Source organism: Oncorhynchus clarkii, chromosome 17, assembly GCF_045791955.1.
Source record: "Oncorhynchus clarkii lewisi isolate Uvic-CL-2024 chromosome 17, UVic_Ocla_1.0, whole genome shotgun sequence".
Lineage (NCBI taxonomy): Eukaryota > Metazoa > Chordata > Actinopteri > Salmoniformes > Salmonidae > Oncorhynchus > Oncorhynchus clarkii.
This window is the reverse complement of record NC_092163.1, coordinates 74,379,498-74,451,586: the sequence shown is the minus strand read 5'-3', so window position 1 is coordinate 74,451,586 and position 72,089 is coordinate 74,379,498. Positions and strand designations below refer to the sequence as shown.

At 44.9% G+C, this 72,089-nt stretch overlaps 4 protein-coding genes across 6 annotated transcripts in view; 2 read left to right on the top strand and 2 right to left on the bottom strand.

Moving 5' to 3' along the window:
• The window catches only part of LOC139371412 (mitogen-activated protein kinase 14A-like), a 40,891-nt gene extending 8,612 nt beyond the window's left edge, over positions 1 to 32,279 (bottom strand). The window contains exons 1-9 of one of the 2 annotated variants that reach the window (XM_071111806.1): positions 31,787 to 32,135; positions 22,475 to 22,570; positions 20,476 to 20,605; positions 8,765 to 8,823; positions 8,112 to 8,223; positions 7,683 to 7,712; positions 6,508 to 6,555; positions 5,775 to 5,889; positions 5,461 to 5,532 (exon numbers count right to left, since the gene is read on the bottom strand). In XM_071111806.1, coding sequence (XP_070967907.1) covers positions 5,461 to 5,532; positions 5,775 to 5,889; positions 6,508 to 6,555; positions 7,683 to 7,712; positions 8,112 to 8,223; positions 8,765 to 8,823; positions 20,476 to 20,605; positions 22,475 to 22,570; positions 31,787 to 31,905 — 781 coding nt within the window. In that variant the 5' untranslated portion in view covers positions 31,906 to 32,135. Of the gene's footprint in view, positions 1 to 5,460; positions 5,533 to 5,774; positions 5,890 to 6,507; positions 6,556 to 7,682; positions 7,713 to 8,111; positions 8,224 to 8,764; positions 8,824 to 20,475; positions 20,606 to 22,474; positions 22,571 to 31,786 lie in introns of both variants that reach the window. The other variant, XM_071111808.1, reaches the window with a different exon arrangement.
• Positions 32,280 to 34,299: 2,020 nt separating this feature from the next.
• LOC139369927 (protein kish-B) lies at positions 34,300 to 37,848 on the top strand. The gene is made up of 3 exons (XM_071109211.1): positions 34,300 to 34,421; positions 35,686 to 35,817; positions 36,640 to 37,848. Exons 1-3 carry the CDS (start codon positions 34,412 to 34,414, stop codon positions 36,720 to 36,722), a joined length of 225 nt encoding a protein of 74 aa, XP_070965312.1. The 5' UTR covers positions 34,300 to 34,411; the 3' UTR covers positions 36,723 to 37,848.
• Positions 37,849 to 43,031: 5,183 nt separating this feature from the next.
• On the bottom strand, positions 43,032 to 46,096 carry LOC139369926 (beta-1,3-galactosyltransferase 6-like). 2 transcript variants are annotated; one of them, XM_071109210.1, is made up of 4 exons: positions 45,740 to 46,072; positions 45,584 to 45,642; positions 44,821 to 45,370; positions 43,032 to 44,464 (listed from the first exon to the last, which is right to left on the bottom strand). In XM_071109210.1, exons 3-4 carry the CDS (start codon positions 45,358 to 45,360, stop codon positions 43,985 to 43,987), a joined length of 1,020 nt encoding a protein of 339 aa, XP_070965311.1. In that variant the 5' UTR covers positions 45,361 to 45,370; positions 45,584 to 45,642; positions 45,740 to 46,072; the 3' UTR covers positions 43,032 to 43,984. The 2 variants fall into 2 exon arrangements, with proteins under 2 accessions (XP_070965311.1, XP_070965310.1); XM_071109209.1 differs by lacking the exon at positions 45,584 to 45,642 and having other exon boundaries at positions 45,740 to 46,096.
• Positions 46,097 to 48,781: 2,685 nt separating this feature from the next.
• LOC139369501 (coiled-coil domain-containing protein 42-like) lies at positions 48,782 to 67,261 on the top strand. The gene is made up of 7 exons (XM_071108745.1): positions 48,782 to 48,861; positions 49,003 to 49,108; positions 49,198 to 49,302; positions 49,505 to 49,697; positions 57,682 to 57,902; positions 65,218 to 65,379; positions 67,028 to 67,261. Exons 1-7 carry the CDS (start codon positions 48,782 to 48,784, stop codon positions 67,259 to 67,261), a joined length of 1,101 nt encoding a protein of 366 aa, XP_070964846.1.
• The last annotated feature ends 4,828 nt before the right edge of the window (positions 67,262 to 72,089 follow it).

Sequence of the window (72,089 nt, the reverse complement as noted above, 5' to 3'; positions counted from 1 at the left end):
CTCAGCCCACAGGTCATGCAAGAACATTGATTTTGCTGTCACAGAACCATTTCTGTGTGGATCTTGAGGTATGTTTTGGGTCATTGTCTTGTTGGAAAGTCCACCTACAGCCAAGTCCCAGCCTTCTGGCAGAGGCAACCAGATTGTCAGCCAAAATTGCCTGATACTTGGTGGAATTCATTATGCCATCAATCGTAACCAGTGCCCCTGGGCCTCTGGAATTAAAACAGCCCCAAAACATCACTGACCCACCACCATATTTCACCGTGGGTATGAGGTGCCTCTCCTTGTATCCATCTGTTTCACCATGGGTATGAGGTGCCTCTCCTTGTAGGCATCTCTGTTTCACCGTGGGTATGAGGTGCCTCTCCTTGTAGGCATCTCTGTTTCACCGTGGGTATGAGGTGCCTCTCCTTGTAGGCATCTCTGTTTCACCGTGGGTATGAGGTGCCTCTCCTTGTATGCATCTCTGTTTCACCGTGGGTATGAGGTGCCTCTCCTTGTATGCATCTCTGTTTCACCGTGGGTATGAGGTGCCTCTCCTTGTATGCATCTCTGTTTCACCGTGGGTATGAGGTGCCTCTCCTTGTATGCATCTCTGTTTCACCGTGGGTATGAGGTGCCTTTCCTTGTATGCATCTCTGTTTCACCGTGGGTATGAGGTGCCTTTCCTTGTATAGATCTCTGTTTCACCGTGGGTATGAGGTGCCTCTCCTTGTATGCATCTCTGTTTCACCGTGGGTATGAGGTGCCTTTCCTTGTATGCATCTCTGTTTCACCGTGGGTATGAGGTGCCTTTCCTTGTATCCATCTCTGTTTCACCGTGGGTATGAGGTGCCTCTCCTTGTATGCATCTCTGTTTCACCGTGGGTATGAGGTGCCTCTCCTTGTATGCATCTCTGTTTCACCGTGGGTATGAGGTGCCTCTCCTTGTAGGCATCTCTGTTTCACCGTGGGTATGAGGTGCCTCTCCTTGTATCTCTGTTTCACCGTGGGTATGAGGTGCCTCTCCTTGTAGGCATCTCTGTTTCACCGTGGGTATGAGGTGCCTCTCCTTGTATCTCTGTTTCACCGTGGGTATGAGGTGCCTCTCCTTGTATCTCTGTTTCACCGTGGGTATGAGGTGCCTCTCCTTGTAGGCATCTCTGTTTCACCGTGGGTATGAGGTGCCTCTCCTTGTATGCATCTCTGTTTCACCGTGGGTATGAGGTGCCTTTCCTTGTATGCATCTCTGTTTCACCGTGGGTATGAGGTGCCTTTCCTTGTATCCATCTCTGTTTCACCGTGGGTATGAGGTGCCTTTCCTTGTATGCATCTCTGTTTCACCGTGGGTATGAGGTGCCTCTCCTTGTAGGCATCTCTGTTTCACTGTGGGTATGAGGTGCCTCTCCTTGTAGGCATCTCTGTTTCACCGTGGGTATGAGGTGCCTCTCCTTGTATGCATCTCTGTTTCACCGTGGGTATGAGGTGCCTCTCCTTGTATGCATCTCTGTTTCACCGTGGGTATGAGGTGCCTTTCCTTGTATGCATCTCTGTTTCACCGTGGGTATGAGGTGCCTTTCCTTGTATGCATCTCTGTTTCACCGTGGGTATGAGGTGCCTCTCCTTGTATCCATCTCTGTTTCACCGTGGGTATGAGGTGCCTCTCCTTGTAGGCATCTCTGTTTCACCGTGGGTATGAGGTGCCTCTCCTTGTATCCATCTCTGTTTCACCGTGGGTATGAGGTGCCTCTCCTTGTAGGCATCTCTGTTTCACCGTGGGTATGAGGTGCCTCTCCTTGTATCCATCTCTGTTTCACCGTGGGTATGAGGTGCCTCTCCTTGTAGGCATCTCTGTTTCACCGTGGGTATGAGGTGCCTCTCCTTGTAGGCATCTCTGTTTCACCGTGGGTATGAGGTGCCTCTCCTTGTATCTCTGTTTCACCGTGGGTATGAGGTGCCTCTCCTTGTATCTCTGTTTCACCGTGGGTATGAGGTACCTCTCCTTGTATCTCTGTTTCACCGTGGGTATGAGGTGCCTCTCCTTGTATGTATCTCTGTTTCACCGTGGGTATGAGGTGCCTCTCCTTGTATCTCTGTTTCACCGTGGGTATGAGGTACCTCTCCTTGTATCTCTGTTTCACCGTGGGTATGAGGTGCCTCTCCTTGTATGTATCTCTGTTTCACCGTGGGTATGAGGTGCCTCTCCTTGTATCTCTGTTTCACCGTGGGTATGAGGTGCCTCTCCTTGTATGCATTTCTGTTTCACCGTGGGTATGAGGTGCCTCTCCTTGTATGTATCTCTGTTTCACCGTGGCTATGAGGTGCCTCTCCTTGTATCCATCTCTGTTTCACCGTGGGTATGAGGTGCCTTTCCTTGTATGCATCTCTGTTTCACCGTGGGTATGTGGTGCCTCTCCTTGTATCCATCTCTGTTTCACCGTGGGTATGAGGTGCCTTTCCTTGTATCCATCTCTGTTTGACCGTGGGTATGAGGTGCCTCTCCTTGTATCTCTGTTTCACCGTGGGTATGAGGTGCCTCTCCTTGTATCCATCTCTGTTTCACCGTGGGTATGAGGTGCCTCTCCTTGTAGGCATCTCTGTTTCACCGTGGGTATGAGGTGCCTCTCCTTGTAGGCATCTCTGTTTCACCGTGGGTATGAGGTGCCTCTCCTTGTATCTCTGTTTCACCGTGGGTATGAGGTGCCTCTCCTTGTAGGCATCTCTGTTTCACCGTGGGTATGACGTGCCTCTCCTTGTATCCATCTCTGTTTCACCGTGGGTATGAGGTGCCTCTCCTTGTATCTCTGTTTCACCGTGGGTATGTGGTGCCTCTCCTTGTATATCTGTTTCACCGTGGGTATGAGGTGCCTTTCCTTGTATGCATCTCTGTTTCACCGTGGGTATGAGGTGCCTCTCCTTGTATGCATCTCTGTTTCACCGTGGGTATGAGGTGCCTTTCCTTGTATGCATCTCTGTTTCACCGTGGGTATGAGGTGCCTCTCCTTGTAGGCATCTCTGTTTCACCGTGGGTATGAGGTGCCTTTCCTTGTATGCATCTCTGTTTCACCGTGGGTATGAGGTGCCTCTCCTTGTAGGCATCTCTGTTTCACCGTGGGTATGAGGTGCCTTTCCTTGTAGGCATCTCTGTTTCACCGTGGGTATGAGGTGCCTCTCCTTGTATGCATCTTTGTTTCACCGTGGGTATGAGGTGCCTCTCCTTGTATGCATCTCTGTTTCACCGTGGGTATGAGGTGCCTTTCCTTGTATGCATCTCTGTTTCACCGTGGGTATGAGGTGCCTTTCCTTGTATGCATCTCTGTTTCACCGTGGGTATGAGGTGCCTCTCCTTGTATCCATCTCTGTTTCACCGTGGGTATGAGGTGCCTCTCCTTGTAGGCATCTCTGTTTCACCGTGGGTATGAGGTGCCTCTCCTTGTAGGCATCTCTGTTTCACCGTGGGTATGAGGTGCCTCTCCTTGTATCTCTGTTTCACCGTGGGTATGAGGTGCCTCTCCTTGTATCTCTGTTTCACCGTGGGTATGAGGTACCTCTCCTTGTATCTCTGTTTCACCGTGGGTATGAGGTGCCTCTCCTTGTATGTATCTCTGTTTCACCGTGGGTATGAGGTGCCTCTCCTTGTATCTCTGTTTCACCGTGGGTATGAGGTACCTCTCCTTGTATCTCTGTTTCACCGTGGGTATGAGGTGCCTCTCCTTGTATGCATCTCTGTTTCACCGTGGGTATGAGGTGCCTCTCCTTGTATGTATCTCTGTTTCACCGTGGGTATGAGGTGCCTCTCCTTGTATGCATCTCTGTTTCACCGTGGGTATGAGGTGCCTCCCCTTGTATCCATCTCTGTTTCACCGTGGGTATGAGGTGCCTCTCCTTGTATCTCTGTTTCACCGTGGGTATGTGGTGCCTCTCCTTGTATATCTGTTTCACCGTGGGTATGAGGTGCCTCTCCTTGTATCCATCTCTGTTTCGACACCAAACATGCCGATGCTGTTTCTGACCAAAATGTTCCATTTTGGTCTCATCTGACCAGAGCACCTTCTTCCAGTCATAATTTAAATGAGGTTTGGCTAACTCCAAGTTCCTGTGCCTGTGTCTTGGGGTCAGAAAGGGGTTTCTTCTAGCAGCCCTTCCAAAGAGCCTGTGGTTGTGAAGGTAGCGTCTGATGGTGCTTCTTGAAACCTGGTGACCCCAAGACGCCACCAAGGCCTGCAAATCTTTCAGTGATTCTTGGGGATTTTGTTGCTTCTCTCACGATCCTCCTCCCTATCCTGGGGGGCAAAATGCATTTGCGTCCTCTACCCGTGAGGTTTTCCATATCTTTAGAATTTGTAAATAATTCCCCTGACAGTTCTCAGTGGAAATTCAATCGTTTGGATCTTGGATCTTCTTGTAGCCATGACCAGATTTATGAAAGTCTACAAAGATCTTTCTCTTTTCAACTGCCAGTTCTTTTGTTTTCTTCATGGTGTTGGACGACAAAGGGATATTGCATGTGTGTTCTAGTTTTTATACCCTAGTGAAACAGGAAGTGATGTAATGGCTCAATATAGTTCCTTAAAGACTTCATGGTTTAATTTTGGTAGATGTTATTTACAATAATCTTTAAGGGTGCCATTAATTGTGAAACCTTGATTTGGAGGACATAGATTTTTAATTAAATGAATAAATTATTTTGGTTGGTTCCATTGAAACATTAATAAAGTATGGTATTTCTCACATGTTGGAATTTTGAGTCTCTCTATAATTATATTGTTTATATTTTTTAAAGGATTGTTTGTGCATTGCCAGTCAGGGGTGCCAGTAATTTTGTAGGCCCATAAACATGTATATGTATATGTATATATAGGCCCATTAAAATGTACACATACTTCCTATCTTGTTTTAGATGTTCAAGAGTGGGCTGATTTTTTATCTCTCTATTTTTTTTTTATACCCCCTTTTTCGATCTTGTTTCATCGTTGCAACTTTCCAAAGGGCTCGGGAGGCGAAGATCGAGTCATGCGTCCTCCAAAACAGGAGCCGCCTAACCCGGAAGCCAGCCGCACCAATGCGTTGGAGGAAACACCATTCAACTGACGACCAAGGGTCAGCCTGCAAGTGCCAGGCCCACCACAAGGAGTCGCTATGAACCAAGCGACTCCCCACCCGGCCAAATCCTCCCACGCTGGTCCAATTGTACGCCGCCCTATGGGGCTCCCGATCACGGGCCGTTGTGATATAGCCCCGGTTCGAACCCGGGTCTGTAGTGACACCTCTAGCACTGCAATGCCCCCAAAAATATCATTTTCCCCCAAATAATAATTTCCCAAACAAACAAAACAATTAAACCTCCCGCGGGCCATATTGATTGGGCTCGCGGGCAAGATCCATATGTTACCCACCCTTGATGTAGGGGTTAGGGGTCAATATTGAATTTGTCCATTAGAACTTTTCTCCGTCACCATGACGACAGTGAAAGGATACGGTCGGTGCCGGGGAATAACGTCCGTCCAGTGAGCAGCTCTGCCATGATGCAGCCGACTGACCAGATGTCCACTACAACAACAAAAACATTGTTACCATCCATTCATGTAGTTGTCGGTTTTCTTGTGTGTGTGTGTGTGTGTGTGTGTGTGTGTGTGTGTACTAGATGAGTATGTACCAGGTGTGTGTTGTATCTGTAGTAGTGATAGTTAGTATATCATTCATTACCTGTCATGTTGTAGTGATAGTTAGTATATCATTACCTGTCATGTAGTAGTGATAGTTGTAGTGATAGTTAGTATATCATTCATTACCTGTCATGTTGTAGTGCATCCAGTTCAGCATGATCTCTGGGGCGCGGTACCACCTGGTCGCTACATAACCAGTCATCTCATCATCAGTGTGTCGCGCCAAACCAAAGTCCAGGATCTGACGGATAAATTAAGAGATAGGTGTGTGTGTGTGTGTGTGTGTGTGTGTTGTATATGCGTGGGTGTATGTAAAGATAGGGTTAGCTTTAAACAAACTCCACAGCAGATTAAATCCTACGCTTCTAACCTCGTGTGTGGGTGGAGTGTATTAAAGCCACTCTAATAATAATGAACACACAGTACTGTAAACAGTACCATCCAACAAGAACTATTACTGCTGGTACAAACTGTGTTATTACATGTTTTATGTTGCTGATCTGAATGTTGGCGACTGTCAGGTGTTTAATTATTATTATATATATATTTTAAAGACAACTACAGTAACATATCGCTTTCTAGCTGGAGAAGAGGAGCTGATCAGAGCAGATGCTATATCTTAATTTGTCCCTGCTTCTCGCAGCACCAAGATAATTCTGCAGCAACAGGAAATGTGAATTATTATGTGGATTATAATTAATGGACATTGTTGTAGAGGTTGACACATTTTTCGTTCGGGATAATCAAGCCTGACATTTTAAACCTTTAATACATTACAACAAAGTGATCAGATTAAGACAGCAGGTCTATAGGCACTAAGCAGGGTACAGTAGGCCAATAGTTTTTTTAAATGCTTTACCTTGAGCTCACAGTCCTCATTCACTGCCAGATTACTGGGCTTCAAATCCTGTGGAGAGAGGGAGGGAGGGAGAAGGGAGAGAGACGAGAGAGATGGAGGGAGGGAGAAGAGAGAGATGGAGGGAGGGAGACGAGAGAGATGGAGGGAGACGAGAGAGAGGGAGGGAGACGAGAGAGAGGGAGGGAGAAGAGAGAGATGGAGGAGGGAGACGAGACAGAGGGAGGGAGAAGAGAGAGATGGAGGGAGAAGAGAGAGATGGAGGGAGAAGAGAGAGATGGAGGGAGACGGAGGGAGACGAGAGAGAGATGGAGGGAGAAGAGAGAGATGGAGGGAGAAGAGAGAGATGGAGGGAGACGAGAGAGATGGAGGGAGAAGAGAGAGATGGAGGGAGACGAGAGAGATGGAGGGAGACGAGAGAGATGGAGGGAGAAGAGAGAGATGGAGGGAGAAGAGAGAGATGGAGGGAGAAGAGAGAGATGGAGGGAGAAGAGAGAGATGGAGGGAGACGAGAGAGAGGGAGGGAGACGAGAGAGAGGGAGGGAGAAGAGAGAGATGGAGGGAGACGAGAGAGATGGAGGGAGACGAGAGAGATGGAGGGAGAAGAGAGAGATGGAGGGAGAAGAGAGAGATGGAGGGAGAAGAGAGAGATGGAGGGAGACGAGAGAGATGGAGGGAGACGAGAGAGATGGAGGGAGAAGAGAGAGATGGAGGGAGAAGAGAGAGATGGAGGGAGAAGAGAGAGATGGAGGGAGAAGAGAGAGATGGAGGGAGACGAGAGAGAGGGAGGGAGACGAGAGAGAGGGAGGGAGAAGAGAGATAGGGAGGGAGAAGAGAGAGATGGAGGGAGAAGAGAGAGGGAGGGAGAAGAGAGAGAGGGAGGGAGAAGAGAGAGATGGAGGGAGACGAGAGAGATGGAGGGAGAAGAGAGAGATGGAGGGAGAAGAGAGAGATGGAGGGAGAAGAGAGAGATGGAGGGAGAAGAGAGAGATGGAGGGAGAGAGGGACGGAGGGGAGAAGAGAGAGATGGAGGGAGAAGAGAGAGATGGAGGGAGGGAGAAGATGGCGAGAGAGAGGGACGGAGGGGAGAATAAGGAAGGTATTGAGTAATATTCCCACCCTCCACCCCATGCAAGCATCTTGATTTAAATATGAAATGTAAATATGATGTAACTTACTCTGTGGATGATGTCTGCTGAATGGATATACTGCAAAACAAAACAACAATTAAGAACAAACCTTTACCTGCTGCAGCTATGGAAAAACACAGACCAGACCAGACCCAGACCAGACCCAGACCCGACCCAGACCAGACCCAGACCCGACCCAGACCCAGATCCAGACCAGACCCAGACCCAGACCCAGATCCAGACCAGACCCAGACCCAGACCCAGATCCAGACCCAGACCCAGACCAGACCAGACCAGACCCAGACCAGACCCAGACCCGACCCAGACCAGACCCAGACCCGACCCAGACCCGACCCAGATCCAGACCAGACCCAGACCCAGATCCAGACCAGACCCAGACCCAGATCCAGACCCAGACCCAGACCAGACCCGACCCGACCAGACCCAGACAGAAACAGACAGACAGGACAGACAGACCTTGAGTCCCCTGAGGATCTGGTATATGAGGAATTGCACATGGTCGTCTGTCAGCTTCTGACACTTCACTATGTTGTTGAGGTCCGCCCCCATCAGGTGGGTCACCAGGTACCTGCCAATCAAAAAAAAGAAGAAAAAAAGAGGAAGACAAGTTGTCACCATGGCAACAAAACAAGAGAGAGTATTGAAAGAGAGAGCATGTCTCCTTTGCCAGCACTACGAATGTCAAGCCATAAACACTGCTAAAAGCTTTACATATCCTTTAGGGTGAACCAGGGAGAGTGTGTGTGTGAAGTGATATGAAGTGAAGGATATTGCGTCAGTATTCTACACACACACTGGCAGCCATGGAGAAAGTGGAATGGTTGTTACCATGGAAATAAGGAATAATGTGTGCACGTGGTAATCCTGCATGTTCCTTAGTGAGATGAACCACACAACAAACCATACGAAATAAAGATCTGCAGAAATTGGTTTGTTTAAATAAACCATTATATTCCACATGCATGTGTGTGTGTGTGTGTGCATCTGCGCATGCGTTCTGCTAGGCAATTCAAACTCCACGTGCTATACGAACTGCCAGAGAGAGAGAGAGGGGGGGGGGGGGGTAGAAGTGGAGGAAAGAGAAGGAGAGAAAGAAAGTGAATACTCACACGTCGTTGAATTCCTCTAGGCTGGTGGCAGGCGTGAACACATCCAACAGACCAATCACCTAACAGCAAAGGTCAAAAGGTTACACAACATTCTACACACAACAGACACGACTCACACTACAGATAAAGGTCACACTAGAAAAAAAAAAATATATTGTCCGTGTCTGAATAACCGTACTTGCGTTCTAAATTTCAAGCAGACCACGATAGTCCCTGTGCCCAAAGAAGCGAAGGTAACCTGCCTAAATTATTAAGTGCTTTGATAGGTGCTTTGATAGGCTGGTCATGGCTCACATCAACAGCATCCTCCCGGACACCCTAGACCCCCTCCAATAAGCATACCGCCCCAACAGATCCACAGATGACGCAATCTCAATCGCACTCCACACTGCCCTTTCTCACCTGGACAAAAGGAACACCCATGTGAGAATGCTGTTCATTGACTACAGCGCAGTGTTCAACACCATAGTGCCCATAAAGCTCATCACTAAGCTAAGGACCCTGGGACTAAACACTTCCCTCTGCAACCGGATCCTGGACTTTCTGACGGGCTGCCCCCAGGTGGTAAGAGTAGGCAACAACACGTCTGCCACGCTGATCCTTAACACTGGAGCTGTACTTAGTCCCCTCCTGTATTCCCTGTTCACCCACGACTGCGTGGCCAAACGACTCCAACACCATCATTAAGTTTGATGACACAGCTGTGGTAGGCCTGATCACCGACAAAGATGAGACGGCATATAGAGAGGAGGTCAGAGAAGTGTGGTGCCAGGACAACAACCTCTCTCTCAAAGTGAGCAAGACAAAGGAGCTGATCGTGGACTACAGGAAAAGGCAGGCCGAACAGGCCCCCATTAACATCGACGGGGCTGTAGAGGAGCGGGGAGAGTTTCAAGTTCTTTGTGTCCACATTACCAGCGAACTATAAACATACCAAGACAGTCGTGAAGAGGGCACGACAAAACCTTTTCCCCCTCAGGAGACTGAAAAGATTTGGCATGGGTCCCCAGATCCTCAAAAGGTCCTACAGCTGCAACATTTAGAGCATCCTGCCCGGTTGCATCACTGCCTGGTACGGAAACTGCTCGGCATCTGACTGTAAGGCGCTACAAGAGGATAGTGCGAACGGCCCAGTACATCACTGGGGCCAAGTTCCCTGCCATCCAGGACCTATATAACAGGTGGTGTCAGAGGAAAGCCCATAAAATTGTCAGAGACTCTAGTCACCAAAGTTATAGACTGTTTTCTCTGCTACCGCATGGCAAGCGGTACCTGAGCGCCAAGTCTAGGACCAAAAGGCTCCTCAACAGCTTCTACCCCCAAGTCATTAGACTGATGAACAATTCATAAAATTGCCACCGGACAATTTACATTGACCGGTGGCAATTTGATTGATCCCCCCTCCTTTAGTATACTGCTGCTACTTGCTGTTTATAATCTATGCATAGTCATTTCACCCCCACCTACATGTACAACTAGCCCGTACTACTGTTTATTATCTATGCATGGTCATTTCACCCCCACCTACATGTACAACTAGCCCGTACTACTGTTTATTATCTATGCATGGTCATTTCACCCCCACCTACATGTACAACTAGCCCGTACTACTGTTTATTATCTATGCATGGTCATTTCACCCCCACCTACATGTACAACTAGCCCGTACTACTGTTTATTATCTATGCATGGTCATTTCACCCCCACCTACATGTACAACTAGCCCGTACTACTGTTTATTATCTATGCATGGTCATTTCACCCCCACCTACATGTACAACTAGCCCGTACTACTGTTTATTATCTATGCATGGTCATTTCACCCCCACCTACATGTACAACTAGCCCGTACTACTGTTTATTATCTATGCATGGTCATTTCACCCCCACCTACATGTACAACTAGCCCGTACTACTGTTTATTATCTATGCATGGTCATTTCACCCCCACCTACATGTACAACTAGCCCGTACTACTGTTTATTATCTATGCATGGTCATTTCACCCCCACCTACATGTACAACTAGCCCGTACTACTGTTTATTATCTATGCATGGTCATTTCACCCCCACCTACATGTACAACTAGCCCGTACTACTGTTTATTATCTATGCATGGTCATTTCACCCCCACCTACATGTACAACTAGCCCGTACTACTGTTTATTATCTATGCATGGTCATTTCACCCCCACCTACATGTACAACTAGCCCGTACTACTGTTTATTATCTATGCATAGTCATTTCACCCCCACCTAACCTTTAACCCTGCACCCTGCTGTATATTGCCTCGTTATTCTTATTGTGTTACTTTTTACCATTACTTTTTATTTTAGTCTACTTGGTAAATATTTTCTTAACTCTCCTTGAACTGCACTGTTGGTTAAGGGCTCGTAAGTAAACATTTCACAATAAAGTCTACACTTGTTGTATTCGGCGCATGTGACAAATAAAGTTTGATTTGAATAGTAGGCTGATTGGTTATGCGAAAATAGACTGTTTTGTATTTTCTAACGTGTAGTATGATTTAAAATGCCAGGATGTCATACTCATAGCTTGCATGCTATTGAGGAAGAGATGAGTCTTTTCTGATCTAGGTGTGTTTGACAAACGCTAATAACATCTGCTGATAATCCCAGAATGGGACCAGCTGTAGCAAAATGGAGGACTGGAGGGGAACAAAGCAATTCCACATTAGATGATGTGTTCTCAGTATGGGTGAGTAGAAGCAGCCTTGTTTTGGTTAATGAAGAACAGAAGAAGCGTGTACTGGATCTGGCTAAATTAGTAACATGTATTGAGCTTCAGAGCAAGGCGCCTGCCAAAGGAGTTATAGCTGGAGTCTCGTTGGATATAGATGATTGGTACCTTAGTCAGAACATCCCAGGAGTAGTCAGTGCACATCATCTGACCTGTATGGTGAACGGGGGGAAGGAGAAAGGCCTGTCGATACACTGCATTTGTGTCCAAACCATTACAGTGTGGAAATTGTAAAGAATTTGGTCACATGTCAAAATGTTTGCAGATGGGAGAAGTATGATATTGAAGAATCTGTGAATGGAAACTGTTGCAACTGTGGTGGGGACTTCCTTGAGTGCCTGTTAGGGTGAAGGAGATTGAGGTGTGAAGGATCAGGGCTGTGCAGCGGATCTCATATGTGGAGGCGGTGAAGAGAGATGAAGGGGGAAGAGGCCACAGTGTTGAAGATATGGAGGTGGATGCATTGAAACCAGTTGGTAGTGTTTTAAGTCACTTGGGTGATCTGGATACACTCATTGTGAAGAAAGTGGATTTTATGTCATTTATAGCCACAGCAGGAAGTCCAGGAAGTCCAGGAAGCTGGACATCATTATATCTGCAGCAAACATGTTTTTGGGTCTCCAAGACGTCACGGCAGAAGCGTGACAAGGACTATTTGTCGCTAGGAAATGTTCCGCTCTCACAGGTGGCTTCTGAGGCTGTGTTAGGACCTGATTAGAATTAGAATCAGAATTTTACCTGATTAGAAACAGCTTATTTTTTTATTTTTCAACACAACTGATTGGCTCAAATGCAATAAGAAGGAAAGAAATTCCACAAATGTTAATTGAAATGCATTCCAGGTGACTACCTCATGAAGCTGGTTGAGAGAAGGCCAAGAGAGTGCAAAGCTGTCAAGGCAAAGAGTGGCTACTTTGAAGAATCTCAAATATATTTAGATTTGTTTAACACTTTTTTGGTTACTACTTGATTCCATATGTGTTATTTCATAGTTTTGATGTCTTCACTATTATTCTACAATGTAGAAATAGTCAAAATAAATAAAAACCGTGGCCTCCCGGGTGGCGCAGTGGTTAAGGGCGCTGTACTGCAGCGCCAGCTGTGCCATCAGAGTCCTGGGTTCGCGCCCAGGCTCTGTCGTAACCGGCCGTGACCGGGAGGTCCGTGGGGCGACGCACAATTGGCCTAGCGTCGCCCGGGTTAGGGAGGGCTTGGTCGGTAGGGGTGTCCTTGTCTCATCGCGCACCAGCGACTCCTGTGGCGGGCTGGGCGCAGTGTACGCTAGCCAAGGTGGCCAGGTGCACGGTGTTTCCTCCGGCGCATTGGTGCGGCTGGCTTCCGGGTTGGATGTGCGCTGTGTTAAAGAAGCAGCGGCTTGGTTGTGTATCGGAGGACGCATGACTTTCAACCTTCGTCTCTCCCGAGCCCGTACGGGAGTTGTAGCGATGAGACAAGATAGTAGCTACTACAACAATTGGATACTACGAAATTGGGGAGAAAAAGGGGTAAAATTCAACAACAAAAATAAAAAAAAATAATAATAATAAAAAAAAAAAAAAAAAAACCCTTGACCCAAACTTTTGACTGGTACTGTATATTTTAGACTGCTTGTTGGATCTTGGTCGACCAACAGCCTATCGACCAGTTGACTAAATGGGGTCAGCCCTAAGGACGAATATCACACCATATGTAGTTTTTGTAAGTAATAGGCAAGACCGAGTCGGACATGGCCATTGACACAAAACAAACATGTGGTCTTCTTTCAATTGCTAAAAACTCTTCAGGGTGAATGAGGCAATGTGCAGAGTGCACAAATAGAAGGAATGGTTTCCAACTTTGTCTCTCAAGGAAAACAAGCAACTGGTGAGACTGTGCTACCACCCGGTGTCCTTGACATGATTCATCACTTTGTTTTAACATTTGACAACCGAGAACATCACGTTTCATTTAACAAAGATGATGGATTTTAGACTCCAGTAACGTGGGGTTGTTCTCAAAGCTCTGGAACACCACCGTTCTCCTTTCCTCACAAGGCAGAACATCCAATCAAATGTTATCGTAGGTGCAGCGAAATGCTTGCGTTTCTAGCTCCAACAGTGCAGTAACACCTAGCAACACCTAGCAATACACACAACAGAACGAAATAGCAGAACGAGCAATGTCAGGAATATAAAACAGTGTGTGGACACCCCTTCAAATGAGTGGATTCGGCTATTTCAGCCACAACAAGTGTATAAAATCAAGCACACAACCATACAATCTCCATACACAAAAATTGGCAGAAGAATGGCCTTATGGAAGAGCTCAGTGACTTTCAAACTGCCTCTGGAAGCATCGTCAGCACAATAACTGTTTGTCGGGAACATCATGAAATGGGTTTCCATGGCTGAGCAACCACACAAAAGCCTAAAATCACCATGCACAATTCCAAGCGTCGGCTGGAGTGGGGTTAAGCTCACTGCCATTGGACTCTGGAGCAGTGGAAACGCCTTCTCTGGAGTGATGAATCATGCTTCACCCTCTGGCAGTCCGACCAACGAATCCGTGTTTGGTAGATGCCAGGAGAACGCTACCTTCTCGCATGCATAGTGCCAACTGTAAAGTTTGGTGGAGGAAGAATAATGGTCTGGGGCTGTTTTTCATGGTTCGGGCCCCTTAGTTTCAGTGAAGGGAAATTTTACACTACAACATACAATGAATGACATTCTAGACGATTCTGTGCTTCCAACTTTGTGGCAACAGTTTGGGGAAGGCCTTTTCCTGTTTCAGCATGACAATGAATGTTCACAAAGCGAGGTCCATACAGAAATGGTTTGTCAAGATCTGTGTGGAAGAACTTGACTGGCCTGCACAGAGCCCTGACCTCAACCCCATCGAACACTTTTGGGATGAATTGGAACGCAGACTGCGAGCCAGGCCTAATCACCCAACATCAGTGCCCGACCTCACTCAGCAATGTTCCAACATCTAGTAGAAAGCCTTCCCAGAAGAGTGGAGGCTGTTATAGCAGAAAAAGGAGGGACCAACTCCATATTAATGTTCATGATTTTGGAGAGCAGGTTACATAGTTTTGGCCATGAATATAAACAAAATATAAACAAATAAATATAAATGCAACATGTAAAGTGTTGGTCCCATGTTTCATGACCTGAAATAAATGATCACAGAAATGTTCCATACGCACAAAAAATGTATTTCTCTCAAATTCTGGGAACAAATTTGTTTACATTCCCTGACAGGTGTGGCATATCAAGAAGCTGATTAAACAGCATGATCCTTACACAGGTGCACTTTGTGCTGGGGACAATAAAAGGCCACTCTAAAATGCACAGTTTTGTCACATTAAACAATGCCACAGACACCTCAAGTTTTGAGGGATCGTGTAATTGGCATGCTGACTGTATGAATGTCCACCAGTGCTGTTGCCAGAGAATTGAATGTTCACTTTCTATCATAAGCCACTTCAGTCATTTTTGAAAATTTGGTGGTACGTCCAACCTGCCTTACAACCGCAGATCACGTGTGACCACTCTAGCCAGGGACCTCCACATCCTGCTTCTTCACTTGCTGGATCATCTGAGACCAGCCACCCGGATAGCTGATGCAACTAAAGAGTATTTCTGTCTGTAATAAAGCCCTTTTGTGGGGAAAAACAAATTCTGATTGGCTGGGCCTGGCTCCCCAGTGGGTGGGCCTGGCTCCCCAGTGGGTGGGCCTGGCTCCCCAGTGGGTGGGCCTGGCACCCCCGTGGGTGGGCCTGGCACCCCCGTGGGTGGGTCTGGCACCCCCGTGGGTGGGTCTGGCACCCCCGTGGGTGGGTCTGGCACCCCCGTGGGTGGGTCTGGCACCCCCGTGGGTGGGCCTGGCACCCCAGTGGGTGGGCCTGGCTCCCCAGTGGGTGGGCCTGGCTCCCCAGTGGGTGGGCCTATGTACTCTCACTCTCCTATGCACCACCCATGGCTAATGAATTTATTTCAATTTTCTGATTTCCTTATATGAACTGTAACTTAGTACAATTGTTGAATATACATGTTTGTTCAGGATAGTATTAGTGTGTGTAGATTTTAATCTAAAATGGATTAAATTAAAAAGTGTTCCTCATCAATCTACACACAATACCCCATAATGATAACCCAAAACAGGTTCTGAAATTTATGAAAAATAAAAAACAGAAATACCATACTTATATAAATATTCAGACCCTTTGCTATGAGACTCGAAATTGAGCTCAGGTGCATCCTGTTTCCATTGATTGTCCTTGAGATATTTCTACAACTTGATTGGAGTCCACCTGTGGTAAATTCAATTGATTGGACATGATTTGAAAAGGCACACACCTGTCTATATAAGGTCCCACAGTTGACAGTGCATGTCAGAGCAAGAACCAAGACATGAGGTTGAAGGAATTGTCCGTAGAGCTCTGAGACAGGTTGTGTCGAGGCACTGATCTGGGGAAGGGAACCAAAACATTTCTGCAGGATTGAAGGTCCCCAAGAACACAGTGGCCTCCATCATTCTTAAATGGAAGAAGTTTGGAACCATCAAGATTCTTGATAAAAACCTGCTCCAGAGTGCTCAGGACCATAGACTGGGGTGAAGGTTCACCTTCCAACAGGACAACAACCCTAAGCACACTGTTACGGATACAAGTATCCTGTGTGTGTATCCTGTGTGTGTTTTCTTTTCTCTCCTTCTCCCCTCACAGGTGAAAATCATCACTCCCCAATCAGTCAACAATCAACCCATCAATCAGAAGACACACCTCCTCCTGTTTCCTACCCTATCACAGTTCCTTCCCCATGGTTTAAAAACCCCATCATTTGTTTGCTCAAGAGCTCAATCTCTTTGTAAATGCCATGTTGGTAGATCTCTGTTCTTCATAGATTTCAGTAGCGCAATCTCTTTGAAAATGTATGTATGTATGTATGTATGTATGTATGTAGATCTCTGTGTTTCACTCTCTCGTTGTGTCTTAACCTCTCTTTTGTTTGAGCACCTCCAAATCACTTTGTCATCTCCTGTGAGTATTGTGTTGGTTATGGTGTTTGTTTGTTGCTGGTGGGAAAAGGGGGAAACCAAGACAAGTCGCCCATGGGCATACACTACCCGTAGGTGAACTTTGTTAAATACACTAGTTAGAACTGGGCGGACCACCCACTGTATTTTGGTTAGTTAGCTGTTAAAGTAGGCTAGTCTAGCTTAGGGGTGTCTTTGCATATTTGTTTCTTTCCTTGGGTCCAGCTCAGCCCCTTTTCCTGCTCCCCCCCATTACCGTGTGTTTATCAAATAAACCCTGAGTTTGACGGTATTATTTCAGTTGTCGTGGTTATTTCGTTCACTTTTACTTTGTCACTATTATAATTTACATGAGTTATGTTACAGGTCTCATTACCATCCCTCCTAGACTGTCGGGCCAAAAGGGATTCGTAACACACACAGCCAATGAAACTGCAGGAGAGGCTTCGGGACAAGTATCTGAATGTCCTTGAGTGGCCCAGCCAGAGCTCAGACTTGAACCCAATCAAATATCTCTGGAGGCTCCCCAGCCAACCTGACAACGCTTGAGAGGATCTGCAGAGAAAAATGAGAGAAACTCCCCAAATACAGGTGTGCCAAGCTTGTAGAGTCATGAAGACTCAAGGTTGTAATCGCTGCCAAAGGTGCTTCAACAAAGTACTGAATAAAGGGTCTGAATACTTATGTATTATAGGGTACTGTGTGCAGATTGATAAGGGATTGATAAGGGATAAAACATTATTTAATCCATTCTAAAATAAGGCTGTAATGTAACAAAATGTGGAAAAAGTCAAGGGGTCTGAATACTTTCTGAATGCACTGTGTGTGCGTGTGTATATATATATATATATATATATATATATATATATTATAAATAAAATGTATGGACAGTATATGAATAGAAAATGTGTGTACAGCAGTAGTTATATAGGAAGAGTCTGGACTAGAATACAGTATACACACATATAAAGTGGGTAAAACAGTATGTAAACATCATTAAAGTGACCAGTGTTCCATGTCTATGTATATAGAGCAGCAGCCTCTAAGGTTCAGGGTTGAGTAACCGGGTGGTAGCCGGCTAGTAACAGGGACTAAGATTCAGGGCAGGGTACTGGGTGGAGGCCGGCTAGAGGGGAGTGTTTAACCGTCTGATTGGCCTTGAGATTGAAGCTGTTAATCAATCTCTCTGTCCCAGCTTCGATGCACCTGTACTGTCTCCACCATCTAGATGGTAGCGGGATGAACAAGCTGTGGCTCGAGAGGCTGAGGTCCTTGATGATCTTCTTGGCCTTCCTGTGACATCGGGTGTGTGCCCCCCGGTGATGTGTTGGGCTGACCGCACCACCCTCTGGAGGTTACAGACGGTGCAATTGCTGTACCAGGTGGCGAAACAGCCCGACAGGATAATCTCAATGGTGGATCTCTAGAAGTTTGTGATGGTCTTAGGGGCCGAGCCAAACCTCTTTAGCCTCCTGAGGTTGTAGAGGAGCTGTTGCATCTTCTTCAGCACACTGTCAGTGTGGAGGCAACATTTCAGGTCCTCAATGATGTGCACACAGAGGAACTTGAAGCTCTTGACCCTCTACACTGCAGCTCCGTAGATGTGGATTGGAGCGTGTTGTCTCCTGTCGTCCACGATCAGCTCCTTTATTTTGTTGACTTTGAGGGAGAGGTTATTTTCCTGGCACCACCTTGCCAGGGCCCTCACCTCCTCCCTGTAGGCTGTCTCATCGTTGTTGGTAATATGGCCTACTAATGTTGTGTTGACAGCAAACTTGATGATTGAGTTGGAGATGTGAAGCAAATGTTTGCTGTGTGTGTGGACGTGTTTAACTATTCTTGTGGGGACCAAAAGTTACGAGCTATGGTTAGTTTTAGAGTTAGGAGCTATGGTTAGTTTTAGAGTGAGGGTTAGGAGCTGGGTTAAGGTTAGGTTTTTGTTTAGGGTTAAGAGTACAGGTTAGGGTAACTAGGTTTTGAATGAGTTTGAATTATGTGTGAGGCTGTTAACACATAGGGAAAGTGATGAATGAACTCTGAACAGGAAAAACATCCAGAATGCAATTAGAGAGAGAGGCCGAGGAGAGAGAAAAAGACATGGGGAGAGTGTGTGACCAGAGCGAGCATGCAGGCAGAGTGTGACCAGAGCTAGCATGCAGGCAGAGTGTGACCAGAGCTAGCATGCAGGCAGAGTGTGACCAGAGCTAGCATGCAGGCAGTGTGTGGGTGACTAGAGAGGGGGGGGGGGGGGGAAAGGAGACATGTGCCAGACCCAGTGTGCCCCCTTCTAGAGAAAGGGACTGCGGTGGGTGGGTTTCATAACAACACGACTCCACACCGCCCACGCAGGGCAGTGACCGCTGCGATTGGTGGACTCCAGCCAAAGCAAACAGTGATTGGCCGACTCAGGCTTTCCAAAAAAGCATAACCAACCGTGTAACCAGGCAACAGTGGGGAAATCAGCTCAAAGAATAACCGGGTCAAGAGCTGCGTCAGGTAGATCAGTCTTTTGTACTGTTACCTCACCCTGCTGCAGAGAGAGTTACCTCACCCTGCTGCAGAGAGCGTTACCTCACCCTGCTGCAGAGAGAGTTACCTCACCCTGCTGCTGAGAGAGTTACCTCAACTCAGAGAGGTTTTTTAAAACTTTTAAAAATGTAAACACACTCTTTCTGTCAGGTGTAGCATACTATTTTGTAGCATACTATCAAACACACACACTCTCTGTGGATCATACTGTATTCTCCTGTTCCCTTCCTGCAGCTGAGTTACTCACAACTCACAGAGAGACAAGTTTGGAAGTTTGGGTAGACCTTCTGCACAATCACCACCAACATTGTCAGATTATTAGTTAAACTCCGACTTCACACTAACACACAGCGGTTGACCCAGTGTGTTACCGTTGTAAACACCCCTGAATCATTCAGTGAAACCACACACCCCCGAAGGAAGAGAATGGTGTTGTTTACTCCTGATCTACAGAAAACTTCCCTTCACACCAGAAGCACGGCTTTAACAGGGCTGAGGGGGCTTTGTCGGTTCTAGTGATTGTGGTTCTATGGATGTGACACGGATCTGTTGACAGCTGAGAGAAGCTACACTGTTAGAAGCTAGAGGATCATGTATTAGTTCTGATAGAAGCTACACTGTTAGAAGCTAGAGGATCATGTAGCAGCTCTGAGAGAAGCTACACTGTTAGAAGCTAGAGGATCATGTAGCAGCTCTGAGAGAAGCTACACTGTTAGAAGCTAGAGGATCATGTAGCAGCTCTGAGAGAAGCTACACTGTTAGAAGCTAGAGGATCATGTATCAGCTCTGAGAGAAGCTACACTGTTAGAAGCTAGAGGATCATGTAGCAGCTCTGAGAGAAGCTACACTGTTAGAAGCTAGAGGATCATGTATCAGCTCTGAGAGAAGCTACACTGTTAGAAGCTAGAGGATCATGTATCAGCTCTGAGAGAAGCTACACTGTTAGAAGCTAGAGGATCATGTATCAGCTCTGAGAGAAGCTACACTGTTAGAAGCTAGAGGATCATGTAACAAACTTGTTACAAAGACGTCTTACACTTGACCCCCTTCACACACAGACACTCAGGTGCACACACACTTCTCCATCTGCTCTTTAGTTTAAGAGACAGCGATCAATAGCCTTTTTATAGAACACAGACATTCAGATACAACTCCTCTCACTCGAGGTCAGGTCAGCTTGCTCAAGAGTGAAGGCATGTCCACTCGTGCAAGCACAAGCACACGACAGATTTCCCACCGAAATCTCGATTGGAGGACTCTTGGAAGGCTCAAAATGGGATTCGTAAAAACCTGGGAACTTTGGAAAAGTTTCAAGAATTTCTTCACCCCATTAATGAATCAGTAAAAGGTCATGGAGGGGTTAACTCATATGTCTGTGTGTGTGTGTGTGTTGGGGTTAACTCACATTCTCGTGTTTCATGTGTTTCAGGAGCCTTAGTTCTCTGTAGGTCCTCTTAGCGTGGATAATTGACTGGAACGGCCTGGACAGCTTCTTCACCGCCATCTTCTGCCCAGACTTCACGTCATACGACGAGCTGCAGTATTGAAGAGCACACACACACGATACCTTACGACATGGTAATGACAACATTCATATCATTCCTGATATCACATGAAATTCCTGTTATCACATTCACGACATGTTGTACATCAATAATTCAACACTAACATTGCTTTTATTCCGTGTGTGTGTATGCTACTTTCAACCAAACTTTTAATTCAACAATGATGTAATATTGTGTGAAGAGGCGCTGTAAACATGGGACCTGGAGAGGTCACGCCCAGAAATATGCTCCTTTTATTCTCTGTCCCCAACGCACTAGACGACCAGTCCGTATAGCCTTTAGCCATACCCTTATCCTACTCTGTTCCTCTGGTGATGTAGAGGTTAACCCAGGCCCTGTAGCCCCCAGTACCACACCTATTCCCCAGGCGCTCTCATTTGTTGACATCTGTAACTGTAAAAGCCTTGGTTTCATGCATGTTAACATTAGCAGCCTACTCCCTAAGTTTGTTTTACTCACTGCTTTAGCACTCTCTGCCAACCCTGATGTCCTAGCAGTGTCTGAATCCTGGCTTAGGAAGGCCACCAACAATTCTAAAATGTCCATCCCCAACTACAACATTTTCCCCCAAGATAGAACTGCCAAAGGGGGTGAAGTTGCAATCTACTGCAGAGATAGCATGACAGAACTATGCAGGCTATCCAGGTCTGTGCCCAAACAGTTCGAACTTCTACTTTTAAAAACCCATCTCTCCAGAAATAAGTCTCTCACTGTTGCTGCTTGTTATAGACCCCCCTCAGCTCCCAGCTGTGCCCTAGACACCATATGTGAATTAATTGCCCCCCATTTATCTTCAGAGTTTGTACTGTTAGGTGACCTAAACTGGGATATGCTTAACACCCCGGCCATCCTACAGTCTAAGCTAGATACCCTCAATCTAACACAAATTATCAAGGAACCTACCAGGTGCAACCCTAAATCCGTAAACACAGTCACCCTCATAGATAGATATAAAAGAGCTTTCCTCACCATCTTACATAAGCATGCCCCATTCAAAAATGTAGAACTAAGAACAGATATAGCTCTTGGCTCACTCCAGACTTGACTGCCCTTGAATGGCACAAAAACATACTGTGCAGCCGTCTTCGTCGACCTGGCCAAGGCTTTCGACTCTGTCAATCACTGCTTTCTTATCGGCAGACTCAATAGCCTTGGTTTCTCAAATGACTGCCTCGCCTGGTTCACCAACTACTTCTCAGACAAAGTTCAGTGTGACCAATCGTAGGGCATGTTGTCCGGACCTCTGGCAGTCTCTATGGGGGTGCCACAGGGTTAACTCAGGCCGACTCTTTTCTCTGTATACATCAATGGTGTCGCTCTTGCTGTTGGTGATTCTCTGATCCACCTCTACGCAGACGACACCATTCTGTATTCTTCTGGCCCTCTTTGGACACTGTGTTAGCAAACCTCCAGACGAGCTTCAATGCCATACAACTCTCCTTCCGCTGCCTCCAACTGCTCTTAAATGCAAGTAAAACTAAATGCATGCTCTTCAACCGATCGCTGCCCGCACCTGCCCGCCAGTCCAGCATCACTACTCTGGACGGTTCTGATTTAGAATATGTGGACAACTACAAATACCTAGGTGTCTGGTTAGACTGTAAACTCTCCTAGCCTCCAACACTCTACTCAGCAAATTGGATGTAGTCTATCACAGTGCCATCCGTTTTGTCACCAAAGCCCCATATACTACCCACCACTGCGACTTGTATGCTCTAGTTGGCTGGCCCTCGCTTCATATTTGTTGCCTAACCCACTGGCTCCAGGTCATCTATAAAAGTCTTTGCTAGGTAAAGCCCCGCCTTATCTCAGCTCACTAGTCACCATAGCAATACCCACCCATAGCACGCGCTCCAGCAGGTATATCTCACTGGTTGTCCCCAAAGCCAACTCCTTGTTTGTCCGCCTTTCCTTCCAGTTCTCTGCTGCCAATGACTGGAACGAATAGCAAAAAATCACCGAAGCTGGAGTCTTATATCATCCTCACTAATATTAAGCACCAGCTGTCAGAGCAACTTACCGATCATTGCACCTGTACATAGCCCATCTGTAAATAGTCCACCCAACTACCTCATCCTCATATTGTTATTTATTTTTTTTGCTCCTTTACACCCTTGTCTCTATTTGAACATTCATCTTCTGCTCATCTATCACTCCACTGTTAATTGCTAAATTGTAATTATTTCACCACTATGGCCTATTTATTGCCTTACCTCCCTAATCTTACCTCATTTGCACACACTGTATATAGATGTTCCTATTGTGTTATTGACTGTACATTTGTTTATCCCATGTGTAACTATGTGTTGTTTGTGTCGCACTGCTTTGATTTATCTTGGCCAGGTCGCAGTTGTAAATGAGAACTTGTTCTGAACTGGCCTACCTGGTTAAATAAACATGGGGCCTGGAGAGGTGCTGTACACATGGGACCTGGAGAGGTGCTGTACACAGTTTCTCAAAACTCCCCTGATTTCTCCCCCTTCTACCACCTACACAGTCTCATCCCCAACCCACCTCCCGACTGATCTTGGAAACAATAATGGGTCTCCCTACTAGGTTGCCATGGCAGCAGGAGCTGGCGTGGTCAGAATTCTGTGAAATGTTTTTTCCAGGAAGTCGTAAGTAGGGCAGTAGTTGTAACATTGAGTGCCTTAAACACCATAAACACACTTCTACCGCACACTAGAGCAAACAAACAAACATTGGCTACAAAACCCAGGCAACAACATTTTAGGGAATCATACTCCGGTAGGCCAGGAGAGAGATATGCTTCTGGCTGGTTGCTGGTCATTGACCCTTTCCTAATTCTGTTCTGCTTATATTCATGGAGGCTCGTTATTGCACTTAGTTTCATCATAGGGTAATGAGATCGTACGTCCAGACCGGCCTGTTAGTTCTGCAGATTGCCTACTGCTTTGTAGATGGATGGTGTCCTGTGTGTGTGTGTGTGTGGGTGTGTCAGACTCTCAGCATTGTTGTCTGTGTCCTGCAGTCTCCTCAGCCATTAGGCAGGCTAAAGAAGGCAGTGCCACTCAGCCAGGGCCTGCATGCAGTGAAACACCAAACGCTCCTCATGTTAGATTATCTGAGATGGCTGATCATGTTGTATGTTTATGTTTCAAAGAACATGTCTGACCGTCTGTAGGGGAGATTCTTGGGGCAACCTTTGCCCTTCCAACTGACAGATGAGATACAACATGGTCTATCAACACATGGTTTTAGTATATGTTAACAGCTAATACAGCTGCTGCACCCTTCTCATAACAACCCCATCAGCTCCTGACCATCCGGTTCCTATAGCAGCTGACTGTTAACAGATTACAGCACCACTGTAACAGGAAATACAGTGATGTCACTATCCATGGGAAGCCAGAGCTGACCATCTGGCAGTCAGTCTCTCTAGAAGCTCCTACTTTACTGGTCTCAATGGAGCCAATCCTAACTTGCACCTAAGTCACATTTTTCACTCACCTAGTCTCCCATTGACAGTGATGCCTTAGGATTTGCCCCTATGTTATGTTACTGTCTGCTAAGAGGTGGATGTGACCGATAGTGACTCCGCTTCTTCATGACATCTGTCCATATGTACAACAGTAACCAGGCTTGGCTGTAACACACACACGGGGCTTGGCTGTAACACACACACGGGGCTTGGCTGTAACGAGGCCTGGCCTACACGGGGCTTGGCTGTAACACACACACGGGGCTTGGCTGTAACACACACACGGGGCTTGGCTGTGCTCCCTGCTACAGTAATTCCTCAGCATGTCCACACCCTGAGACTGAACAGAGAGTACAGAGAGCAGAGGTTGAGTGGGTGTTAAACCTGCCCTGCCCATCTGAGTCTCTCACTCACACACACACACATCTGATTTGTATCAGTGATATATTGGGGCAGTGACAGCTATGGCATATCTCCTGACAAACACTTTCCTATAAATTACCTCTCTATATATACACACCATGTTGCCAAATACAGACACTGTTGTGTTTCCCCTTCAAATACCAAGGAAGCAAGTTCCTACGAAGAAGTCTGACATGTATAGGAGCTGCTTTTTTGTCTGAGAGTAAACTTGCTACCACAACTACACGCCCACGTGGTCATGTTCAAGAAAGCAGGCCTATCATGGGTTGTCTCGTCTCCACTGTTTCGTTTCCATAATGAATGCATGTGTTTGGGAAGCTTGGTTTTGTAGCTGGCTCTGAGGGAACTGTATACCATTAGCTCTCCTCACTGTACCTACAGCCAACTAATGATTCACAACTGTTAAAGAATGATTTTATACATATATACATTTCTATAACCTTTGAACTTTAAAAGCGGTGTCTTAAAGTAAATGTATCAATATACAGAGTGTACAAAACATTAAGAACACCTGCTCTTTCCATGACAGTTTTCACCTGATCAGTCTATGATCCCTTATTGATAATCACCTGTTAAATCCACTTCAATCAGTGTAGATGAAGGGGAGGAGACAGGTTTAAGAAAGATTTTTAAGCCTTGAGACAATTGAGACATGGATTGTGTATGTGTGCCACTTAAAGGCTGAATGGGCAAGACAAAATATTTAAGTGTCTTTGAACAGGGTATGGCAGTAGGTACCAGGCGTACCGGTTTGTGTCAAGAACTGCAATGCTGCTGGGATTTTCACACTCAACAGTTTCCTGTGTGTATCAAGAATGGTCCACCACCCAAAGGACATCCAGACAAATTAACTGTGGGAAGCATTGGAGTCAACATGGGCCAGCATCCCTATGGAACACTTTTGACACCTTGTAGAGTCCATGCCCTGACAAATTGAGGCTGTTCTGAAGACAGAAGTGTGGAGGGGGTGCAACTCAATATTAGGAAGGTGTCATGAATAACTCTGAACTCTTTTAATAAACTTGCATAGCCAACCAACCAATTCCTGGATGGCTTCCTCCTTCTAAGAACAGATCAGGAATAAAGTGAGGTCTGAGATGGGAGTGGTTTTCTCAGGAAGACTTTGAGAGTGACAGATGGGGTAAAATATAGCATGCTTAACATGGTGCTTTTACATTCCTCTAGCAGGCAGAGGTCAAACTGAGGCCTAGGAGGGGGGGGGGTCAGCCTAGCGGCAGGAACAAAGGCATACAGTGGGGCAAAAAAGTATTTAGTCACCACCAATTGTGCAAGTTCTCCCACTTAAAAAGATGAGGCCTGTAATTTTCATCATAGGTACACTAACTATGACAGACAAAATGACAAAAAAAAATCCCGAAAATCACATTGTAGGATTTTTAATGAATTGATTTGCTAATTATGGTGGCAAATAAGTATTTGCTTTTTTGCCCCACTGTACATACATTAACTATGACTGACGAGATGGTTGACTGGCTGAAAGGCTGGCATGCCACGTTGTGTTGTGCAGTCGTGCTGCGCTTATGATAAGATCACTACAATGTGTTAAAGTGATTCCTGGTATGTTAGATCACTCCAGGAGACGTGAGAGCTGATCATCTGAGTAGCAGGACGGCAAAAAAGAAACCCTGGAACACAGCCACAGAGTGACTGACCAACAGTCTGGCAGGGCGACCAACCGACTGGACTGACCAACAGTCTGGCAGGGCGACCAACCGACTGACCAACAGTCTGGCAGGGCGACCGACTGACTGGACTGACCAACAGTCTGGCAGGGCGACCGACTGACTGGACTGACCAACAGTCTGGCAGGGCGACCAACCGACTGACCAACAGTCTGGCAGGGCGAGCGACTGACCAACAGTCTGGCAGGGCGAGCGACTGACCAACAGTCTGGCAGGGCGAGCGACTGACTGGACTGACCAACAGTCTGGCAGGGCGAGCGACTGACCAACAGTCTGGCAGGGCGAGCGACTGACCAACAGTCTGGCAGGGCGAGCGACTGACCAACAGTCTGGCAGGGCGAGCGACTGACCAACAGTCTGGCAGGGCGAGCGACTGACTGGACTGACCAACAGTCTGGCAGGGCGAGCAACTGACTGGGCGAACGACTGATTGACAACTAACTGACTGGAGACAGGACGACAGGAACTGACCCATGGAAGAAGTTTAATGTTACAGTTCCTTGCGAAAGTATTCGGCCCCCTTGAACTTTGCGACCTTTTGCCACATTTCAGGCTTGGAAGACAAATCTCCGTCCCAGTCTCTTGTCTTTTGCAGACTCCATCAGGTTTTCTTCCAGAATGGTCCTGTATTTGGCTCCATCCATCTTCCCATCAATTTTAACCATCTTCCCTGTCCCTGCTGAAGAAAAGCAGGCCCAAACCATGATGCTGCCACCACCATGTTTGACAGGGTGGATGGTGTGTTCAGGGTGATTAGCGGTGTTGCTTTTACGCCAAACATAACGTTTTGCATTGTTGCCAAAAAGTTCAATTTTGGTTTCATCTGACCAGAGCACCTTCTTCCACATGTTTGGTGTGTCTCCCGGGTGGCTTGTGGCAAACTTTAAACTACACTTTTTATGGATATCTTTAAGAAAATACTTTCTTCTTGCCACTCTTCCATAAAGGCCAGATTTGTGCAATATACGACTGATTGTTGTCCTATGGACAGAGTCTCCCACCTCAGCTGTAGATCTCTGCAGTTCATCCAGAGTGATCATGGGCCTCTTGGCTGCATCTCTGATCAGTCTTCTCCTTGTATGAGCTGAAAGTTTAGAGGGACGGCCAGGTCTTGGTAGATTTGCAGTGGTCTGATACTCCTTCCATTTCAATATTATCGCTTGCACAGTGCTCCTTGGGATGTTTAAAGCTTGGGAAATCTTTTTGTATCCAAATCCGGCTTTAAACTTCTTCACAACAGTATCTCGGACCTGTTCCTTGTTCTTCATGATGCTCACTGCGCTTTTAACGGACCTCTGAGACTATCACAGTGCAGGTGCATTTATACGGAGACTTGATTACACACAGGTGGATTGTATTTATCATCATTAGTCATTTAGGTCAACATTGGATCATTCAGAGATCCTCACTGAACTTCTGGAGAGAGAGTTTGCTGGACTGAAAGTAAAGGGGCTGAATAATTTTGCACGCCCAATTTTTAGGTTTTTGATTTGTTAAAAAAGTTTGAAATATCCAATAAATGTCGTTCCACTTCATGATTGTGTCCCACTTGTTGTTGATTCTTCACAAAAAAATACAGATTTATATCTTTATGTTTGAAGCCTGAAATGTGGCAAAAGGTCGCAAAGTTCAAGGGGGCCGAATACTTTCGCAAGGCACTGTACATGCACACATACAGTGAAAAATGCCTTTCTTGCAAACTCAAACCCAACAATGCAATAATCAAATCAAACTTTGTCACAACAGGTATTTGTGAAAGGCTTACTGACAAGCCCTGAACCAACAATGTAGTTCAAGAAAGAGTTTAGTTCATTTGGTAAATATTTTCTTAAGTAAAAAATAACAAAAAGTAACACAATAAAATAAGAATAAGGAGGCTATATACAGGGGGTATGGGTACGGAGTCAATGTGCGGGGGTACTGGTTAGTTGAGGTAATTTGTACATGTAGGAAGGGGTAAAGTGACTATGCATAGATAATAAACAGGGAGTAGCAGCAGTGTAAAAATAAGTGTGTGTGTGTTGGGAGGGGGGGGGGGGGCATTTGATTAATTGTTCAGCAGTCTTCTGGCTTGGGGGTAGAAGCTGTGAGGCACTGCAAGCTGTGCCACTAGAGATTCTGGATTTGAGTCCAGGCTCTGTCGCAGCCGGAAGAGCCATGGGGTGGTGCACAATTGGCCCAGCGCCGTGCGGGTTACTGGAGGGTTAGGCCGGCAGGGAGTCCTTGGCCCATCGGACGCTAGCGACTCCTGTGGTGGGCCGGGCACAGTGCACGCTGACACGGTCGCCAGGTGTACGGTGTTTCCTCTGACACATTGGTGCGGCTGGTTAAGTGAGCATTGTGTTTCGACCTTCGACCTCTCCCGAGTCCATACAGGAGTTGCAGCGATGAGACGAGACTGTAACTACCAATTGGATACCACGAAACTGGGGAGAAAAAGGGGTCAAATGAAAGAAGAAGCTGTTAAGGAGCCTTTTGGTCCTGGACTTGGCACTCTGGTACCGCTTGCCTTGTGGTAGCAGAGCCTTGTGGTAGCAGCAGTATTATAGCTTGGGGGTAGGAGCTGTTAAGGAGCCTTTTGGTCCTAGACTTGGCACTCTGGTACCGCTTGCCTTGTGGTAGCAGAGCCTTGTGGTAGCAGCAGTATTATAGCTTGGGGGTAGAAGCTGTTAAGGAGCCTTTTGGTCCTAGACTTGGCGCTCTGGTACCGCTTGCCGTATTACTAAATATAACAAGGTAGAATAAAACACACAAGATTTAAAAATAAGAAATAAGAAGAACACAAAGTATGTAAGCATACTTTATACAGGGTCAGTTCCAGTAGTGTATTTACAATGTGCAGGGATACTGGTTAATATGTATAGAGGAAAGGTGACTCGGAATCAGGATATGATAAACAGAACACCATGATGATTGTATGCGAGTGGGTGTGGGTGTGTGTGTATAGAGTCAGTATAAATGTTGGTGCATATTATGTGTGTGAGCAAATGATGGAGTGAGTGTTTGTGTGTGTGTAGGGCCGTGTGAGTGTGTAAGGCCGTGTGAGTGTGTATGAGTGAGAGTGTGTGTGAGGTGTGTAGGGCCGTGTGAGGTGTGTAGGGCCGTGTGAGGTGTGTAGGGCCGTGTGAGGTGTGTAGGGCCGTGTGAGTGTGCACAGAGACTAATAAAATACCACTGTCAACTCAGTCTCTGTAGCCATTTGTTAGCTATTTAGTAGCCTTATGGCTTGGGGATAGAAGTTGTTCAGGAGCCTGTTGGTGTCACCGGTACCGCTTGTCGTGCGGAAGCAGAGAGAACAGTCTATGGCTTGGGTGGCTGGAGTCTAACGATTTTCCCCAGGCCTTCCTTTCACACCGCCTGATATAGAGGTCCTGGATGAGGCAGGGAGCTCGTCCCCAGTGACATACTGGGCTGTCCTCACTCCCCTCTGTAGTGCCATGCGATCGAGGGCGGTGTTATTGCCATACCAAGGGGTGATGCAGCCAGTCAAGATGCTCTCAGTGGTGTAGCTGGATAACCTTTTGAGGATTTGAGGGCCCAAGCCAAACCTTTTCAACATCCTGAGGGGGAAGAAGCACGGTCACACCTTCTGTGCGCGTGGATCCTTTTAAGTTCTTAGTGATTTGAACAGCCAAGACAACTGGGAGGAGGTAGAGTTAGTCTATTAATACCTCACTACTCTCCCATTATACTGTTTACTACTGCCTCTCTCACCACTGCATTAAATCAGTATACATCTGCTGTGTCCAGGAGAGCAGAGATGCAGCAGGTCATCAATATGTGGTTATCATACTGAGAGAGGTTAGCTAACCTAACATTAAATTAAGCCTTGCAGCTACCCTTACCACTATCCCTAAACATCTCATATATTTGCTAATCAGTTCAGTTGCTTCTCACTTTCTGATGATAAATCACCCTTAACATAGTCCTTTATAGAATGACCACCCAGTGACAGACGGTCAAAGCATCATTCTCCAACTGAAAGCAAAATGAGACATCTGCAGCTGCTACTGTACAAAACAACCCAGTAGTGACACACACTTATCCTGTCCAGAAGAGAAAATAACTATTCTCAAAGGGCACGAGGATTAAGTAATAATAGTACATAATAATGAGGTCTTCTTGTCAAAGGGACATTGAATAGGATGACTAAACTAAATCAGTGCTGAGGAGTGTAGGCTACCTAAGCTTGAGGCTATGACTCATCCCTGTAGACACAATGGGTAATTATGACATCATTCTAGAATCCCCCCCAAAGTCTGAGCCAAATGTTTCTTAAATTTTGTATTACTATTGGACATCAACGACTAAAAACACCAGGAAATCAGCTCCAAGTCATTTTCATTTAGGAAATCTTTTCAAGTATTCCCACGCATAACAGGGTGACTTGATTGTATACAAATGTAAGCCTCTGCCCGAATACCATGTGACTTACTGTCAGTCACACACACTGCTGGCTTGGAGTGGAGTACTAGAACTAGAACATGCATGGATGTTAAAGGAGGCAAAGGGCTATTGGGCACAGGGGTGATGTAACTAGAAGCTTAAGTTCAGTTTCAGTCACTTTAAGCTTACATACAGGCGCATAGCACAATGAATTAGCCAAGATCAAGAAACAATGTGGGACAAATCTAATAGCCTATGTATAGCTTGTAAAAACCATGCAGAAAATGTTGTTCCATTTAGAACACTAATCATTTTTATGACCCTAGTCATTTAGCAGACGCTCTTATATGGAACAATTTACAGGAGCAATTAGGGTTAAGTGCCATGCTCAAAGAGCACGCACATCGGCAGATTTTTCATCAAGTCGGCTCGGGGATTCGAACAAGCAAAATACTGACGTCACAGTTGAAAACACAATTATTGTTATCCAACATTTTGGAGATAGACGCCAGAACCATATAGGCTACACATTCTGATTCTACAATCTTGACAGATGATGCATTAGCTTTGTTGTTTATGTGCTGCTGGCAACGACATGCGATACGTGCGTGCACTCATTGGCACATTGCGTTCTCACCGATAAGTAGGCTGTGTTAACAATAACAATCTGCACCATTTACCAATTCCTCGAAAACTATTTCGATTGTGCCTTTAATGTTTACTTGAGAGTCAATAGTGAATAGCCTTTCTTCTGGCAGCTAACTTCTCGCAAATGACAATCTGTTTGTTTACAGGATGTTTGTTGTGCGCCATGAAAAACATCCGTCAAACAAAAATGTTTCGATCAGCACAAAAACAAAGATAATCCGAGACAAACCCGAGACAAACCGAAGCACCCCGAAGCGTGCAGTAGGACAACAATCTGGTTTGAGTAACATTAGTCTAATAAATTGTTACACTGGCTGAAACTTTGTAGATTCCCTGCACGATTTGTGATTTGATGCATTTGCATATTGCTACACTGATGCTATCGTTTATTGGTAGATCATCACAGTAGATTGAGCAAGCTTTGAATTTCCCCAGGCCCTATAACTATGGGGTTGGGCGTTAGGTTAAACCTCAGCCAACTCTGATATTTGTTATGCAACAGTCAACTCTATAGTCCTCTGATATATTGTTATAATGCACGGTATTTACCAGACTGATCCATAGGCTCCAGAGCCGACCGGGGACAGGGATTGATACCGCTCCGGGACCTCCCATATCGTTTTGTTCAGCTCCTGTCTGTAGAAAGTGGGTCTCTCCTTGTGAGACATTCCTGCAGAATTCAGAGACTACGAGACAAACACGCCAGTCGTTACTTCGGTTTCCTCCTTCGCGTGGCAGTAGAGCCTCTCTGAAAACTAAAAACTCAATACAACGAGAACTATTGTTGACCCAACCAATACATAAATTGGATCTCGCGCATTCCGGGCAGTGCAACTGTGCAAACGTTATCCCGTGCACTATATATGAGGACGTCTCTTTGAGGACAGCAGACTCCTAAAACAACACGTTCAGTCAGCGCGCTACAGTAGATTTTCCCTCTATGCAGATTCCAATCTGTTTCTTGTGTTGAAGAGGACCTAAACTGAACATAATTCTCGCTCCGTCAAAGACGAAGCGCGCTCCCGTCCCGATTCTCACTTCTCGCGCGATTTGAGTTTAGTAGCTGGGAAATCCCGCTGTGGGGATTCCTAATCTCTTTTTACTGCAGGCTACGTAATATGTTGACATTAATTAAATAGCCCTGTGAAATAGAGTGATTGATATTTGCGCGTTGCCACAATATATATATTAAATCACAAATCTTATGATGACCAAACCCTTCAAAGTGTATGATTCCTTACTATCGTGATGGTCCTCCTAAATTTTGAATTGCCCTGGGACAAGCATTCTGCATTCATTTTTACTTGCAGTAAGAGTAGGTATTAACTGTTCGTTTAATTCGGTAACAAGTACTGATTAGCCTATGTATCCTATACGTTTATATCAAAGACACTCATTACACCCTATTTATTTTGCTATATATACTGAACAAAAATATAAATGCAACCTGTAAAGTGTTGGTCCCATGTTTCACGAGCTGAAATAAAAGATCCCAGAAATGTTCCATATGCACAAAAAGCTGGTTTCTCTCCAATTGTGTTTACATCCCTGTTAGTGAGCGTTTCTCCTTTGCCAAGACAATCATCCACCTTCTTATTCTTTGGTATAATGGCGTTCACAACAATTATATGTGCATTCAGCCACCTAGTGTACAGGTGGATAATAAACATCCAAAAAGGAAATCGATACACCTGACAGGTGTGTCATATCAAGAAGCTGATTAAACAGCATGATCATTACACAGATGCACTTTGTGCTGAGGACAATAAAAGCCCCTGAAAAACCCAACATTATACCACAGTTTTTGAGGGAGCGTGCAATTGGCATGCTGACTGCAGGAATGTCCAACAGAGCTCTTGCCAGAGAATTGAACGTTCAAATCTCTAACTTAAGCCACCTCCAATGTCATTTTAGAGAATTTGGCAGTACGTCCAACCGGCCTCACAACCACAGACCAGGTGTTACCACGTGTAACGGATGTGAAATAGCTAGCTTAGTTAGCGGTGGTGCATGCTAAATAGCGTTTCAATCGGTGACGTCACTTTCTCTGAGACCTTGAAGTAGTGGTTCCCCTTGCTATTTATGAAGATTTTACACTATTGTGGAGAGATGTACTGTTTGGATTCTTTACATACAATAGAAATAAGCGGAATCATTTTTATGTAATTAATTTCATTATTCTTTTGGCCAAATTTCATATACACAAATGTAAATTTACAAACAGAAAACCACATTTTCGTACCCTACAAAAAGAAATTGAACTGTATTTTAAGGCAGTTAAATGCTCTACTAACAAAAAAGCTGTTAGAATTGTAAGTATATGCATGTCCCTTAAGGTCCTTGTGTAATTGTAATGTGATATTGTACCCCCTAGCTCGAGTGTCTATTGTTTGTAATCTATGTATGCTTGTGTTCCCTCATGTGCTTTATGTATTGATTTGAAATTAATAAAAAATAAAATAATAAAATAAAATAAGTGGTTCCCCTTGCTCTGCAAGGGCCGCGGCTTTTGTGGAGCGATGGGTAACGATGCTTCGTGGGTGGCTGTTGTTGATGTGTGCAGAGGGTCCCGGGTATGAGCGAGGGTACGGTCTAAAGTTATACTGTTACACACACAAGCCCTGGACCTCCACATCCGGCTTCTTCACCTCTCTATAATTTCTGTAATAAAGCCCTTTTGTGGGGAAAATGAATTCTGATTGGCTGGGCATGGCTCCCCTAGCCCTACCCTGTCATGTGAAATCCATTAGCATCTAATGAATTTATTTCAATTGACTGATTTCCTTATATTGAACTCAGTAAAATCATTGAAATTGTTGCAGGTTTCGTTTATATTTGATACACAACTGGCTGGGACATAAGACGACCTTTGAGGTCTGAAACCATTTGACAAACTTTGATTTTGGAGTGAATTGTCCCTTTAATGTGGAGGAGACCATCCATTACAAATTCAAATTTTGAAATACTTCATAAAAAACATTACACACACAGTTGGCCTCTGTTCCTAACAATATCCGAGTTCCATTGCTCTGTGCTGATGAATCCGGATACGTCGCTTGATTGGTCATCCTGGCTGCTGCCTGTCACAGGGAAGGGAGGACAACATTTAACCACATGGATGATTGAAAATACCTGAGAATTCGACACAGTCTTGGATAACAGCAAACTGCAAACATGACAAATGGTCAGTTTGATGAGACGTGTGTCATTTTATAGGTCATCTTTGCAGGATGTTTTGAAAGGAAAGAAGTAGACATTGGCTGTCTGGCTGGACGGACGTTAGTTAGCTCTGATTTAATTTCTGCTACTTTTGTAACTAGCATAGATTTCTGGTGACGTGGCTGCAGACCGTCGCCAGCCAACATCAATTAGATAACGTTTGAATTTATGAACATAAAAAGTGCATGGTAAATTTGGAACCAAAAACTAGTTCTGGGCAAGGATACGTCCAGTTGGTGGCTATCTAACGTTAGCTATAGGCCAGCAATGGAGTGAAGGAGCCTAATTGGACCTTACATGTTCTGTTTAAATGGCGAATTGGCTCTGGAAGCCTAAACAGCCGAATACTCCCATCTAAACGGGAATCGATTCTAGAAACAACCCTCTACGTTAATACATCATCAACAACAACAAAAAACAAATTAAGCGGTTACTGTACACTGTTTTAACAGTTGCAGTCAACACTATTTTACATTTCCAACACATTTATGGTGTCTGTCTTCCGTTGACACAAAGGTGTCCGGAGAAGCAGATAACGAATTAGCACAGGTACAATAGTCCACTCACGTCTTCTCCGTAAACAAGCGCTGTAACATGGACATATGGGAACCCTACTCCTATCAAGCTGTGTGTCAATATTTAGTTTTTTGAAAATTATTTCTCGCCCATATTATAGATACGATCCATATGCTCCCAAACCTTACCGCAAGCGATGCGTGTTAATGTTCAGACTGAACATTTAGGCTCTTACCAAAACCCTTTACAGAAGACTCGTTTGTCCAATGACGCTTGTGTAATGGAACTGAGAGATTTGATCAAGGGCTAGCTGTATCTGGCTAGTTTGCTATCTACCTACCTATCTATGTGATGTTTGGTGGCCAGTTTACTGGCTCCTACAGCCATCTATGCAACACTGCTTTTGTACATTATATTAACATAAGTGACAATTGTAATGGTATCTAGCTGTGGTTCCACATAGGAATCAAGTGTAGCCTAGCTGTCGAACAGGTTTAATTGGCAATGTTTTATTATTTTTTCCATTGCTGTAGACCTCAACGTTATTGTGTGCTAGCTACATCAAGATGCAATCTGTCAAACTATTGTTGTCATTGAAATATTCAACTATCCTAAGTAATGCTAGTTAATCTTTGAATATTGAATGACCAGCCATGTCTACAGATGTCATCTTCAAACCAAATTATTATTATTTTCTCTTCTCCACCCGTCAGTGTACTCGTTTGATGGGATTGTGGTGTTTGGGCTTCTGTACATCTGTACGTGTGCGTACCTCAAGAAGGTGCCTCGCTTAAACAGTTGGCTACTTTCTGAGAAGAAGGGAGTGTGGGGGGTGTTCTATAAAGGTAAGACATCAATCAATCAATCTGTCAATGGTTCATCTATGTAATAGAACAATGGAATATAAATACTGGTTATGTGTTTCTGACTACAATCAAAGAGCTATGCTACAGCTTCACCACAGTGAAGCAGAGAGGTTCACTACTACAGCTTCACCATAGTCTGAAGCAGAGAGGTTCACTACTACAGCTTCACCACAGTGAAGCCGAGGTCCACTACTACAGCTTCACCACAGTGAAGCAGAGAGGTTCACTACTACAGCTTCACCATACTCTGAAGCAGAGAGGTTCACTACTACAGCTTCACCACAATGAGGCAGAGAGGTTCACTACTACAGCTTCACCACAGTGAAGCAGAGAGGTTCACTACTACAGCTTCACCATAGTCTGAAGCAGAGAGGTTCACTACTACAGCTTCACCACAGTGAAGCAGAGAGGTCCACTACTACAGCTTCACCACAGTGAAGCAGAGAGGTCCACTACTACAGCTTCACCATAGTCTGAAGCAGAGAGGTTCACTACTACAGCTTCACCATAGTCTGAAGCAGAGAGGTTCACTACTACAGCTTCACCATCGTCTGAAGCAGAGAGGTCCACTACTACAGCTTCCCCATCGTCTGAAGCAGAGAGGTCCACTACTACAGCTTCACCATAGACAGTCTCTGCTTCAGACTCTTTTTTTTCTCCCTTGTTCTCTCTCCCACTCTATCTTTCTGTTTCTCTCTGTCCATCTCTCCACTATGCATCCCTCTCCTCAATCTCACTCTTCCTCTCTCCCCCTCTATCTTCTTCTCTCTCTGTCTTTCTGTCTGTCTTTCTGCCTCTCAGCTGCAGTGATTGGGACCAGACTCCACCATGCTGTGGCTATAACCTGTCTGTCGATGGCATTGTACCTCGTTTTCTTAAAGTGACAGCGTCAGGCTGGACTGGACTGAGATGGACTGATCCAGGGCAGGCTTGGCTGGGCATTGCAGAGCTGGATTGGGCTGCACTGGGTTGCCACCCATGGAAACTTAGGACCGTGTGCCCCCAGAACACCAATTCATTCACCCAGTAACCGTAAAGGACATGTATGAAGGACAAGCTAATACTGCCCCCAGGTGGTGATAAAGATCCCAGTCACTCTCTGCACTCTTCTACACCTGTGTGCGTCCCAATAACATCTCCTTTCTCCTGAAGTGTGCACTCGTTCACTACACCCCACAAATGTAAAAGCATTGGATTGGGGTTGGCATGGGGCTAGGAAGTTTCCATATACCAGTGATTTCTGTTCAGAGATTATGAAGGGGAGTGTTCAAGTGCACTCTTGGGGAGAAAGGAGAGACGACTGGGACGCAGGCGTTGTATCCATCCCTGCACGATACCACCGTCACCCAGTTTAACCTGTGTTTACTGTACACATCCCATTAGAACACGGTTTGTCAATCTATTCTCCAGGGGCACATTTTTGTCTTAGCTCAGCACTAACACATCATTTCCCTCCATTTCTTTTTTCACACCAAATACACACACAACAATTTATAGACCAACACAAACAACTACTACATTTCCCCTGCCCAGACCCGCATGCTCACACACCCATCCATAGTGCCTGCATTGTTTGCCACATGGCCTGAAACGGCACCATTTTGTTTCTCTGTAGCCCACGCACTTTCAATATTGAAATAATAAATCATAGATTTTTCCATTGTGTTAATGATGGTGGATTGATTCATTTCCAAGTTTTTAGTATGTGTTTTTCAAGATGAGAATCGCCGAACCCATCGGGTATCTCACTAAACCCCCAAATGCCATATCTTGAAATATGCAGACAGACACATTCAAAGGATTTAACAATATTTAACATTTTTTTACTAGTTAAGTCAGTTAAGAACACATTTTTATTTACAATGACTGCCTACCCCCTCGGCCAAACCTTCCCCTAACCCGGACCACGCTGGGCCAATTGTGCGCTGCCCAATGGGACTCACAGCCTGGGAACGAACCAGGGTCTGTAGTGATGCCTCTACCACTGCAATGCAGTGACTTAGACCGGTGCGCCACTCGGGAGGCCTGGGAGGCTTTTACTGAGGAGGCTTCCGTCAGGCCACTCTACCATAAAGGGCTGATTGGAGGAGTGCTGCAGAGATGGTTGTCCATCTGGAAGATTTCATGGCTTCTGTTGGGAGTGCTACGGGTCGGTAATAATTTAGACAGGTTACCTTGGCGTTCTTGGGCACAGGCACTATGGTGGTCTGCTTGAAACTTAGGTATTACAGACTTGGTCAGGGAGAGGTTGAAAATGATCAGTGAAGACACTTGCCAGCTGGTCAGCGTATGCTCTGAGTATGCGTCCTTGTAATCTGTCTGGCCCTGCGACCTTGTAAATGTTAACCTGTTTAAAGGTCTTACTCACATCGGCTACGGAGAGCGAGATCACACAGTTGTCTGGAACAGCTGGTGTTCTCATGCATGGTTCAGTGTTGCTTTTTTTTGTTATTCTGATATTATGTATTACCACTATGCTGTAATTTATATTATGTATTACCATGCATGTTCACAATATACTGTATTTATAACTGATAAATGTGTGTATTTTTAACATATATAACTGTGACCCTCTGGATATGCATGATGATCAGTCATGATAGCTGATGCCGGTGGTTTATGACAACTAACTTAACTCTGCCATCATGGCACGAACCAGTTATGTGGCCGTAAGCCAGCTGGAGGTCAGCCATCAGTGTGTCAAGCCAATTAGCTGACCCAAACAATGGTTTGTACAGGGACAGTGTCAAGTCAGTGGCTTTTTTTTCTCATTCTGATATTATGTTTTACCAGGCTCACAATATACTGTACTTATAAGAATTAATTTGTCCTCTCTCTCTCTCTCTCTCTCTCTCTCTCTCTCTCTCTCTCTCTCTCTCTCTCTCTCTCTGAGCAGTTGCGACACCAGTTTCCCTTGAAAAGAGAGGGAGGGATGATTAGATGTAATCACATTTGACCTGCATAGGGCTGTAAACTGCACCTGTTCAACATGTCACACTACATTTGCTGCTGCTGCTCAAAGCTGCTGCAGAGTCCACTCTCAGAGGAGAGAGCTTCTTCTGAAGACAATACCAATATTTTGCTTTGAAGTGTGTGCATGTCTGTTTGAAAGAGAACGTGTACCAGAATTAAGGTCTATCAAGACAGTACATGCTTTCTTCTCTCAGAGCAGCAGTCTATCTAAAATGTGACTGTAAAACTGCGCACAGATAAGGCTGTTCTTTTAGGAAGTACTGTACGGTGCATTCAGAAAGTATTCAGACCCCTTGACTTTTTTCCACATTTTGTTACGTTACAAACTTATTCTAATATTGATCAAATAAAAAATGTTCCTCATCAATCTACACACAATACCTCATAATGACCAAGTGATAAGTTTTTAGAAATGTTTGCAAATTTATAAAAAAAATTAAAAAAATACCTTATTTACATAAGTATTCAGACCCTTTGCTATGAGACTCCAAATTGGGCTCAGGTGCATCCTGTTTCCATTGATCATCCTTGAGATGTTTCTACAACTCGATTGGAGTCCACCCGTGGTAAATTATATTGATTGGACATGATTTGGAAAGGCACACACGTGTCTATATAAGGTCCCACAGTTGACAGTGCATGTCAGAGCAAAAACCAAGCCATGAGGTCAAAGGAATTGTCCGTAGAGCTCCGAGACAGGATTTTGTCGAGGCACATATCTGAGGAAGGGTACCAAAACATTTCTGCAGCATTGAAGGTCCCAAAGAACACACTGGCCTCAATCATTCTTAAATGGAAGAAATTTGGAACCACCAAGACTCCTCCTAGAGCTGGCCGCCCAGCCAAACTGAGCATTTGGGGGAGAAGGGCCTTGGTCAGGGAAGTGACCAAGAACCTGATGATCACTGACAGAGCTCCAGAGTTCCTCTGTGGAGATGGGAGAATCTTCCAGAAGGACAACCATCTCTGCAGCACTCCACCAATCAGGCCTTTATGGTATAGTGTCCAGACAGAAGCCACTCCTCAGTAAAAGGAACATGACAGCCTGCTTGGAGTTTGCCAAAAGGCACCTAAAGACTGACTATGAGAAACAAGAGTCTCTGGTCTGATGAAACCAAGATGTAACTTTTTGGCCTGAATGCCAAGCGTCATGTCTGGAGGAAACCTGGTGGTGTTAGCATCATGCTGTGGGGATGTTTTTCAGCGGCAGGGATTGGGAGATTAGTCAGGATCAAGGGAACGATGAAGGGAGCAAAGTACAGAAAGATCCTTGATAAAAACCTGCTCCAAAGCGCTCAGGACCTCAGACTGGTGCGAAAGTTCACATTCCAACAGGATAACGACCCTAAGCACACAACCTAGACAATGCAGGAGTGGCTTCGGGACAAGTCTCTGAATGTGTTTGAGTGGCCCAGCCAGAGCTCAGACTTGAACCCGATCAAATATCTCTGGAGAGACCTGAAAATAGCTGTGCAGCGACACTCCCCATCCAATTTGACAGAGCTTTAGAGGATCTGCAGAGAATGGGAGAAGTACCCAGAACCAGGTGTTTCAAGCTTGTAGCGTCATACCCAAGAAGATTCTAGGCTGTAATCACTGCCAAAGGTGCTACAACAAAGTACTGAATAAAGGGTCTGAATACTTATGTAAATGTGATGTTTCCATTTTTTTATTTTATATATTCGCAAGAAAAAGCTATACTTTTTTTGCTTCGTCATTATGGAGTATAGTGTGTAGATTGATGAGGGGGAAAAAAACAATTTAATTCATTTTAAAATAAGGCTGTAACGTAACGAACTGTCAAGGGTTCTGAACACTTTCCGAATGCACTGTATGTGTGGGGTTTGACCATGATACAGTGTGCTTTGTGTGGGTTCAAATGAGAGCAGAACGAGAAATCTTGCGACTTCATTACTGTTGTGTGAACTCTAACATAATGCTTCTCTAACATAATGCTCCTCTACATAATGCTCCTCTACATAATGCTCCTCTACATAATGCTTCTCTACATAATGCTTCTCTACATAATGCTCCTCTACATAATGCTCCTCTACATAATGCTTCTCTACATAATGCTCCTCTACATAATGCTCCTCTACATAATGCTCCTCTACATAATGCTCCTCTACATAATGCTCCTCAGATGCTACAGAAGCCAAAGGAGAGGTGAACTGGATTCTTGATCATAAACTGTTAATATTGGGAATAACAGGAGAACTTGCCAAAGAGCATGACTAGTAATGTAAAACAAAAATGTATTATGTTAAATATGACCCATACCTTCTTCCAATACGAAATGTAGTGTCCCATTCTTCCCCCCAGCAATGACTATTTACTAAATAATAACGATTTATCAGTAAAAATACCACGTCAGAATGAAACATCTCTTCTTCCTCGAGCAGGGAGCTACGGCTGCCAGAAGGCCCTGCCTGGGAAGGCCCCGTCGGGAGGCCCCGTTGCCTCTTCTGTCCGTCCAGGGCCACACTGGACGGACAGTGGACAGACAGTGGACGGAAGCCGACCAAACCCGTCCTGGAGTCTCCCCTACACTTTGACCTTCACATCTGCTGTGGAAGGTGGCTGAGCTACAGCAGCGTTTGTCAGACCAGGAGACGTACCATACATTGTATGCATATAGGCTGACCTACTGACCCATCACAACACCTCCATAGGAAGCACAGGAGCTTGCCAAATGTGTCATATTGCCTAAGCCTGGTGAGGTGACGGAGGACAGGCTAGATGCCTAAAAACCCAAACACTAATCACCTGTTAACATACAATGGCTATGAGGTGATTGGGAAACTGCTATTGACTATGCATGATGATACTTTAAGAGTCGCACAAGGTGCATGCTTTGTAAACAGCTGGATGTGAGGAAGTGTGTCTGTTTAATCTTTTCCTGAGATGGGGATATAATGCTCGGGACAAGATCGAAGACCGTGGTCATGAAGGGAAGACATGCTGAAAGATCCAAAGTCAGGAAACTGGTATGTTACTTCTCACATTGGTTCTGGGAACAACCAATCAGATACGTATTTGCCTCTAAAAAAACATTGATAAGTAGCCCGAGGCTCTGCTTGCAAAAAGGCTATTGTTTGAGGTCAAACAGCTGCTTTAGGGATTATTAGGCTACTGTTGGGGAACCCTGCTGCAGGGGGGGTATTAGGCTACTGTGGGTGGGGATTGGGGAACCCTGCTGCAGGGGTATTAGGGTACTGTGGGTGGGGATTGGGGAACCCTGCTGCAGGGGTATTAGGGTACTGTGGGTGGGGATTGGGGAACCCTGCTGCAGGGGTATTAGGGTACTCTGGGTGGGGATTGGGGAACCCTGCTGTAGGGGTATTAGGGTACTGTGGGTGGGGATTGGGGAACCCTGCTGCAGGGGTATTAGGGTACTGTGGGTGGGGATTGGGGAACCCTGCTGCAGGGGTATTAGGGTACTCTGGGTGGGGATTGGGGAACCCTGCTGTAGGGGTATTAGAGTACTGTGGGTGGGGATTGGGGAACCCTGCTGTAGGGGTATTAGGGTACTGTGGGTGGGGATTGGGGAACCCTGCTGTAGGGATTATTAGGATACTGTGGGTGGGGATGGGGAACCCTGCTGTAGGGGGTATTAGGGTTGAGGAACCCTGCTGTAGGAGTTATTAGGGTTGAGGAACCCTGCTGTAAGGGGTATTAGGGTTGAGGAACCCTGCTGTAGGGGGTATTAGGGTTGAGGAACCCTGCTGTAGGAGTTATTAGGGTTGAGGAACCCTGCTGTAGGAAGTATTAGGGTTGAGGAACCCCTGTTGGGGTATTAGGGTTGAGGAACCCCTGTTGGGGTATTAGGGTTGAGGAACCCCTGTTGGGGGTATTGGGGTTGAGGAACCCCTGCTGGGGGTATTAGGGTTGAGGAACCCTGCTGTATTAGGGTTGAGGAACCCTGCTGTAGGAGTATTAGGGTTGAGGAACCCTGCTGTAGGAGTATTAGGGTTGAGTAGGAGTATTAGGGTTGAGGAACCCCTGCTGTAGGAGTATTAGGGTTGAGTAGGAGTATTAGGGTTGAGGAACCCCTGCTGTAGTGGTTATTAGGGTTGAGGAACCCCTGCTGTAGTGGTTATTAGGGTTGAGGAACCCCTGCTGTAGTGGTTATTAGGGTATTGGGGGGGGGGGGGGGGGTACAGTAGGTATTTTTCTTCTGTTTATACCCATTTATTAGTCAAATATTTTTCACAAAAATACATGTTTCAAAAACATTTTAATAGGTCCAAATATTTTAAACATTCACATTGAAGTAGTTTGACAGTAGGTTTAAAACAACACTGGTGATGAGGACACGGTCAAAGTCAGTCACAATAATACAACGACAGTCTTTTTTGGGGGGTTTAAAAGTAACCGAATATCAGCTGGGAAATTGCCTGTAGAGTAGCTCAGCTGAACACAAACAGCTCTGTTGACCATCACTGCACTTAGTAAATACGTCAACCAAACACAGACAGCAGGTAGGGTAAATCTCCCAACTGAACAGTACTCTCAGTAAGCAGGGGAGAGAGAGGCCTACAATATTACACATTGTCTCAATGCAACTCCAAATACCACCAACCCATGACTGGCTCATTCTGTACCATTGTTCTGAAGCAATACACCCCATTTTCATATCAAGAGAATCACTTCCATCGCATTCATAAATAGGGCCACTTGCACTTAAAGAGAGTCTCCAGGACATTTTAAACAGATTCAGGAATGACTCGAAGTCTTTTCATTGTCCAACCAGAAAGTTGAATACTGGTTCCTTTAAGTACACTTTCTCCTCACATACATGTGCTGTTATTAATAAATGACGGTCTCCTGTTGTGTGGCTGCACCCAGTCAGGTCCACTCTCCCAGTCCTGTAACAGTGTGCTTTAGGACAGACAGCAAAGGCTCCAGAATAAATAAATAAATAAATAAACATATATAAAAAGGGAATGGGGATCAGTGTTTTCCTCAGGTCTTTTCATAGGCGGGCTGCCATAACAGACATCTTCTATGGAGGTCAACTGAAGGCAGCACAATATTTTACGGGGAAGGGGGGGGCACCACAGAACGGAGTAAGGCTTAGGGGGAGCACCACACCGCCTGGGTAACCGTAGTAGGGGAAACACTGATGAGAATTACATGGGTGGACAAAGTGAGGAAGGTTAGGAGTTATAGGTCAGGGTATTCCATCCTTCCTCTGGCAGCACTGTGAGGGCGGGACGCTCCAGTCATACACATAGCTCAGGCGGAGTTTAACCTCTTCCTTACACAGCCTCCCGTCTCTCTGCAGCGTCTGCTGTTTCTCCAACATATCCTCCAGGCTCTGCTTGTGAGTCACCATGTATTTATTACTACACCCCCGAGACTTGTACTCCGTGTCGAATCGAGGGTCGTGTGTCCGTTTGACGTCCACCGGGGCTAGCCACGCCCCCAGTGACACGTCCTCGCTCTGCCACACCTTGAGGTAGGCCGTGTTGATTCGGATGTAGTGTACGAGGTCGCAGGAGAGCAGGTAGCCTCCACCCAGGGCGTAGGGTAGGTAGTAGTCACACAGCTCCCAGGCCGACTCCCTCCACTTCCCTGCGGTCTTCACACGACCGCGGCCTGAGAAGAAGCCCCAGTACAGCCGGCTGGGTTCTTTAGTCTTCAGCTCCTCCTATAAGATTAGGAGAGATTATACGTTATTGGGCGTTTGCACATACATTTGTTTTACAGCACAAGCTCCATATTTAAGCAATAAGGGCCGAGGGGGTGTGGTACATGGCCAAAATACCACCGCTAAGCGCCATTTTTAAGCACGTAATTAGAGCAGGAAAAGTACATGTTTTGTCATACACCTGGTATACAGTCTGATATACCACAGCTTTCAGCCAATCAGCAATGAAGGCTCAAACCATCCAGTTTACAATACACATTATGTTCCAAATGACACCCTATTCCCTATGGACCCTTGTCAAAAATAGTGCACTACATAGTGAAGAGGGTGCCATTTGGGCCATATCAAACACATACCTTCAACAGGTCCAGACGAGCAAAAGTGTCATCGTCCGCTTTTAACACAAACTTGAAGTCTACGTTGTGATCTAGCCAAGAATACATATGCAGCAGCTTCAGGGTCAGGTTCTCATACGAGTCTCGCAGCGCGGGGAGTAAGAGCAGGTCTTTGTGCCGCCCCTGCTCTGTGTTGATGTTCTGCATATCCTCTGCGGGCAGACCCTCGGTTCCCACCACGAACATAGCTAGAACCTCCGGATCCTTCTTAGCCAGCCAGGTACTACGGATGATGCTCCTGCGCTCTGTGTACTTGGGTCCTGTGGTGATGAGGACCACCAGGAAGGCCGAGAGGTCTTTGGGGCGTGAGGGGAGCTCAGGGTGCTCTGCTCGGGGCTGGGAGTGGGCAGCGTGGGGGGCTAGGCCTGGAGGGTCGGCCTGGCCCTGTTTTAGGGTCTCCGAGGTACACTTGGCGAGGAAAAGGAGGACAACAGCAAAGAGGCACACTCCTCCGATGGCCAGGGCCGTCTTGTGACGACACACGACGCGGACCAGGCTCATGGTGCTGAGACTGAGAAGGAGAGAGAGACAGGATGGAGAGATGGGGGGGGGGGGGGGGGGGGGGGAGAGACAAAAGAGATCTGTAAGCAACAATGCATGTCTGTTCATTCAGTTAACAATAAAGACAGCAGTCAATGAATGTCTCCCAGAGAAATGAGGTAGCTAGAGAAAAATACATTCTAAAGTTAATCAACAATTGAACAGACAGCTAACTTAACGTTACCTACTCGAACTCGGCAAACAAATCAGTGTTAAGCAGACCACCCACAGCTTGCCTGCAACCTGGTTAACGATAACATTACCCGATCAATCTCATTCCATGCAAGCAACGGATATGCTCATTGCATCAAAACAAAGGCGGGAATATAGACTACAGTACCTGAATGTGTCACACAACGCTAGATGTTTAATGCATCGATGACAGTTACATGGACATTGCTTCTGTCTGTAGCTAGCTAGTTAGTTAGCTAGCCGAGATAGCACAAATGGGGAAACGTTAGCAGGCTCGCTAGCTAGCTTAATAGCTATCGAGGAATGAGGATTTGATTTACTGCTCACTTCGCTAGCTACAAAATTACGCGAATGAATAAAATCATTAAACAAAAAGAGCAATCCTTTTGTGTAGCTAGATGAACAGCTGGCTAGTGATCTACACCTCCGCTAGACGTTATTTTGGACTCAACTGGTGACACGCAGTATATACAAGACAGACGGTGAGTTCAAGACAACACGGAAACGGAAATATTGGACCTCAGACTTCAGTTTATTTAACACATATGGAAAGTCGGAAAAAAAACTGCGAAAATATTTTTGTTACGTTCATAAAAATCAGAATTACAAATCGGAAACTCAGGCATCATCCGAGAGCTACAACTTCTCCAATCTGGACATCACTGACGTCACCGTCACAAGTTTTTTTCCTAGTCTGCGTTTGTTTTTTTCCCCGAGTTCCCAGTTGGTTTGAAGGCAGCATGTGATGACGCATACACTTCACTGCTGGAAAGACACGCCTTTGGTGCCTCCCAGTGGATACAATTAGAATGAGTTAAACATCTGAACTACAGCACTGATTCTAAATCCTATGGAATGGACTGTGTGCAGTGGTGTAAAGTACTTTAAGTAAAAATACTTGAAAGTACTACTTAAGTATTTTTTTCAAAACTTTACTATTTATATTTTTGACAACTTTTACTTTTACTTCAATTACATTCCTACTTTTTACTCCATAGATTTTCCTTGACACCCATAAGAAGTCGTTACATTTTTACAGGAAAATGATCCAATTCACACAGTTATCAAGAGAACATCCCTGGTCATCTCTACTCCCTCTGATCTGGTGGACTCACTAAACAGACTCACTAAACACATGCTTTATTTGTAAATTATGTCTGAGTGATGGAGTATGTCCCTGGCTATTTGTAAATAAAAAAGAACTGGAAAATGTGTCCATCTGCTTTGCTTAATATAAGGAATTTGAAATGATTTATACTTGTACTTTTAGTTTTGATACTTCAGTATATTTTAGCATTTACATTTACTTTCGATACTTAAGTATGTTTAGAACCAGTATTTAACTGGGTGACTTAATTAAAAAAATATATATTTCACCTTTATTTAACCAGGTAGGCTAGTTGAGAAAAAGTTCTCGTTTGCAACTACGACCTGGCCAAGATAAAGCATAGCAGTGTGAACAGACAACACAGAGTTACACATGGAGTAAACAATTAACAAGTCAATAACACAGTAGAAAAAAAAGAGTCTATATACATTGTGTGCAAAAGGCATGAGGAGGTAGGCGAATAGTTACAATTTTAGCAGATTAACACTGGAGTGATAAATGATCAGATGGTTATGTACAGGTAGAGATATTGGTGTGCAAAAGAGCAGAAAAGTAAATAAACAAAAAAAGTATGGGGATGAGGTAGGTAAAATTGGGTGGGCTATTTACCGATAGACTATGTACAGCTGCAGCGATCGGTTAGCTGCTCAGCGATTTTTGCAATTCGTTCCAGTCACAGGCAGCAGAGAACTGGAACGAAAGGCGGCCAAATGAGGTGTTGGCTTTAGGGATGATCAGTGAGATACACCTGCTGGAGCGCGTGCTACGGGTGGGTGTTGCCATCGTGACCAGTGAACTGAGATAAGGCGGAGCTTTACCTAGCATAGACTTGTAGATGACCTGGAGCCAGTGGGTCTGGCGACGAATATGTAGCGAGGGCCAGCCGACTAGAGCATACAGGTCGCAGTGGTGGGTGGTATAAGGTGCTTTAGTAACAAAAGTAGAGTAGAGTGTTGGAAGCTATTTTGTAGATGACATCGCCGAAGTCGAGGATTGGTAGGATAGTCAGTACTTTCACTTTAACTTGAGTCGTTTTCTATTAAGGTATCTTTACTTTTACTCAAGTATGACAATTGGGTACTTTTTCCACCACTGATTGTGTCGAATGGAATGTGGAACCTCCCAACTGTTTGTTCTTGTTCTTTGTTAGTTTTGTGGGTAAGAAACCATAGAGATACAATTTCTACCTCCATTCTATGGCACATTCTATGTTCTACCTGTTCCAATTTTATGTTCTATCTCTATGTAAAAGGAAGAGCCCCTCTGGTTGGTTGCTAGGACACCATTGTTAAATATTTCTTGACCAGGTATGATCAAGCATTCCATTAGATATAACATGTAGTGTGACATGACAGTGTTGTCCACTGTCGGGCTCTTGTTTCTACCAGTAGCCGACACAGCCAGACTGTCAGGCTCTTGTTTCTAACAGTAGCTGACACAACCAGACTGTCAGGCTCTTGTTTCTACCAGTAGCCAACACAGCCAGACTGTCAGGCTCTTGTTTCTACCAGTAGCCAACACAGCCAGACTGTCAGGCTCTTGTTTCTACCAGTAGCCGACACAGCCAGACTGTCAGGCTCTTGTTTCTACCAGTAGCCGACACAGCCAGACTGTCAGGTTCTTGTTTCTACCAGTAGCCGACACAGCCAGACTGTCAGGCTCTTGTTTCTACCAGTAGCCGACACAGCCAGACTGTCAGGCTCTTGTTTCTACCAGTAGCCGACACAGCCAGACTGTCAGGCTCTTGTTTCTACCAGTAGCCGACACAGCCAGACTGTCAGGCTCTTGTTTCTACCAGTAGCCGACACAGCCAGACTGTCAGGCTCTTGTTTCTACCAGTAGCCGACACAGCCAGACTGTCAGGCTCTTGTTTCTACCAGTAGCTGACACAGTCAGACTGTCAGGCTCTTGTTTCTACCAGGAGCTGACACAGCCAGACTGTCAGGCTCTTGTTTCTACCAGTAGCCGACACAGCCAGACTGTCAGGCTCTTGTTTCTACCAGTAGCCGACACAGCCAGACTGTCAGGCTTGTGTTTCTACCAGTAGCCGACACAGCCAGACTGTCAGGCTGACTGTCAGACATGGACAATAAAAAGGCAGCAGAGGATCTGACTGATTACTTTAAAACATTCTCTGGGAACAATCTTCAAAAAGAGCTACTGTAAGTGCACAAGTAGTATAGAACATCTGCAGGATTTGTTTTTCCTTTGGGATATGCTCCTTTACCAAAATAAATGCTGAAGGAAGCTGTACATTTACACAATAAATCACATTGAGTTGTTTCTGTGTTGTTGTTTATCAGGAAAGCTCCCCCATCCACTGATGATGTCTTGGCTCCCACCACTCACCTCATCAGGAAGAGAAGAGAGGAGCTGGACATACACAAGGCCATGGAGGCCCTTCAAGAGGTGATACACACGCACGCACACACGCTTGCACACGCGCACACACTGACTTCTGACCCTTTGCCCGCTCCTCCTATGTCTGTGTCTATCAGGACTTTGCCATGACCCTGATGGCCCAGCGTGTCAGAGATAAAGAGCTGAAGGAGAGGGAGGTTAACTTAAAGGAATACCTCAGTAACTTCAACACATTTCTCCAGGTAAGTGGAGAGGTCTGATAGTAGGACATTAGTAGTAGGACGTCTCAACCTATTGCATGTTCTGACTCTTTCAACCAATCACATACTTTATTGGCTTATTTTAGGCTTGTGTATCAGTTAATATTTTCCATTGAACTCAGAGACAGTAGTTCCACATCACACAAACTGATTCCACTCAGCAATCCCCTCCTGCCTTTTTCAGGAGAATAAATTGAAAAACGGCCGTGCATTGAAGACAGCAGTGAAGGAGAGAGAGCTAGCTCGTCAGAAAGCAGCGAACCTACTCACCCTGAGACAGGAGCTCAAGGCTCTCACTAAAGAGAGAGAAAAGATTGCCGCTCTTGTAGAGAAACATGAAATCTACCCCCGCTTTCTAGATAAAGTGGTCAAAGCCAGCAAACAGGTATTTTATTTATTTATTTAATTTCACCTTTATTTAACCAGGTAGGCAAGTTGAGAACACCTTTATTTAACCAGGTAGGCTAGTTGAGAACACCTTTATTTAACCAGGTAGGCAAGTTGAGAACAAGTTCTCATTTACAACTGCGACCTGGCCAAGATAAAGCAAAGCAGTTCGACACATACAACGACACAGAGTTACACATGGAGTAAAACAAACATACAGTCAATAAAACAGTATAAACAAGTCTATATACGATGTGAGCAAATGAGGTGAGATAAGGGAGGTAAAGGCACAAAAAAGGCAATGGTGGCAAAGTAAATACAATATAGCAAGTAAAACACTGGAATGGTAGATTTGCAATGAAAGAATGTGCAAAGTAGAAATAAAAATAATGGGGTGCAAAGGAGCAAAATAAATAAAATAAATACATTAGGGAAAGAGGTAGTTGTTTGGGCTAAATTATAGGTGGGCTATGTGCAGGTGCAGTAATCTGTGAGCTGCAAGTGTTTCCAGTTTCAGAGATTTTTGTAGTTCGTTCCAGTCATTGGCAGCAGAGAACTGGAAGGAGAGGCGGCCAAAGAAAGAATTGGTTTTTGGGGTGACTAGAGAGATATACCTGCTGGAGCGTGTGCTACAGGTGGGAGATGCTATGGTGACCAGCGAGCTGAGATAAGGGGGGACTTTACCTAGCAGGGTCTTGTAGATGACATGGAGCCAGTGGGTTTGGCGATGAGTATGAAGCGAGGGCCAGCCAACGAGAGCGTACAGGTCGTAATGGTGAGTAGTATATGGGGCTTTGGTGACAAAACGGATTGCACTGTGATAGACTGCATCCAATTTGTTGAGTAGGGTATTGGAGGCTATTTTGTAAATGACATCGCCGAAGTCGAGGATTGGTAGGATGGTCAGTTTTACAAGGGTATGTTTGGCAGCATGAGTGAAGGATGCTTTGTTGCGAAATAGGAAGCCAATTCTAGATTTAACTTTGGATTGGAGATGTTTGATGTGGGTCTGGAAGGAGAGTTTACAGTCTAACCAGACACCTAGGTATTTGTAGTTGTCCACGTATTCTAAGTCAGAGCTGTCCAGAGTAGTGATGTTGGACAGGCGGGCAGGTGCAGGCAGCAATCGGTTGAAGAGCATGCATTTAGTTGTACTTGTATTTAAGAGCAATTGGAGGCAACGGAAGGCGAGTTGTATGGCATTGAAGCTTGCCTGGAGGGTTGTTAACACATTGTCCAAAGAAGGGCCAGAAGTATACAGAATGGTGTCGTCTGCGTAAATGTGGATCAGAGACTCACCAGCAGCAAGAGCGACATCATTGATGTATACAGAGAAGAGAGTCGGTCCAAGAATTGAACCCTGTGGCACCCCCATAGAGACTGCCAGAGGTCCGGACAGCAGACCCTCCGATTTGACACACTGAACTCTATCAGAGAAGTAGCTGGTGAACCAGGCGAGGCAATCATTAGAGAAACCAAAGCTGTCGAATCTGCCGATGAGGGTGTGGTGATTGACAGAATCGAAAGCCTTGGCCAGATCAATGAATACGGCTGCACAGTAATATTTCTTATCGATGGCAGTTAAGATATCGTTTAGGACCTTGAGCGTGGCTGAGGTGCACCCATGACCAGCTCTGAAACCAGATTGCATAGCAGAGAAGGTATGGTGAGATTCGAAATGGTCGGTAATCTGTTTGTTGACTTGGCTTTCGAAGACCTTAGAAGGGCAGGGTAGGATAGATATAGGTCTGTAGCAGTTTGGGTCAAGGGTTTCCCCCCCCTTTGAAGAGGGGGATGACCGCAGCTGCTTTCCAATCTTTGGGAATCTCAGACGACACGAAAGAGAGGTTGAACAGGCTAGTAATAGGGGTGGCAACAATTTCGGCAGATAATTTTAGAAAGAAAGGGTCCAGACTGTCTAGCCCGGCTGATTTGTAGGGGTCCAGATTTTGCAGCTCTTTCAGAACATCAGCTGACTGGATTTGGGAGAAGGAGAAATGGGGAAGGCTTGGGCGAGTTGCTGTGGGGGGTGCAGTGCTGTTGCCCAGGGTAGGAGTAGCCAGGTGGAAAGCATGGCCAGCCGTAGAAAAATGCTTATTGAAATTCTCAATTTTGGTGGATTTATCAGTGGTGACTGTGTTTCCTATCTTCAGTGCAGTGGGCAGCTGGGAGGAGGTGTTCTTATTCTCCATGGACTTTACAGTGTCCCAGAACTTGTTTGAGTTAGTGTTGCAGGAAGCAAATTTCTGCTTGAAAAAGCTAGCCTTGGCTTTTCTAACTGCCTGTGTATACTGGTTTCTAGCTTCCCTGAACAGCTGCATATCACGGGGGCTGTTCGATGCTAATGCAGAACGCCATAGGATGTTTTTGTGTTGGTTAAGGGCAGTCAGGTCTGGGGAGAACCAATATCTGTTTCTGGTTCTAAATTTCTTGAATGGGGCATGCTTATTTAAGATGGTTAGGAAGGCATTTAAAAAAAATACCCAGGCATCCTCTATTGAAATCAAATCAAATCAAATCAAATCAAATTTTATTTGTCACATACACATGGTTAGCAGATGTTAATGCGAGTGTAGCGAAATGCTTGTGCTTCTAGTTCCGACAATGCAGTAATAACAAGTAATCTAACTAACAATTCCAAACTACTGTCTTGTACACAGTGTAAGGGGATAAAGAATATGTACATAAGGATATATGAATGAGTGATGGTACAGAGCAGCATAGGCAAGATACAGTAGATGGTATCGGGTACAGTATGTACAAATGAGATGAGTATGTAAACAAAGTGGCATAGTATAGTATAAAGTGGCTAGTGATACATGTATTACATAAGGATACCGTCGATGATATAGAGTACAAAGTGGCATAGTATAGTATAAAGTGGCTAGTGATACATGTATTACATAAGGATACCGTCGATGATATAGAGTACAGTATATACGTATGCGTATGAGATGAATAATGTAGGGTAAGTAACATTTATATAAGGTAGCATTGTTTAAAGTGGCTAGTGATATATTTACATCATTTCCCATCAATTCCCATTATTAAAGTGGCTGGAGTTGAGTCAGTGTCAGTGTGTTGGCAGCAGCCACTCAGTGTTAGTGGTGGCTGTTTAACAGTCTGATGGCCTTGAGATAGAAGCTGTTTTTCAGTCTCTCGGTCCCAGCTTTGATGCACCTGTACTGACCTCGCCTTCTGGATGATAGCGGGGTGAACAGGCAGTGGCTCGGGTGGTTGATGTCCTTGATGATCTTTATGGCCTTCCTGTGACATCGGGTGGTGTAGGTGTCCTGGAGGGCAGGTAGTTTGCCCCCGGTGATGCGTTGTGCAGACCTCACTACCCTCTGGAGAGCCTTACGGTTGAGGGCGGTGCAGTTGCCATACCAGGCGGTGATACAGCCCGCCAGGATGCTCTCGATTGTGCATCTGTAGAAGTTTGTGAGTGCTTTTGGTGACAAGCCGAATTTCTTCAGCCTCCTGAGGTTGAAGAGGCGCTGCTGCGCCTTCTTCACGATGCTGTCTGTGTGAGTGGACCAATTCAGTTTGTCTGTGATGTGTATGCCGAGGAACTTAAAACTTGCTACCCTCTCCACTACTGTTCCATCGATGTGGATAGGGGGGTGTTCCCTCTGCTGTTTCCTGAAGTCCACAATCATCTCCTTAGTTTTGTTGACGTTGAGTGTGAGGTTGTTTTCCTGACACCACACTCCGAGGGCCCTCACCTCCTCCCTGTAGGCCGTCTCATCGTTGTTGGTAATCAAGCCTACCACTGTTGTGTCGTCCGCAAACTTGATGATTGAGTTGGAGGCGTGCGTGGCCACGCAGTCGTGGGTGAACAGGGAGTACAGGAGAGGGCTCAGAACGCAACCTTGTGGGGCCCCAGTGTTGAGGATCAGCGGGGAGGAGATGTTGTTGCCTACCCTCACCACCTGGGGGCGGCCCGTCAGGAAGTCCAGTACCCAGTTGCACAGGGCGGGGTCGAGACCCAGGGTCTCGAGCTTGATGACGAGCTTGGAGGGTACTATGGTGTTGAATGCCGAGCTGTAGTCGATGAACAGCATTCTCACATAGGTATTCCTCTTGTCCAGATGGGTTAGGGCAGTGTGCAGTGTGGTTGAGATTGCATCGTCTGTGGACCTATTTGGGCGGTAAGCAAATTGGAGTGGGTCTAGGGTGTCAGGTAGGGTGGAGGTGATATGGTCCTTGACTAGTCTCTCAAAGCACTTCATGATGACGGATGTGAGTGCTACGGGGCGGTAGTCATTTAGCTCAGTTACCTTAGCTTTCTTGGGAACAGGAACAATGGTGGCCCTCTTGAAGCATGTGGGAACAGCAGACTGGTATAGGGATTGATTGAATATGTCCGTAAACACACCGGCCAGCTGGTCTGCGCATGCTCTGAGGGCGCGGCTGGGGATGCCATCTGGGCCTGCAGCCTTGCGAGGGTTAACACGTTTAAATGTCTTACTCACCTCGGCTGCAGTGAAGGAGAGACCGCATGTTTTCGTTGCAGGCCGTGTCAGTGGCACTGTATTGTCCTCAAAGCGGGCAAAAAAGTTATTTAGTCTGCCTGGGAGCAAGACATCCTGGTCCGTGACTGGGCTGGGTTTCTTCCTGTAGTCCGTGATTGACTGTAGACCCTGCCACATGCCTCTTGTGTCTGAGCCGTTGAATTGAGATTCTACTTTGTCTCTGTACTGGCGCTTAGCTTGTTTGATAGCCTTGCGGAGGGAATAGCTGCACTGTTTGTATTCGGTCATGTTACCAGACACCTTGCCCTGATTAAAAGCAGTGGTTCGCGCTTTCAGTTTCACACGAATGCTGCCATCAATCCACGGTTTCTGGTTAGGGAATGTTTTAATCGTTGCTATGGGAACGACATCTTCAACGCACGTTCTAATGAACTCGCACACCGAATCAGCGTATTCGTCAATGTTGTTATCTGACGCAATACGAAACATCTCCCAGTCCACGTGATGGAAGCAGTCTTGGAGTGTGGAGTCAGCTTGGTCGGACCAGCGTTGGACAGACCTCAGCGTGGGAGCCTCTTGTTTTAGTTTCTGTCTGTAGGCAGGGATCAACAAAATGGAGTCGTGGTCAGCTTTTCCGAAAGGGGGGCGGGGCAGGGCCTTATATGCGTCGCGGAAGTTAGAGTAACAATGGTCCAAGGTCTTTCCTCCCCTGGTTGCGCAATCGATATGCTGATAAAATTTGGGGAGTCTTGTTTTCAGATTAGCCTTGTTAAAATCCCCAGCTACAATGAATGCAGCCTCCGGATAAATTGTTTCCAGTTTGCAGAGAGTTAAATAAAGTTCGTTCAGAGCCATCGATGTGTCTGCTTGGGGGGGGATATATACGGCTGTGATTATGATCGAAGAGAATTCTCTTGGTAGATAATGCGGTCTACATTTGATTGTGAGGAATTCTAAATCAGGTGAACAGAAGGATTTGAGTTCCTGTATGTTTCTTTCATCGCACCATGTCACGTTAGTCATAAGGCATACGCCCCCGCCCCTCTTTTTACCAGAAAGATGTTTTTTCCTGTCTGCGCGATGCGTGGAGAAACCTGTTGGCTGCACCGCTTCGGATTGCGTCTCTCCAGTAAGCCACGTTTCCGTGAAGCAAAGAACGTTACAGTCTCTGATGTCCCTCTGGAATGCTACCCTTGCTCGGATTTCATCAACCTTGTTGTCAAGAGACTGGACATTGGCAAGAAGAATGCTAGGGAGTGGTGTGCGCTGTGCCCGTCTCCGGAGTCTGACCAGTAGACCGCCTCGTTTCCCTCTCTTTCGGAGTCGTTTTTTTGGGTCGCTGCATAGGATCCACTCCTTTGTCCTGTTTGTAAGGCAGAACACAGGATCCGCGTCGCGAAAAACGGGATGAGGTCAATATCCTTCCAGGATACCCCGACCAGGTCGATTAGAAAGGCCTGCTCGCTGAAGTGTTTCAGGGAGCGTTTGACAGTGATGAGTGGAGGTCGTTTGACCGCTGACCCATTACGGATGCAGGCAATGAGGCAGTGATCGCTGAGATCTTGGTTGAAGACAGCAGAGGTGTATTTAGAGGGCAAGTTGGTTAGGATGATATCTAAGAGGGTGCCCGTGTTTAAGGCTTTGGGGAGGTACCTGGTAGGTTCATTGATAATTTGTGTGAGATTGAGGGCATCAAGCTTAGATTGTAGGATTGCTGGGGTGTTAAGCATGTTCCAGTTTAGGTCGCCTAGCAGCACGAGCTCTGAAGATAGATGGGGGGCAATCAGTTCACATATGGTGTCCAGAGCACAGCTGGGGGCAGAGGGTGTTCTATAGCAGGCGGCAACGGTGAGAGACTTGTTTTTAGAGAGGTGGATTTTTAAAAGTAGAAGTTCAAATTGTTTGGGTACAGACCTGGATAGTAGGACAGAACTCTGCAGGCTATCTTTGCAGTAGATTGCAACACCGCCCCCTTTGGCAGTTCTATCTTGTCTGAAAATGTTGTAGTTTGGGATTAAAATTTCAGAATTTTTGGTGGTCTTCCTAAGCCAGGATTCAGACACAGCTAGAACATCCGGGTTGGCAGAGTGTGCTAAAGCAGTGAATAGAACAAACTTAGGGAGGAGGCTTCTAATGTTAACATGCATGAAACCAAGGCTATTACGGTTACAGAAGTCATCAAAAGAGAGCGCCTGGGGAATAGGAGTGGAGCTAGGCACTACAGGGCCTGGATTCACCTCTACATCACCAGAGGAACAGAGGAGGAGTAGGATAAGGGTAGGCTAAAAGCAATAAGAATTGGTCGTCTAGAACGTCTGGAACAGAGAGTAAAAGGAGGTTTCTGGGGGCGATAAAATAGCTTCAAGGTATAATGTACAGATAACGGTATGGTAGGATGTGAATACAGTGGAGGTAAACCTAGGTATTGAGTGATGAAGAGAGAGATATTGTCTCTAGAAACATAATTGAAACCAGGAGATGTCATCGCATGTGTGGGTGGTGGAACTAATAGGTTGGATAAGGTATAGTGAGCAGGACTAGAGGCTCTACAGTAAAATAAGCCAATAAACACTAACCAGAACAGCAATGGACAAGGCATATTGACATTAAGGAGAGGCATTCTTAGTCGAGTGATCAAAAGGGTCCAGTGAGTAGTAAGGTTGGTTGGGGTCACGGCGATTCAGACAGCTAGCCGGGCCATCGGTAGCAAGCTAGCATAGGATGGAGGTCTGTTTTTAGCCACGTCGTAAGTTTCCGTCGGTAGGATTAGTGGGGTTCCGTGTGGTAGAGGGGATGAATCCAAATCACACAAAGGTAATGAGAGATATGATAAGATGGAAGAGACCATCTCCCCGTAGAGGGGGTTCCGTGTGGTAGAGGGGATGAATCCAAATCACACAAAGGTAATGAGAGATATGATAAGATGGAAGAGACCATCCCCCCGTAGAGGGGGTTCCGTGTGGTAGAGGGGATGAATCCAAATCACACAAAGGTAATGAGAGATATGATAAGATGGAAGAGACCATCTCCCCGTAGAGGGGGTTCCGGTTTGTACTGTATAGTTGAGGAGGCAGTGTGAGCTAATTCTCTGGTCTGATGTTGGCTTGGTGGAACTGACACCGATACTGAGATTTCTAAGACTCTCCATGAGTTTGTAACATATTTAATGGAACTAACTTCCATTATTAAGCCATTGAGAGAAGTATGTGGTAGATAGTCAGGTCAGGTCAGAGGTCAGGTCAGGTCAGGTCAGAGGTGGCCAATGCTATTCATAAGGTTAAACTAATAAACTGCTCATCATGATGTGTAATGGTCGAATCAGAGGTCTTAGAGCAGGGCTGGAACAAAAGCCTATACACCAAGTAGCTCTCCAGGAGAAGGATTGGCCATCCCTGACCTAACCTGACCCTCAGTCTAATAGGCATGGGTGGAGTGAGTACCCCTAACCTAGAGTAACCATTTTGTGAACATTATTCTAATTGTGTTAGAATCCTCTCAGTTCCAGGGAGCGTGGCACTGATGTCCAGGGTGGACAGTCTGGTCCAGACCAGGGAAGAACTACTGACCAGCATCAAGCAGAACCAGGAGTGTTGTGAGACGGCCCGAACCCAGCTGACCCAGTACCTGGAGCAGAACGACGACCGCCTGCTGCATTACAACAACAGGCTGGCCAAGCTACAGAGGATTCTGGACAGAGTACGCAGTGAGACCATGCTATGGGTGAGGGGACAGCAGTGAACAGACATGAGGCTGTGCAGATCAATCAGCACGGTATGCCCCAAAAATGTATTCAACCTTTATTTCGAGACCTGGGTCTCTTTCATAGATGAGCCCCATATACACATCAATATACACTACACACATCACTACACACCTCAATATACACATCAATAGACACTACACACATCACTATACACCTCAATATACACATCAATATGCACATCAATATACACTACACACATCACTACACACATCACTACACACATCACTAAACACCTCAATATACACATCAATATACACTACACACATCACTACACACCTCAATATACACATCAATATACACTACACACATCACTACACACCTCAATATACACATCAATATACACTACATACATCACTACACACCTCACTACACACCTCAATATACACATCAATATACACTACACACATCACTACACACCTCAATATACACATCAATATACACTACACACATCACTACACACCTCAATATACACATCAATATACACTACACACATCACTACACACCTCAATATACACATCAATATACACTACACACATCACTACACACCTTACTACACACCTCAATATACACATCAATATACACTACACACATCACTACACACCTCACTACACACCTCAATATACACATCAATATACACTACACACATCACTACACACCTCACTACACACATCAATATACACTACACACATCACTACACACCTCAATATACACATCAATATACACTACACACATCACTACACACCTCACTACACACCTCAATATACACATCAATATACACTACACACATCACTACACACCTCACTACACACCTCAATATACACATCAATATACACTACACACATCACTACACACCTCAATATACACATCAATATACACTACACACATCACTACACACCTCACTACACACCTCAATATACACATCAATATACACATCAATATACACTACACACATCACTACACACCTCAATATACACATCAATATACACTACACACATCACTACACACCTCACTACACACATCACTACACACATCACTACACACCTCAATATACACATCAATATACACTACACACATCACTACACACCTCAATATACACATCAATATACACTACACACATCACTACACACCTCAATATACACATCAATATACACTACACACATCACTACACACATCACTACACACCTCAATATACACATCAATATACACTACACACATCACTACACACATCACTACACACATCACTACACACCTCACTACACACCTCAATATACACATCAATATACACATCAATATACACTACACACATCACTACACACCTCAATATACACATCAATATACACATCAATATACACTACACACATCACTACACACATCACTACACACCTCAATATACACATCAATATACACTACACACATCACTACACACCTCAATATACACATCAATATACACATCAATATACACTACACACATCACTACACACATCACTACACACATCACTACACACATCACTACACACCTCAATATACACATCAATATACACTACACACATCACTACACACGTCAATATACACATCAATATACACTACACACATCACTACACACATCACTACACACCTCAATATACACATCAATATACACTACACACATCACTACACACCTCAATATACACATCAATATACACTACACACATCACTACACACATCACTACACACATCACTACACACATCACTACACACCTCAATATACACATCAATATACACTACACACATCACTACACACCTCAATATACACATCAATATACACTACACACATCACTACACACATCACTACACACCTCAATATACACATCAATATACACTACACACATCACTACACACATCACTACACACCTCAATATACACATCAATATACACTACACACATCACTACACACCTCAATATACACATCAATATACACTACACACATCACTACACACATCACTACACACCTCAATATACACATCAATATACACTACACACATCACTACACACATCACTACACACATCACTACACACATCACTACACACCTCAATATACACATCAATATACACATCAATATACACTACACACATCACTACACACCTCAATATACACATCAATATACACATCAATATACACTACACACATCACTACACACATCACTACACACATCACTACACACATCACTACACACCTCAATATACACATCAATATACACTACACACATCACTACACACACATCACTACACACCTCAATATACACATCAATATACACTACACACATCACTACACACCTCAATATACACATCAATATACACTACACACATCACTACACACCTCAATATACACATCAATATACACATCAATATACACTACACACATCACTACCCACATCACTACACACATCACTACACACATCACTACACACCTCAATATACACATCAATATACACTACACACATCACTACACACCTCAATATACACATCAATATACACTACACACATCACTACACACATCACTACACACCTCAATATACACATCAATATACACTACACACATCACTACACACCTCAATATACACATCAATATACACTACACACATCACTACACACATCACTACACACATCACTACACACATCACTACACACCTCACTACACACCTCAATATACACATCAATATACACATCAATATACACTACACACATCACTATACACATCAATATACACATCAATATACACTACACACATCACTACACACATCACTACACACATCACTACACACATCACTACACACCTCAATATACACATCAATATACACTACACACATCACTACACACCTCAATATACACATCAATATACACTACACACATCACTACACACCTCAATATACACATCAATATACACTACACACATCACTACACACATCACTACACACCTCAATATACACATCAATATACACTACACACATCACTACACACATCACTACACACATCACTACACACATCACTACACACCTCAATATACACCTCAATATACACTACACACATCACTACACACATCACTACACACCTCAATATACACATCAATATACACTACACACATCACTATACACCTCAATATACACATCAATATACACATCACTACACACATCACTACACACCTCAATATACACATCAATATACACTACACACATCACTACACACATCACTACACACCTCAATATACACATCAATATACACATCAATATACACATCAATATACACTACACTCATCACTACACAGCTCACTACACACCTCAATATACACATCAATATACACTACACACATCACTACACACCTCAATATACACATCAATATACACTACACACATCACTACACACCTCAATATACACATCAATATACACATCAATATACACTACACACATCACTACACACATCACTACACACATCACTACACACATCACTACACACCTCAATATACACATCAATATACACTACACACATCACTACACACCTCAATATACACATCAATATACACTACACACATCACTACACACATCACTACACACCTCAATATACACATCAATATACACTACACACATCACTACACACCTCAATATACACATCAATATACACTACACACATCACTACACACATCACTACACACATCACTACACACATCACTACACACCTCACTACACACCTCAATATACACATCAATATACACATCAATATACACTACACACATCACTATACACATCAATATACACATCAATATACACTACACACATCACTACACACATCCCTACACACCTCAATATACACATCAATATACACTACACACATCACTACACACCTCAATATACACATCAATATACACTACACACATCACTACACACATCACTACACACCTCAATATACACATCAATATACACTACACACATCACTACACACATCACTACACACCTCAATATACACATCAATATACACTACACACATCACTACACACATCACTACACACATCACTACACACATCACTACACACCTCAATATACACCTCAATATACACTACACACATCACTACACACATCACTACACACCTCAATATACACATCAATATACACTACACACATCACTATACACCTCAATATACACATCAATATACACATCACTACACACATCACTACACATCTCAATATACACATCAATATACACTACACACATCACTACACACATCACTACACACCTCAATATACACATCAATATACACATCAATATACACATCAATATACACATCAATATACGCTACACACATCACTATACACATCACTTTACACATCAATATTTACACCAATACACAAAAAGCTAAACACAATCATTGGAAACAAACACATTTTCCAGTAAAATGGACCTCAAGCAGCCTTTTGTAGAATAAAATAAAGGTTGTATTGCCCGAGAGGCACCAAACTTCAGAACGTCTTGGAGATCATTTCACAAGCAAGGTGCAAAAAAACTAAAAGCAGATTTATCTAAATCAGTGGAGATCGAGAGTTAACCATACCTGACACTGGCTCTGGAATCTGGTACGTCTGTAAGTTTAACAATGAAGTAAGGTATGGAGGAAATTCATGAGGGGGGGTTTATAAACCGAATGAGTGCATTGCATTGACCTACAGACTTCAAAGAGGGTCAGTCTACCTTTTGATACAGAATGCATTGATGTGTACTAAACCTATCGCCCGTAACAAAGCAAAGTGGCAGCTGCATTCCTATAGACAATATCTCCATAGTCTATAACCGGTATGAATGCTGACTGAATTATTTGTTTGCTGCTATTTAATGAAAGGCATGTCTTATTCCTATAAAATGAGCTCATTTTAATTAATAATTTCTTAACTAACTCATCAACATAATAGCTTTTTGTCAACCCAGATACCCAGATCTATATAAGCGGTCATCAGATCAAATCAAATGTATTTATAAAGCCCTTCGTACATCAGCTGATATCTCAAAGTGCTATACAGAAACCCAGCCTAAAACCCCAAACAGCAAGCAATGCAGGTGTAGAAGCACGGTGGCTAGGAAAAACTCACTAGAAAGGCCAAAACCTAGGAAGAAACCTAGAGAGGAACCAGGCTATGTGGGGTGGCCAGTCCTCTTCTGGCTGTGCCGGGTGGAGATTATAACAGAACATGGCCAAGATGTTCAAATGTTCATAAATGACCAGCATGGTCAAATAATAATAAGGCAGAACAGTTGAAACTGGAGCAGCAGCACAGCCAGGTGGACTGGGGACAGCAAGGAGTCATCATGTCAGGTAGTCCTGAGGCATGGTCCTAGGGCTCAGGTCCTCCGAGAGAGAGAAAGAGAGAAAGAGAGAAAGAGAGAAAGAGAGAAAGAGAGAATTAGAGAGAGGACACTTAAATTCACACAGGACACCGAATAGGACAGGAGAAGTACTCCAGATATAACAAACTGACCCTAGCCCCCTGACACATAAACTACTGCAGCATAAATACTGGAGGCTGAGACAGGAGGGATCAGGAGACACTGTGGCCCCATCTGAGGACACCCCCGGACAGGGCCAAACAGGGCCCCACCCACTTTGCCAAAGCACAGCCCCCACACCATTAGAGGGATATCTTCAACCACCAACTTACCATCCTGAGACAAGGCCGAGACAAAGCGGTGACACAATCAATGAGAGCACGATCCAATGTACATATGTATAAATCATCAGATACATTTGTTACATGATTTGGAGAACAACAAAGGCTTTCTACAAAGCAATGAAGGCAGAGACTGGTCAGCGTGGGGGCAAGAGCAACAGTGTCATCTGCATAACGTTGTACTGTATGTAAAACATTTTTTTTACAGATAGACCAACATTGTTTAAATAGACAGTAAAAAGTACAGGACTAAAATCGATTCCTGTGGGACACCCTTCATAAAATGAAGGAAACCTGACTCAACACCATCAGAAAAAACACGTTGTTGCCTCCCGAGTGGCACAGCGGTCTAAGGCACTGCATTGCAGTGTTGCGGCATCACTACAGCCTGGGGTTCGATAACAGTCAGTGACTGGGAGTCCCATAGGGCTGCGCACAATTGGCCCAGCGTCGTCCTGGGGTAGGGGAGGGTTCGGCCCAGCGTCGTCCTGGGATAGGGGAGGGTTTGGCCCAGCGTCGTCCTGGGGTAGGGGAGGGTTTGGCCGGGGGGGACTTTACTTGGCTCATCGCGCTCTAGTGACTCCTTGTGGCGGTCCGGGCGCCTGCAGGCTGACTTCGCTTGTCAGTTGAACTGTGTTTCCTCCGACACAGCTGGCTTCCGGGTGTTAAGAAGCGCTGCTTGGCGGGTCATGTTTTGGAGGACGCATGACTCCACCTTCGCCTCTTCCCGAGCCCGTTGGGGAGTTGTAGCGATGAGACAAGATCGTAATCACAAAATTGGGGAGAAAAATGGGGTGAAAAAGCCACCTTGTGTCCTGTATGTCAAGTAATGTTTTAACCAATTACATGACACATGATCCATTCCGATTGCAGACAATCTTTGAATCAGTAAAGAGTGATTCATCAGTATGGAAAGCCTTGGACAAGTCAATAAAGAGGGAGGTACAGTGAAACCAGACACTTAAAATACACCTTGTTGCTAGGAAGGATCTAAACTGACAGATGATTAATGAATCTAAAATTGTTGCTATGCAAGACATTTTTGAGACAGGGCGATCATTATTTAGGTTGGAGGGGTCACTACCTTTGTGGAGAGGGAGCACAAACCCTGGGGAGACCAGAGATAAGTGCCAGACTCCACAATCAGGAGAGCAGAAAGATACAGCCAGAAAAGATTAAGCAAATCAGCGGCAGTTGATTTATTTTTTACATCTTAACCCATCCAGTAGATCACAAGTAGAAAGTTGTTGAAATGAAAACAAAGATTCAGTAGAAGTTGACTGATCTCCCACTGAGCCAACTGGAGGTTGGGAAAGGGATTGACCTGGGTCAATTAAACCACCATTTCTTTCAAATAAAAATCCTGCAGAGATAAAATGCTGATTAAAAGCATCACTTATCTAATTTTTCTCTGTAACGATTTGAGAGTCTGACACAACTTACTTAGGCAGGAAAGGGGATGGAATTCCCAGGCTTCAGTGTCCTAACTGTTTTCCAACATATAGACATGAGGGCTGCACACCTAGACCAGTCTTTCCTTTAGCTCTCTCATCTCTCTCTCTTCATGTGTGTTTCTTCACTCAGGAGTGCCGGTGGGCTCACATCCAGAATTCGGCAACTACGAAGGCCATGCTCCTGGGCACCATCAAGATGGCCACCGCCAACTTGTACCAGACTACCAGCAAGAAGGCCCAGGATGGGTGGGGCGAGGTCGCTCTGAAGGACACTCTCAAACAGCTGGATAAGGTGTGTGTGTCTGTGCGTGTGTTACCATGCTAACTGTGCAGTTTAGTAACAGGCTGTCTACAGACCACTCTGCAGATATACTGTAACTATTTATATTTGTCATGTCACTGAAGATCCTTCTGGGAAAAATAAAGTGAATCTGTTCAATTCAGTTCTATTCTATTCTATTGTCTTGGCACTGTTGTACAGAAAGTCCTAATGACATATCAGACAAGAACTTACCAGAAACCTTGTAGGCTATCAATGACTGATCTTTCAAATGATGTCCTTCGCCTGCAGGTTCAGAAATTCCTCTCCAACCTCATCTGTATTTGGGAGGTCAACCAAGTACAAACAAGACAACATTTCCAACCCTAACCGGCCTTACCCTGAATCCTATTCACACTCTAAAGCCTCTTACTAAAGACTGACATAAAAGGACCTGACTTACCTGTCATTTAAGACATTTCAAATACAGTAGGATTACTACAGATAATAGTGAGTTTCCTCACAGTGACCAGTAGAGGGGGCCATTGTTATTCTGAATAGACAGTGTTTAAACTAGGTAGTTCTCTCTTTCTCCCTCCATCTCTGCCTCTCTCTCTCTCTCTCTACTACTGCCTCTCCTCCTCTTCCCTTCCTTCTCCTCTCTCCCACTCTCTGGTCTTATAACTGCAATAACGAACTAAACAAATGAAGTATATATGAAGTGTGGTCTCTCAGGGAGCCAGTCAGTGGCCTCATTATGATGCTGTGACAGTCTTTAGAATCCAGAGACAGACTGCAGAGTCAGAGAGCCAGTCAGGGGCCTCATTATGATGCTGTGGGAGTCTTTAGAATCCAGAGACAGACTGCAGAGTCGGTAGTCAGTAGGAGCTCAGGCTACTTTGAAGGCTACAGTGTGGGTGGCGCTAAGCATGTTAAAATGTTCTCATCTGGCACTAAATATGCATTTGGCGACTAGTGAAATGCAGGCATAAACTCATACAAATGAGACACGCCAACTGCTCTACTGCCTACGTTCTCCTGGTGCTGTTCAACACAAGCCCAAAGTGATGAAGACTAGATGTGACATGTTCACTGTGTACAGGTTGCAGGTATATTGCTTGAAAAATGAGACTGATTATTAATTATGTGCCTCTGCTCATAAGTCAGATAGACTAACAGAACGTGAACAGCGGCCCTCCCTTTCTCTATGTGACAGGACCTAGATGTAGCGTTATGAGCAATGATATATACAGTACCAGTCAAAGGATTGGACACACCTACTCATTCAAGGGTTTTTCTTTATTTGTACTATTTTCTACATTATAGAATAATAGTGAAGACATCAAAACTATGAAATAACACATATGGAATCATGTAGTAACCAAAAAAGCGTTAAACAAATCAAAATATATTTTATTGTCACGTTGGTATGAGGAGATTCGGGAGACAGGCGCAGGAATGCGTAATAGTGTTTTTTATTCAGCCCAAATTACGGCGTGCCGTGTAAAGGCACGGGGACGAAGACCAAACAAACACATAACTTAACACAGGGTAGAAACCCAAAACAAAAGAGCGAGGAGTACCTTTAATGAATACACGTGGAATAGGTAACAGGTGTGCACAATGAAAGTTCCAGAGGGATCTGTGACAGGAACCCCCCCCCCTCGACGTGCTGCCAAAGCAGCGCAATGACACCGGACTCGAGGGCGATCACAGGAACGCAATGCGGGTCGATGAGGAGCCGATGCAACCTGCCGAAGTTGCGTCGTTAGACGGACCCATTGTGGCGACGTCGGCCGACCCAGTTGCAGTTGCCGAAGTTGGGGCGGTGCCGGACGGACCAAACGCAGCGTTGTCAGACAGGCCATTCCTGCTGTCTCCCTCAATGGTCGATTATACTGTCACGTTGGTATGAAGTATCGGGAGACAAGGGCAGGAATGAGTAATAAGGGTTTTTATTCAGCTCATATTACGGCGTGCGTGTAGAGGCACGGGGACAAAGACCTAACAAACACGTACACAAAACACAGGGTTGAAACCCAAAACAAAAGAGCGAGGAGTACCTCTAATAAATACACACAGGATGAGACCCGTAATCATCTGCGCAATTCACAAGGGCACGAAAGCCCAAAATACACAGCACAGGTACTCACATGTGCCAACGGACATTGTAACAGTAATCAACAAGACCATGGAGAAAAAAGGGGACATATATAGAAATACAATCAGTGGGAATAGGGGACAGGTGTGTGCAATGAATGTTCCAGAGGGATCCGTGACATTTATATTTGAGATTCTTCAAAGTAGCCGACCTTTGCCTTGATGACAGCTTTGTACGCTCTTGGAATTCTCTCAACCAGCTTCACCTGGAATGCTTTTTCAACATTTTGAAGGAGTTCCCACATATGCTGAGCACTTGTTGGCTGCTTTTCCTTCCCTCTGCGGTGCAACTCATCCCAAACCATCTCAATTGGGTTGAGGTCGGTGATTGTGGAGGCCAGGTCATCTGAGGCAGCACTCCATCACACTCCTTCTTTGTTAAATAGCCCTTACACAGCCTGGAGGTGTGTTGGCTCATTGTCCTGTTGAAAAACAATTGATAGTCCCACTAGTCCCATCCATTAATCTACTCTGCGTATCACAAAGACACAGTAGTTGGAACCAAAAATCAAAAATTTCCAGATTTCCACCAGTCTAATGTCCATTGCTTGTGATTCTTGGCCCAAGCAAGTGTCTTGTTCTTATTGGTGTCCTTTAGCAGTGGTTTCTTTGCAGCAGATTCACACAGACTCCTCTGTCCAAACCTTTGTCTGGTTCTGTATATACAGTGTCTTGCGAAAGTATTCGGCCCCCTTGAACTTTGCGACCTTTTGCCACATTTCAGGCTTCAAACATAAAGATATAAAACTGTATTTTTTTGTGAAGAATCAACAACAAGTGGGACACAATCATGAAGTGGAACGACATTTATTGGATATTTCAAACTTTTTTAACAAATCAAAAACTGAAAAATTGGGCGTCCAAAATTATTCAGCCCCTTTACTTTCAGTGCAGCAAACTCTCTCCAGAAGTTCAGTGAGGATCTCTGAATGATCCAATGTTGACCTAAATGACTAATGATGATAAATACAATCCACCTGTGTGTAATCAAGTCTCCGTATAAATGCACCTGCACTGTGATAGTCTCAGAGGTCCGTTAAAAGCGCAGAGAGCATCATGAAGAACAAGGAACACACCAGGCAGGTCCGAGATACTGTTGTGAAGAAGTTTAAAGCCGGATTTGGATACAAAAAGATTTCCCAAGCTTTAAACATCCCAAGGAGCACTGTGCAAGCGATAATATTGAAATGGAAGGAGTATCAGACCACTACAAATCTACCAAGACCTGGCCGTCCCTCTAAACTTTCAGCTCATACAAGGAGAAGACTGATCAGAGATGCAGCCAAGAGGCCCATGATCACTCTGGATGAACTGCAAAGATCTACAGCTGAGGTGGGAGACTCTGTCCATAGGACAACAATCAGTCGTATATTGCACAAATCTGGCCTTTATGGAAGAGTGGCAAGAAGAAAGCCATTTCAAAACGTTATGTTTGGCGTAAAAGCAACACAGCTGAACACACCATCCCCACTGTCAAACATGGTGGTGGCAGCATCATGGTTTGGGCCTGCTTTTCTTCAGCAGGGACAGGGAAGATGGTTAAAATTGATGGGAAGATGGATGGAGCCAAATACAGGACCATTCTGGAAGAAAACCTGATGGAGTCTGCAAAAGACCTGAGACTGGGACGGAGATTTGTCTTCCAACAAGACAATGATCCAAAACATAAAGCAAAATCTACAATGGAATGGTTCAAAAATAAACATATCCAGGTGTTAGAATGGCCAAGTCAAAGTCCAGACCTGAATCCAATCGAGAATCTGTGGAAAGAACTGAAAACTGCTGTTCACAAATGCTCTCCATCCAACCTCACTGAGCTCGAGCTGTTTTGCAAGGAGGAATGGGAAAAAAATTCAGTCTCTCGATGTGCAAAACTGATAGAGACATACCCCAAGCGACTTACAGCTGTAATCGCAGCAAAAGGTGGCGCTACAAAGTATTAACTTAAGGGGGCTGAATAATTTTGCACGCCCAATTTTTCAGTTTTTGATTTGTTAAAAAAGTTTGAAATATCCAATAAATGTCGTTCCACTTCATGATTGTGTCCCACTTGTTGTTGATTCTTCACAAAAAAATACAGTTTTATATCTTTATGTTTGAAGCCTGAAATGTGGCAAAAGGTCGCAAAGTTCAAGGGGGCCGAATACTTTCGCAAGGCACTGTATACTGTAAGGACAATGTATTTAAGTCGTTTTGTTGTTGTTGTGGGGACAGTAATATTAGCACTTTCTAAATAATTATACTTCAAAGAAAAGTTATTTTTATATATTTACATTTTTTATCCTTAGCTCACATAATATAATTTAGAAATATGCATTAAGATGTCTGTAATAGAATACATGTGAATTTCTAAATTGCTTCCAAAATATTTCTGACAATGGTGGGGGAGTCCCCAGATGGATGCATGGTGGCTTAAATAAAAGTGGTTATGAATCATTGGTTATGAGTCAGGGTTATGTGTCAGGGTTATGAGTCAGGGTTATGAATCAGGGTTATGTGTCAGGGTTATGAGTCAGGGTTATGAGTCAGGGTTATGTGTCAGGGTTATGAGTCAGGGTTATGAATCATTGGTTATGAGTCAGGGTTATGTGTCAGGGTTATGAGTCAGGGTTATGAGTCAGGGTTATGTGTCAGGGTTATGAGTCAGGGTTATGAGTCAGGGTTATGAGTCAGGGTTATGAGTCAGGGTTATGAATCATTGGTTATGAGTCAGGGTTATGTGTCAGGGTTATGAGTCAGGGTTATGAATCATTGGTTATGAGTCAGGGTTATGTGTCAGGGTTATGAGTCAGGGTTATGAGTCAGGGTTATGAGTCAGGGTTATGTGTCAGGGTTATGAGTCAGGGTTATGAATCATTGGTTATGAGTCAGGGTTATGTGTCAGGGTTATGAGTCAGGGTTATGTGTCAGGGTTATGAGTCAGGGTTATGTGTCAGGGTTATGAGTCAGGGTTATGAGTCAGGGTTATGAGTCAGGGTTATGAATCAGGGTTATGAGTCAGGGTTATGAGTCAGGGTTATGAGTCAGGGTTATGAGTCAGGGTTATGAGTCAGGGTTATGAATCAGGGTTATGAGTCAGGGTTATGAGTCAGGGTTATGAGTCAGGGTTATGAGTCAGGGTTATGAATCATTGGTTATGAGTCAGGGTTATGTGTCAGGGTTATGAGTCAGGGTTATGAGTCAGGGTTATGAGTCAGGGTTATGAATCAGGGTTATGAGTCAGGGTTATGAGTCAGGGTTATGAGTCAGGGTTATGAATCAGGGTTATGAGTCAGGGTTATGAGTCAGGGTTATGAGTCATTGGTTATGAGTCAGGGTTATGAGTCAGGGTTATGAGTCAGGGTTATGAGTCATTGGTTATGAGTCATTGGTTATGAGTCAGGGTTATGAGTCAGGGTTATGAGTCAGGGTTATGAGTCAGGGTTATGAGTCAGGGTTATGAGTCCTTACCCTCTTCTGGGGCTTTGTGCCATCAGCTGTAGATGGCGCTGTTTCTTTTAAGACCTCTACCAATTCAGCTCTCAGAGGATCCACACCTTCACAACCAGTGGAGAAACACTGCCACCTCTCATTGAAGCCGCGGTACTGCAGCCATTGTTTGCAGAAAACAGTGAATGGGAAAATGGAAATCTTCGTGGTCAATTTTTGAGTAAATGAAAATGTTTTTCAAAGACAATCGTGGTACCAATAATTACTTCTAATACACCAGATTTATGTCCTTGAACCGATTATTTTAAAATCGCTCACAGGATAGTTTCAGTTGCCGATGACAGCCTGCAGTACGCCGGTCTGCCTTCAACTTGACTCAATGAGAAGGGACAGCGCTGAGCTTGCCTCCACTTCCAGGAGTAGTTCAAACTACGCTTGTTATGTATCCATGAGACGCCATCTTTACGGTATTCATTTGGCTTCAACGCAAAAGTGAGTCTTCACATAGGAATGAATGGTGTCACATGATCTATGGCTTTGTCCATCCATATACAGTCATTGTTCACAGCAAGACCAAACATAGAAGCCAATGGATGAGTGGAATTATCAAGAAAAATTAAGGCAGTTATACAATTATAAAAACATTACAGTACAGTACATTCATAACAGATGTTACAACACACTAAGTGTGTGCCCTCAGGCGCCTACTCCACTACCACATATCTACAACACACTAAGTGTGTGCCCTCAGGCGCCTACTCCACTACCACATATCTACAACACACCAAGTGTGTGCTCTCTGGCGCCTAGTCCACTACCACATATCTACAACACACTAAGTGTGTGCCCTCAGGCCCCCGACTCCACTACCACATATCTACAACACACTAAGTGTGTGCTCTCTGGCACCTACTCCACTACCACATATCTACAATGCAAAATCCATGCGTACGTGTGTGTATAGTGTGTATGTTATCATGTGTATGTATGCATGGTTGTGCCTATGTTTGAGTTTTCTTCACAGTCCCTGCTGTTCCTTAAGGTGTATTTGTATCTGTTTTTAAATCGGATTCTACTGCTGCATCAGTTACCTGATGTGGAATAGAGTTCCATATAGTCATGGCTCTATGTAGCACTGTGCGCCTCCCATTGTC

Excerpts from the sequence above, each read along its gene's own strand:
- LOC139369926 (XM_071109209.1), bottom strand. The coding sequence starts at position 45,360 with ATGAGCCTGGTCCGCGTCGTGTGTCGTCACAAGACGGCCCTGGCCATC. Across the intron at positions 44,465-44,820 it reads CTCGTCTGGACCTGTTGAAG|GAGGAGCTGAAGACTAAAGA; the intron begins GTATGTGTTTGA and ends CTAATCTTATAG.
- LOC139369927 (XM_071109211.1), top strand. Across the intron at positions 35,818-36,639 it reads GTGGGGGGTGTTCTATAAAG|CTGCAGTGATTGGGACCAGA; the intron begins GTAAGACATCAA and ends TCTGCCTCTCAG.
- LOC139369501 (XM_071108745.1), top strand. The coding sequence starts at position 48,782 with ATGGACAATAAAAAGGCAGCAGAGGATCTGACTGATTACTTTAAAACA. Across the intron at positions 57,903-65,217 it reads GCAGTGAGACCATGCTATGG|GAGTGCCGGTGGGCTCACAT; the intron begins GTGAGGGGACAG and ends TTCTTCACTCAG. Across the intron at positions 65,380-67,027 it reads CTCTCAAACAGCTGGATAAG|CAGCGCAATGACACCGGACT; the intron begins GTGTGTGTGTCT and ends GTGCTGCCAAAG.